The sequence below is a fragment of the Ylistrum balloti genome, unplaced genomic scaffold (genome assembly GCF_031769215.1).
Source record: "Ylistrum balloti isolate Yb309-2 unplaced genomic scaffold, AGI_CSIRO_Ybal_v1 Utg370104, whole genome shotgun sequence".
Classification (NCBI taxonomy): domain Eukaryota; kingdom Metazoa; phylum Mollusca; class Bivalvia; order Pectinida; family Pectinidae; genus Ylistrum; species Ylistrum balloti.
In genome coordinates, this window is record NW_026782129.1 from 389,055 (window position 1) to 461,143 (window position 72,089).

The 72,089-nt window shown below is 34.0% G+C and overlaps 5 protein-coding genes across 7 annotated transcripts in view; 3 read left to right on the top strand and 2 right to left on the bottom strand.

Moving 5' to 3' along the window:
- Positions 1–9,203: 9,203 nt before the first annotated feature.
- LOC132550086 (exonuclease mut-7 homolog) lies at positions 9,204–24,347 on the bottom strand. Of its 2 annotated transcripts, none has more exons than XM_060214098.1 (18): positions 24,206–24,347; positions 22,131–22,924; positions 21,845–21,898; positions 20,834–20,973; positions 20,116–20,213; positions 19,375–19,448; positions 18,537–18,575; positions 17,632–17,789; positions 15,850–16,018; positions 15,173–15,234; positions 14,697–14,833; positions 14,310–14,419; positions 13,559–13,787; positions 12,352–12,542; positions 11,550–11,714; positions 11,295–11,348; positions 10,893–11,021; positions 9,204–9,806 (listed from the first exon to the last, which is right to left on the bottom strand). In XM_060214098.1, exons 1-18 carry the CDS (start codon positions 24,336–24,338, stop codon positions 9,438–9,440), a joined length of 3,105 nt encoding a protein of 1,034 aa, XP_060070081.1. In that variant the 5' UTR covers positions 24,339–24,347; the 3' UTR covers positions 9,204–9,437. The 2 variants fall into 2 exon arrangements, with proteins under 2 accessions (XP_060070081.1, XP_060070082.1); XM_060214099.1 differs by having other exon boundaries at positions 9,730–9,806; positions 10,883–11,021.
- A 772-nt stretch (positions 24,348–25,119) lies between these two features.
- Positions 25,120–31,183, top strand: LOC132550074 (dolichol phosphate-mannose biosynthesis regulatory protein-like). The gene is made up of 4 exons (XM_060214084.1): positions 25,120–25,135; positions 26,706–26,795; positions 27,500–27,602; positions 28,183–31,183. The coding sequence occupies exons 1-4, from the start codon at positions 25,133–25,135 to the stop codon at positions 28,236–28,238; spliced, it is 252 nt and encodes an 83-aa protein (XP_060070067.1). The 5' UTR covers positions 25,120–25,132; the 3' UTR covers positions 28,239–31,183.
- A 125-nt stretch (positions 31,184–31,308) lies between these two features.
- On the bottom strand, positions 31,309–39,017 carry LOC132550073 (uncharacterized). The gene is made up of 9 exons (XM_060214083.1): positions 38,921–39,017; positions 38,174–38,247; positions 37,599–37,665; positions 36,632–36,707; positions 36,180–36,248; positions 34,968–35,033; positions 33,529–33,670; positions 32,507–32,594; positions 31,309–31,982 (listed from the first exon to the last, which is right to left on the bottom strand). The coding sequence occupies exons 1-9, from the start codon at positions 39,015–39,017 to the stop codon at positions 31,903–31,905; spliced, it is 759 nt and encodes a 252-aa protein (XP_060070066.1). The 3' UTR covers positions 31,309–31,902.
- A 792-nt stretch (positions 39,018–39,809) lies between these two features.
- LOC132550059 (multivesicular body subunit 12B-like) lies at positions 39,810–57,346 on the top strand. Of its 2 annotated transcripts, XM_060214062.1 has the most exons (11): positions 39,810–39,909; positions 41,638–41,739; positions 43,371–43,478; positions 44,463–44,553; positions 45,004–45,136; positions 46,152–46,289; positions 46,764–46,870; positions 50,400–50,441; positions 52,587–52,648; positions 53,095–53,145; positions 53,913–57,346. In XM_060214062.1, exons 2-11 carry the CDS (start codon positions 41,662–41,664, stop codon positions 53,964–53,966), a joined length of 864 nt encoding a protein of 287 aa, XP_060070045.1. In that variant the 5' UTR covers positions 39,810–39,909; positions 41,638–41,661; the 3' UTR covers positions 53,967–57,346. The 2 variants fall into 2 exon arrangements, with proteins under 2 accessions (XP_060070045.1, XP_060070046.1); XM_060214063.1 differs by lacking the exon at positions 50,400–50,441.
- Positions 57,347–65,998: 8,652 nt separating this feature from the next.
- The window catches only part of LOC132550085 (large neutral amino acids transporter small subunit 1-like), a 24,292-nt gene continuing 18,201 nt past the window's right edge, over positions 65,999–72,089 (top strand). The window contains exons 1-4 of the mRNA XM_060214097.1: positions 65,999–66,625; positions 70,113–70,238; positions 70,521–70,620; positions 71,186–71,230. Of these exons, the coding sequence (XP_060070080.1) occupies positions 66,124–66,625; positions 70,113–70,238; positions 70,521–70,620; positions 71,186–71,230 (773 nt within the window). The 5' untranslated portion in view covers positions 65,999–66,123. The remainder of the gene's footprint in view (positions 66,626–70,112; positions 70,239–70,520; positions 70,621–71,185; positions 71,231–72,089) is intronic.

The window sequence follows — 72,089 nt, forward strand, 5'->3', positions numbered from 1 at the left end:
TAAGATGATTCCTCAAATGGTATCATGCATCCTTGTAGGATTCAGTTGGAAATTCAGAAAGCTGAGTTTGGAAAACAAAGACGTTTGAAAACCAAATTTAAACATACACGTGTATTTGACGTTATTCTAAAATTATCTTATAAATAAAAATTGCGAAATTTAGTTAATTATATAATAGTGTTAGTGAACCTCCCGTTAAGATTTGTTATTTTCTTTCGATCACATTGAATTTTTCTCATTCGCCTCACATGCTTCGAAATGTATACCCTTAGCATCACTGACGAGTCCTAGAAGGAAACAACAGCTGTATGGTGGAGCTTTATTCGTTGTTTGCTCTACTTTGTCTACCTCTATAAGTATATTAAAAGGTACCATTCACTTGTACGTACTTGTGTGCGCCTTGAGTACACTCTTTGAAGTACAGAAGTAAACCAACTGAAACATTCAATTAATTCCACTAATTAAAGTTTTCAAAATTAAAAGTTTTTGTTCTGGATCGTACAATGATCATTAATTTTATCTCACAGATCCTACAACACATACAAGTGCTTAACAGTACATACCAAGCAATGATGTGTCAGAAACATATTCGCCACTTCAAAGGACGAAAAGCTCGTGCGAAATGAAAAGATTAACAGACACTTTGTGATGGACACACGGGTAAGAAAACACCAGGGTTATTTTCTAACAAAGCAGGAGTGTAACTCTCTCAGGATATTCAATCATATATCGCGCTAATGGGAAGTATCACACTATCGGAGAAGACTGAATGTATTGCGATAAGAGGGAGAACTGAATATATCGCGCTAATGGGAAGTATCACGCTATCGGAGAAGACTGAATGTATCGCGATAAGTGGGAGAACTGAATATATCGCGCTAATGGGAAGTATCACGCTATCGGAGAAGACTGAATGTATCGCGATAAGAGGGAGAACTAAATATATCGCGCTAGTGGGAAATATCACGCTATAGGAGAAGACTGAATTATCGCGATAAGAGGGAGAACTAAATATATCGCGCTAATGGGAAATATCACGCTATACGAGAAGACTGAATGTATCGCGATAAGTGGGAGAACTGAACATATCAAGCTATCGGGGAGAAGAAAAAAAACTTAGCAACATGTCAACATAATTATAATCATAATAGGTTAGTGTACAGGATGGTTGTTGCTATCTAGTAATGGAAAGTCAAAAGGGTATATGAAGTCATATAGCTTGATGGGAAATTCTCCATGCTGGTTTCGTTGTAGATCGAAATTCGCGGTGGATGTAGAAAAATCCGTCATGTTCTTGATTTCCAATTCTGATGTGTACATTCGATGGGCGTGGTCAATTAATTTCCTGTCATTTAAACAAAAAACGTCATCAATATATCTGAAAGTGAAATTAAACTAAATTTATCACGCTTATGGGGATATCTAGATATATTATGTTATTGGGGTCAACTAGATATACCACGCTTAGGAGAGCAACTAAATATAGCACGTTATTAGGCAGAACTACATACATCACGCCAAAGGGGACAACTAAATACTACTAAATATTAGACACACGAGTAAAATATATTTGTTATTGCTGAAGACATTTTTAAGTATTCTACTTATAACATTTACAAAGGCAAAATAGCCACATCACTGGCATATTTAGGACAGATATAAAAAGAAGATGACTATGCTTTTCGCGGACATGATTCACACATTATAACTTAAATATAGTCTTTTTTTAAAAAAATGATTTAAAGAAATGTGAATACAAAATAAGATTTCAATGCAGATGCATTTTATATTCACTAGCTGACAAAATTTACCGTAAAACGTTCAGAGAGAGTTTAACTGTGACAAGTTACTACCCGGCTGAAAACTGCGCTAACAGGAAGAACTAGATATATCACGCATTCGGGGACAACCACAAACATCACAACATAGAGGAGAACAAAATATATCACGCTATCATAAATTGCATACAAGCATTATGTGTGTGTCGATATTGATGTTGTATCTATATCCATTTAGCTACATAAGCCCACATTGATGTCCCACATGGGACACATGTACTCTAGATAGGCACAGGTAGGAGACAATGAAATCTGTGGATATACCTGCCAAGGGTAAAGAAATAGATATTCTACCTGAGGGTACTGAATTTTATACTCCGGGGTAAAAATAAAAATCTTGGAAATAGACATTTATCGAAAGTAGGCTGATCAATAAAAGCAGCTATGACTTTGTTGTTGGGATAAGCTGGTCACAACATCTAATTAAAATAAAAATATATCTAGGTTGACAAATTTGACGGTAAAAGTCTTTCATCACAATCCCCATTAACATTACTTGTGATTTGTCAATCAAATAACAGGTGGCAATTCAGGATTCTCGAAAATTAAATAAGTCGCACTCGGCCTGCAGCTCGAACTTGGCTTATTGTCAAGAAATTAGGATAACTATTTACTTTGGGACAGAATTTAATAAATAGATTCTAACCCAAATTCAATACAATCAAAAGAATATCCATATCACACATATCTCCCTTAGAAAGCTGGGAATGCATCTGGTGCGTTGGGGAAGCTATAAACAATAGGTTTAATAAGTTTTCCTCGATCATGCATACAAGGCGTAAACAATACAGGGATGCCTCTGATAAGCCTGTTACAAGAACTGTTGTCCTGAAATGTGATAATGGAATGCAATATATAGCAGAACAAAATATTCCAAGTATGCTGATGCTAATAGATTTTGAAAAGGCGTTTGACTCGGAGTTTCATAGATAAAGTTTTGGATTATTCTAACTTTGGTGAAGATTTCGGACATGGTGTATACGCTTCAATTAATCTATGTGGTGATATATCTGAACATATAAATATCGAAAGAGGCTGTCGTCAAGGAGATCCAGAAGCCCCTTATATTTTTATGTGCGGAAGTTCAAGCTGCCAAAATTAGAAATAACAACCTTATTAAAGGCAATGACATTGATAATGTTCCAATTTTGAATGTGCAATATACTGACGATATTGGTTTGATATTAGATGGGTCAGGAAGGTCATTTGATGAGTCTATTTTAGAGTTGCAGAATTATGCAGAAATCTCTGGTCCAAGTATTATTACCAATAAAACTCGTATCATATGGTTAGGTAGTTGTTAATATAGTAATGTAAAATATCGACCAGATTTGATATTGCAATGGAGATAAGACAAGTTCATCTTCTTGGTTATAGGCTTTCCAGTTGATTTTGTCAGATTCCTAAATATAATTTTGACAAAAAAAATTGTAAAACTTAAATCGCTACTTACTAAATGGAAAAGACGGAATTTAACTCCGATTGGTAAAATCAATATTATTAAGTCATTATTGATTTTGCAACATAATTAACAATGTATTACCTTACCAAATTCACCAGAGAAATATATCACTCAGTTAAATTCCTTATTATTTGATTTACTATGAAATGGTTATTGTCATGAAATTAAGACTGGTGTCATTATACAAGATTATACGGATGGTGGGCTTAAAATTATTGACTTTCAACCATTCTTTAAAGCTAGGCTGGATAAGAAGACTACATCTCTTCTTTGGTAAATGGAATTTGGTCTTTAAGTAAACCATATATTTTAAAAAGTTGTATAATTGTGGAAAGGAATATTTACATTTGTGTGGATCCAACTGCCGCAATTTAGTTTTGAAGGATTTCTTTAAGGCTGGGAATAAACTAAACAATTCTGAAGGAATGAGGCATGGCAGAAAAAACAAAGTATTAACAATAAGTTAGTTTTTATCATAATTGTTTTGTAGCAGGTGATTTTACATTGAATGATCTGATCAAGATTTAGAACAATTTACTCATTTTTCTTTTGATGAGTGTTTACAAACTTTAATATTGATGCCAACTTTCTGCAATACCGTGGATTAGTAACATCAAAAAGAGTCATTAATCTCCTGTTTCAGACAGAGAAGCTTTCACAGCCGTTTATAACACTTACTCTAGAAATTTTCTTTAGGAGCAAAAAAGATGCTAAAGACGTTTATAAGTCAATTAGAGTCCCAGCATCAATAGCTACTTGTACTATTAAATGAAATCTGGTGTTTAACGTTGAGAATGGAAAGTTATCAAAAATACATAAATGTTCTTTTATAGTAACTAAAAACTCAAAGCTATTGTAGTTTCAAATTTTGTACATTTACACTGTGATACAATGGAGCTATATATGTTATTGATTTTCCAATACTTGTGTACTTGAGAGGGTGTTTATTTAGCTGTTTACACTTATGTCAGTATGTTGTACTGGAGTTATTTAAATGTGCTGCTTTCCGCCATTCAATCATTGTTTTTACAGGTTTTTGATATTTTCATTTTCTGGGGTTTTTTTTCCTCGTAATTGCAAACAGGGATTTTGTTACTGTCGATAAAAACTGTAATCATTTGTTAATATTTCTATGTGGTTTAGACATCATTTAGAAATATCTTTCAGAAATTGCGAAAACAAATAAAAAATTTGGCGCTGAGGTAAAGTACTTAATCCCCTCCAACTCCCAATGCAGAGTTATAATTCCATGACCTAGAGTTCAGTTGAGGTTGGGCAATGGAAAGACAATGTGAATATATTGCCTTATCTGTAACAGGATCTGTTCAGTCATGGTTGAGTGGCTCGCAAATATCGATGGAGATAAACGTTGAATTATTTATGTAGATGTATCAGAATGGTAGACGATATGCTAAAGTTAACAAATGTGTAATTGGTACCACACATAAAGGGCAGTTTTAATAGCTACCTAAACTGATGGGCTCCGTGATTGCTATGTTTACTAATTCCCCAAACGGCGACCAGATATAAGCGGTCTATAACAATAAGCGACGAGTCATGACCGGAACCCATCACAATTTGTACGGAACCCATGTCCTGTGATAACATATTTGCTTTTACTTTACTTTCAAGGTCGTTAGGAAACAATTATGGGAAACTATTACCAATATCTGTTCGTGTAATGCATCCATTTGAATTTGCACATTGGAATGTAATATGAATATAACGATATTCAGCAACTTGCAAACGAGGTGCCGAGATAATTCATATTTGATGTTTATTCGTGAAATCGACTGTTAAAAACATTACCAACGAATCGATCTGTACGCTTCAATACTATCTGTATGTATCTGATTCATCTCTACGCAACTTTCATTCGCTGGTAATTGTATACACCACTCAATAAAAAATACAAATTTTTATCACACTAACGTATATTTTTAAGATTAATGACGAATCACGAGATATATTCTTCCAATTGCTATGTCAAATAAATTCGGGAAGTAAAATAAATAAAACACAGACGATATGTCAATCAGACAATTCGCTGACAATCTACTGGTGGTTAGTATGTCTCTATAGACAAGGCAGGATAGTCACTTCTTAGCCTGTTCCCGGGGGCTTAATTTCATTATCAGTGTTGCTGATTATTCAGGTCCACTCAACATCATATGGTAATATACCATCAACGTCATAAATACAATATTCAATAGAAAATAAATGGTTTTAGCTATTACATTTCCTTAAACCAACGACAAGGAGAACAATTACTACCCAATACTGAATTGTTAACGACGGAAGTGCAGACAGCAAACATAATAACATTGTATTTACCTGGCAGTGTACAACCATAGATACTGGGCTAGTGGTCTACTGTAATATTCATGGTTGTAGCTTTAATGGTTTAAAGAGGAAATATAAATAATTTCCAATCAATCTACAACAACAATGCTTGGCTTGATAAAGAAATGTACTTATATTTAGAGATGTTACTTAAACTCATTATGTTGTAGACATTTAGTGTAAATAAGTTAATTGAAATGGTTTAAGGTCAGATATAAAATGTTTAGCAATTGATGAGAGCCTGTACTTCAATGCTGTTTAATTGCCCGTTAATGGATTCAACTACGAAGTTCAAACAAGAGGCCCGTGGGATTTGCATCACTCAAATAGTTTGGTTTGGTCACAATTACTTAACCAAGCAGAAGAGGAAGGAGTTTACATATTCATCCCTACTTTCCTTATTCAATCCCTTTCATCTTTCCCAAGCAAAACAAAACAATGGTCATTTGTCTGATGAAGGTGACTGTGTAGTTATTGAAACATCACACTCAAATCTTCTACAGGTTGTCGTATAATAACTTCCATGTATGGTTGTTTATTTTGTTATTATCTCATACTAGTTTTGTTGATTTGGGATTTAAATAATGAATTAATTATTGAATTACATGTACTTGTTGAGATATTCATCAAAGCAAACATCTTAGCTACATGACGAACTTCTGTAAACGTGATGGTTCCAGATCATTGTCATTAACAGAATGCAAATCTTGGGAGTCATTCTTAACTCGGATGCCAAATGGTTATACCATATTTATGAAATTAATAAATCTGTAATGAAAACAAGAGGCCCATAATGCCTGTATTGCTCACCTGGTTTAGTTTGCCGAAATGGATAAAAAATCAGGAAAAGTATTTAAACTTGTATCTATTTCCCCTATCAGGTGCCCCTCCCCACTAATTCCCAAGGAGGTTAGATTCATTGTTCAAACAAAACTAAGTTATCATCATCAAAGATGCTTCTGATAAAATCTGAACAAAATCGAATCATTCCAACAGAGGCTGGATTTTTAAGATAGATTTTCCCAATTGGACCCCATCCCTCAGGCCCTGGGGCCCCAGACCAACCATTAATATAATTTATTTTTGCTTCCGCCTGGGATGGTTCAGAAAATTTGGCTAAAATCTGTGCAGTCCTTCAGGACTAGTAGAGATTTATTGGAAAAGTTGACAGATGCCAGACGGATGGATGCTGGACAATGTGGTATCCCTATAGATCCCAATTTCCTTAAAGACATCTGATTAACTTGCTTCCATGATTAAGTCAGCAGAATAAACATTATATGTGTTTGTCTATAGGAATCTTTGGTGAGGAACTATATAAGATTTTTATGTTACTTAAACCTCAACTTTTCAGACATTCCTGTTGTCTACACTACTCTATATCATTGTCTTGGAGTTTTAATTGATGGTGACACCTAAATGAAGTTATCATGTATCATTTACTCTATACTAGGTATATTTCAGTCATTTTCATGGGGGACTTACTTTCATTGCATTTTTAGGTACTTTACATCAACAAATTTATGTTTCCATGAAATGATAAACAGATCAGAATTGACCTAGATTATAGTCCTTTTTTTTGAGTCCAATTTACCCACAAAATCAGGTGCTAACCACAAAATCTAGGCCACAGGAAAATACATTATTGTGTAGAATCTTGAGAGTTACAAGTGATAAGTTTCAGTGAATTAAACAGACCCTCTGGCTATTCCTTACCCTGTATGCCTTGTTATATTTTGTATAATATACTGACATTTCCACAAAACGTACACTTACCTTATTGTCCTTTTCATTTTCTAAACTTTATGACCAGATTTCTTCCCATCTGGTCCCAGACAAATACATGACACAGTTTTAGTAATCATTTTGCATATGCTGTATATATCACTAACTTCTTCCATGATGATGCTATTCACATATGTTGCGTTTGTAAAACCTTAGGAACTCCAGCCTGTCTGAAAGGATCTATCACTATAGAAAAGCAGCAAACACATACTAGACCTGGGAAATACATGTGACCATTTTTCTCTGCACATGTTCTCATTAGCTCTTTAATTATCAATTTCTTTATCAATTTTAAATAGTAATGGATTTCAAATCAAACTCATTCCTTGAAAGTTGCTGCGTTGAAGTACTAACATTAAATTCTCTCACATTAAAATTTGTTACAAAATAATTAATATTAGCATTCCATACTTTTATCTGTTCATTGAAACATTAAATTCTGTAAATAAACAGACTAAGTTTTGTGAAATACATCTCACCTCTCCAGTTCACACTTGTATCACTATAGGGTTTAAAAGCTTTACATTTTATTTTATCTTGATGGTCGTTGGTTAAAGTTAAATGATCAATGCCTTTTCTTTCACTTCAACAGATCTAGGTATTAGTGTGGGTGTTTGGTCCTCACTTGTTTATATTGTGTAATACGTTCTGTGTGTAGAAACTTTTGTTGTTTTTGTAGTTATACAAATAATGGTAAAAATCAAATGCAACATATAGACTTAAAATGTGCAGAGTTATGTGATATCTATATTTACCCAGGAGTTAATGTCATAGGTTTAAACCAGGGAAAAAAGCACCTCCCAATATTTCCCATTATACAGCATATGTCCGAACAAACTTCAAAGTCAGACAGGGAGAAATGTGAAAATTGTATCCTGAGAAATAATGTGATAATTTACAGAAAATAACCATCAGTATAAAACTGTTCAACCAGTTTACAGTACAGAGTACTTAAGGTAGAAAAGTGTTGGTATACAACAGATCAAAACAGAAACACTTCATGTAATTGATGATTTCAATTTTCAGTTTGTTTTACTGATGATTGATGTAAAAGAGATGTACATTTCGTAGAATCATGAAATGGATTATGATATTCCCTTTATTAATTTTGAAGTATTTTAAAGGAATGAATGTATTTAATAGTTTCATTCCATAACTGAAAATAATAAACACTCAGCCACTGGGTTTACTTCAGGGAGAATGACTGTATGAAATTGGTGAGAATGTTTTTGGAAAATCTCACTAAACATCTGTCCAAGATGGCAGTTTTGAGAAGACTTTAAAGCACATATTACATGATTTTCCCTATGTGTCCTGTCCCTAGTGAATGCCACCCCCACCTCATTTACTGAAAAAATGTGTACTCCCTTTGAATGATCTATCAGTTAGAATTTTCAAAATCACCTAATTTCTCCTTTGGTTCCCACCCCAGAGGTCATACCAACCTCATTTATTTATGAAATCTTTGTTCTTCTCCACTGATTTTCCAGACAAAATTTGGCTAACATCCTCTTAGGATTTAAGAAAGTCTTAGAGTAGCATTTTAAAGCAAACATTTTGTTAAATTCCAATTTCAGACCTTTTGCCTCACTGTCCCTAGAAGTCAAATCAACCTTATTTATAAGAAATAATTGTCCTCTCCCAGTAATGTTTCAGGCCATATTTGGATGAAATCCACACTAAACCATTAAGAAGGAATAGTCTAAAGAAAATGTAAACAAAGCCAAACGACATTGTGATATAGTTATCGGAATTCTATTTGTACATTTCATTAAGTCACTTTACAATTAATGCATTCATTACTGCTCCCTTGAAAGACAATTAATCAAAGGCTTGGTCAAAATTTTATTGCACCATATGGCAGTACTGGAAACACTGGTCCAATGTGAGAAACACTTGTAATACTACTCCTGTATATTTCATACATTCCCCAGTGAATACATTGCTAATGAAGTCCTTATCCAGAATGTCTGTTTTTTTTTTGCGTTTTTTTTTTTTTTTCTTTAGTGTCAGTCACTTAATGTTAAAACATGTGCAAATTGTTCCTTGACCTTTGCGAAGTGTGAGCCTTCCCAGAAGACCTTTCCACACCTCTGGCACACATAAAATAAGCCGATCTTTCCTATCACCCCTTCTGGTACTGTTTCAATCTGTATGGAAACACCACTCACTGCTACAGACACAGTAGTCCAGTTAACACCATAGTTAGCCAGATCCTTCATACACAATGCTTCGGCTTCAGTCAAATTGGCAGGATTGGCAGCTCTCATTAAAGACAGGACCCGAGACCCTGCCACAGATGACTGTTGGCACTTCCTGTACCATAACTGCTGGGCCTGTTTCTGTGGTATCTCCAGGTATTGATCACCATTACACACCTGTAACACAATATATCATGAACAGAAGATCTCCATTTCTTTGACCTAGCATTACTTGAGTAACATCAGCCTCTATATTTTTAAGTAATCACTTGGTCCCTACAGTGTCCTTACACTACCAATCATTCTTTGAACACCCTCCATTACTTCCACTAAAATTTCCTTACATAATAATTTCCCTGTAATAGTCATATTTATTTGTCAAAAAGGTGTCACACCTAACAACAGTTTTGACCTCTGACACATTCAACTATTAGACTGGTTACAATCTGGCTTACATATCTATACAGATGTCTCATCTGGATATCAGGTAATCACTGGATTAATGTTGATATCTACTGTTATACAGATGTCTCATCCAGATATCAGATAATCACTGGATTACTGGTGATATCTACTGTTATACAGATGTCTCATCCAGACATCAGATAATCACTGGATTACTGGTAATATCTACTGTTATACAGATGTCTCATCCAGATATCAGATAATCACTGGATTACTGGTAATATCTACTGTTATACAGATGTCTCATCCAGATATCAGGTAATCACTGGATTACTGGTAATATCTACTGTTATACAGATGTCTCATCCAGATATCAGATGATCACTGGATTAATGGTAATATCTACTGTTATACAGATGTCTCATCCAGATATCAGATAATCACTGGATTAATGGTGAAATCTACTGTTTCATCATAACTTTTCTAAAAAATAAATTTTCTTTTTAGTTGACACAGAATTGACCAAGGTTGAAATAAAATGGATTTTTTTTTTATTCGAAACTACAGAAAGAATATTCAGCGAAAATTTCATATTAAAACAGGATTCTGCACTACAATTGTATATTGTCTTAGTTCCTTGATAGATATTGCATGTAAATTGGATATCAGTATAGTACAGTGTTTAACAGGAAACAATTAGAAATAAAGAGACAGCTAGTAGTAGGAGTACACATGCTTATAAAGTCATGGTGATATGGTCTTCTATACATTTATTTCCTGTGAAAGTCACCAAAGTAAGAATATGGGAATCAAACTAAAATTTAATAAAAAAATAATAAAACACTGACCCTCACTGACCTGACAGCGACTGAAGATGTCCTTTGTTTTGACCTTCACCCCAAAGTATTCCATGACTTCTACAACCTGTTCCTTTGCAGTTACACTCTGAACACAGTAACACATGTGTTCCCCTACGTGTGACCTCACCTGTAATAAACAGTAACATCATTTTTATCTGAAATGACGGCCTTTGAAGAAACTTGCCCAAAGCTAAAAACATCATCAAACTGTTGATGGACAAGTGGAAAGAAAACAACAAACAATATTCCATCACCCATACACTAAAAATTTGATGGGAAAAAGATAAACTATCAAATTTTCATTGTTGCTGAATCTTAAAAGTTTTCCTCAAGTTAATGGAAAAGAATTGATCAGTCCCAGATGGATAAAAATAGACCAGTAGACACGATAGGTACATACCATGATGTAGGGGTTTCCACTGGTCAACACAATTCTGTTCTCCATCCTACATATCTATAATGTGAAGAGAGGAATAAATACATAATATTCATTTTAAATAATTCTGCTCAATAACCATTAATACTACATATTTTATCATCAGCTTCTATTTTTTTGTGGGGGGGTTAGTTAGGGTTAGTATGTAGGTCAAATGATGTCATGTAGCTATGTAAACAAAGATAATGAGGACAAATAAATGAAGTGACCCCTACTGACCTCAATGGTTCTGTCATGGTCCTCATGATTCTCCAGAATGTAGACATCCACTCCACAACTCCTAAGCTGTCGCCCTAGTCCCTGTAACATTGAGTCTACCACAACCTTCAGCTGCCCTGGAGACATGGGATTTGGACCTGCTCCTCGTGGGGAAGGGGAAGTATACTGAAAATTAAATTTCAATCACAGATGAATATTTGCATCCATACCATTATGGTATTTATTAGTTCCATTTTAGTTTGACCTTTCTTCATTTTCTTTCCTTTTCTTTGCTCTCTCAGTATAGTTAATGTTGCATACTGCCATTACTTTGAATTGCATGTTATCTGTTCTGGTACAACTTAAATCAGACCTTCTCATTGTGGTCATTATATTTTATTTGTGGTATTAATATGAATCAAATCTGTTGAGGCATTCATGAGCTATCTTGTACACAAGTTTTGTGTTATAGATGCAAAACTCGACAAAGCTAATCCTTTTCCCCCCACATCCATCCATATAGACACAATTACTAATTGGTAAGAGAAACTCTCAAACAAAATTATAGCAAGACCAATCAATTACATCATAATATATAGATAACAAATTTAATAGGCAAAATCTTAAGATGTCTACCTCTTGGCCATCTTGTTTTTGAGATCTGTCTCTAAGCTGAACATTCGCTACATGGGAATGCGGGACACAATTAAATTTGTTGAAATAGCGACAAGAATTATTTAAGGATGGACAGATGAAAGGTGAGAAGAAGATCAGCCCATCATTCAATGATAGTAGATTGAAAAATAAATAGTTCAACAAGCACCTGTTTTGTCTTGGAAGGTTTTTCTTTGTAAGTGAACTTTTGACCTTTAGCCTTGGCCTTCATTTTCTCTCGCTTGCTAGCCTTCATCCATTTCATGCTTACAGGAGGTTCCATATCAATGTTCATCTTTAACCTCTGAGCTTGTCTGACTAGTTCATCATACACTTCAAGAAGTACAAATGCATCTAATGCTGTAACAGATTTAGAATCACACAGGTATTATATACAGGTAATGTCAGTCACACAGGTAGTATCATTCAGAAAAGTACATAGTTACACAGGACATATATATATATATATAAATATATACAGTTTATGTCATCCACGTAAAATAGTCTAAAGTCACAAGTAATATATGTATTATTAAAATGTCACACAGGTAATGTATTTGTCAAGTAAGTTCACACAAGGTTAGAGTCATACAGGTAATATATACAGGTTATATCATATAGGTTAAGTACATAGTCATACAGATAATAAATACAGGTTATATCATATAGGTTAAGTATATAGTCATACAGATAATATATATATAGTTAACTTCATCAAGGTAAAATACAGATTTATACAGGTAATGACTAGTTATACAGGTCATACATAGTCATACAATAGTCATACAGGTTATACGTAGTCATACAATAGTCATACAGGTTATATGTAGTCATACAATAGTTATACAGGTTATACATAGTCATACAATAGTCATACAGGTTATACATAGTCATACAATAGTCGTACAGGTTATATGTAGTCATACAGGTTATACGTAGTCATACAATAGTCATACAGGTTATATGTAGTCATACAAGTCATACAGGTTATATGTAGTCATACAGGTTATACGTAGTCATACAATAGTCATACAGGTTATATGTAGTCATACAGGTTATATGTAGTCATACAATAGTTATACTGATAAAGTAAATAAAGCTTATTAAGTAATGTTTATAGTTAGATAGGTAAGGTATATAGTTATATAAGTAAAGTGAATAATCACACAGGTGATATTCATATATAGTAACAACAAAAGTCAGGAAAACATACATACAGGAAAACAAAATACCATACAGGTAACGTATGTCAACGAACAGGTAAAGTACATGTCGTACAGGTACAATTTACAGTCATAGCTGTCACATTGGTAATGAATGCTACAAACACCTGTCCAAATACCTATACTATACTCAGTTGTCATCATCCAATGTACCTGCATAAGTGACTTGAGCTGGTCGTAAAGGTCTTCGTTCCCAGTTTGACATCTGTTCTGTTTTACTGAGAGGTTTTCCAAGTGTCTGTCTAACTAATTCACTTAGACCACGCGCTTCCTTGCGGGGAAACTTGATGTTTACTCCACTGTCACTATCCTCTAAAGGACCTTCCTCATCATCCGACTGGCCCGTATCATCAGGGAGGAGGTTCACTGTTTTATCTATCACCTACAGAGAAGTACAGATCACATAGATAAAGCCAAAACTATGATCTGGTCAACATCTCATTTCACATCTGATTGTACTAAAAATCAGTGATATTGATCATAAGTTATACATGTAAGACCTTTGGATAAATAAGTCATCAAATGCAGATTTCACTAAGACAACATGCAAATTCTAAAATTCCATTGCAACAAAAAGCAGTACAAGACCTTAAGTCTGATACATACAATTCTTACAATTCTATGTATCAGGATTATTTTTCTAAAAACAGCAAAATTGGTAACATTGGCTTTTCCTGTGTCAATGGTAACAAGAAAAATACCAAAGCATTAAGATTTCCCTTTAGCAAAGAATACTAGTAGACCTTAGGATTGAGGAAGAGAATATTCAGGATGCTGTCTACACAGATTTTAGAAGGCATATTTTGAAAACCATCATACAGACAAATATGAACAGACAAATCCCTTCAATATCACCTCTGCCAATATTTGTTGGGCAATGGAAAGCAATCATTTAGTTCTGTACCTTTTGAGCAACTTTCTCAAGCTCCACAACTCGACTCATGTTTGCAAGGCTTTCTTTCATAAAAGGAAATGTCTTAACAAACATCTGAAAATCAGAGTCAAGTCCATAACCTGAAAATAAACCATCAGTGTCACAAATTGCTTTTAGTATCTTAACATGTACATAGAAACAGAAACAACTGAACAATCCAAGACAGTATTATATAAATTTTACTACATGACACTTTTCATTTAGCCATTAAATGATTGTGAATTATATCATTGTCAATAGAACAGCAATGAGGGAGAAAGATGAACAAACTGACATCCATCAGAATTTGCTTAGAGACCTAAAATATATTAACCTTGTTTGAGTAGTGCTTGGTTACAGAGCCCAAAATATGTTTACCTAGTTTGAGTATGGCTGGGTTACAGAAAAAACGTGCTGCAAGCTGCTTCCAGTCATCCATCTGTAGATGTTGAGATAAGTAAACAAGGTCTAGTAAATATATATGGTCCATAACAGCTAGCTGCATCAGGGCTACCCTGTGGGTAACAATAGAAACAATAGTAGACTTACTAATTATACAGATCCTGCAAATATCCTCAGAAACAGTTTAACAGACACTTATACTGCCTCTGTATTATAGTCATAATGGTTATCTCCCAAAAAAGTATTAAAACCATACCAACAATAAATATTATAAAGTTATAAAAATGCAAAGTTATAAAGATGTCATGGCTTCCTATCTATAAACTTTCATGTGATTTCTTACATTTTACTTCATAACATCATTAATTTGCCTTCAAAATAAGCTTTTGTAATGTTGTTATTCAGAACACTAAATACATCGTTTTTGTTGTGTTTGTGTATAGGTAAATTACCTCTGAACTGTGTTACCAAACCCAGGTTTCCATTCTGAATCAATACCAACTGTTGTTCCTGGCTGAAAAATTCAAAACAATATTGCTACAGAATCCGTCTTTCCAGTCATATGACTTTCTTTGAACTAAAGTAATAAAGACAAATGCTTGACCTCTCTTACATCGACTTATTCAATCTTTAACAAAAAAGTTATTTCAACACATGGAAATCTTTTATAAGCTCTGTGAGACACTAAAATCACTTTCAGGAAAATCTCAGATGATATGCGAAGCTAAAGCACACACTTTGTGAATTCATTTTGAAATTGCCAAAAGTCTACAGCATCATTTCACATTCAACAATACATGTACAATGAAGTTGCATCAATATAGAGGACACAATCCATCAAATAAAACCAAAAACATTTTTGTGAATCAAAGTAAATGTTTTGTTGAAGATAAACAAGACTCCTAATTCATTTATAAATTTTGAACTGATGTTTGTAGACAACCTGGTCACAGGGAGTACAGGATATAAAAAAGAACATATACCAGCACATCTATATATGTTAGGACCAATTCATATAGGACATCTACAGTCACACAAGTTTTCACTTTTTTGGGAAAAAGACATTTGTAAGATATAGTTTTAATGCATTTGGATTGCATTCAAATTCTGTACTTGTTTTGATATAAACCTGAGATAGTCGCTGCAAACAAGCCCAGTAGCTTTCCTTTGTGTCAACCATAGTAATTGCTTCCTGAGAGATCTTTAGAGGGTACCATGATGTTTTGATATCACCATCAGTGTAGCAGTCATTGTCCCAGTCCTCACCATCTATCTCACCTGTAGTAGGACCAGGGTTTCTGATGTAAAGTACAAAACATGTGTTTGGTGAAAAAAAGAAATATCTACTGTGCAAAGTTTCATATCAAGCCTAAGAAAATGTATATAAAACATGAATGTCTCCCTGCTTCCATGTATGTATGTAAATGTCATAACTGATGAATTTGCATAAGATATCAAATGTGACCTTTGACCTTTTAACCTTGACCGATGACCACCTAGACAGTTGAAGAATTTGATGCTATGGGGTAAATAGTAGTCATATCTGTTCAGCAGCCGTATCTGTTCAGAAGTTCTTATTATATGAGACTGATTTGGAATGAAACATGATGGGACAGGAAAGGACAGATAGACATTGTGACACAGTAGGCTTTCTCTAGTCCTCCATATTCACACACTATGAACCATATTTGAGGAAAGATAACTTGTAATAAGGGGAGTTAACCAACTGATAATGTAGAACACTTACTCTATGCATTGATAATACTCTCATATTTCTGAACAATTTGCATATGCTGAAGTAAGGTAGATAACTCTATCACTTTATCAGACTTCACATGTTTTCATGTATATACTTTCATAACTTGCCTAAATTATTTCATTCCTCTTCTATTCCATAGCACTATAAAACTGAGTGCTTTTGTATAATTTACACTGTGTTCTGACCATTGCTATAAAATGCAATAATTGCTGTAGATAAACGATCCTCTCTTTTCTTAATATACATGTGTTAAAAGAATTCTCAATAGATCACAAATACTTTTTGCCATTTTATGGTCTCCATGATCTATACTCACACTCTACAGTGTTCCCTGCTCAATCTTTAAGGGTCTCATGTTCTGTACTCATAGATTAAGAGTCTCTGTTTTTCCATACAAACTAAAGGTGAGAGTATCCACTGTTCAATATTCACTCATTTTCTCTGTTTTACAACTTACACAAACATAAAATGTCTATTTTTTCCACACTCATTCATTAACAGTCTCTACTGTTAAACATTCAAAAATGAAACAGACTCACTTTTTAAACTCACTCATTATGTTTCCTATTCCATACTTACTTCATATGAGTCTCTCCTTCCAGGCTCACTCACTGAGAGTCTCTGTTCCTCATTCAATCTCTAAGATTCTCTCGTTCCAAAGATCACTTACTAAGTCTCTTGTTCAACACTCACTCTGTAAGTGCCTGTAATATTCCACACTGACTCATTAAAATCTCTTGTTCAACACTCACTCTGTAAGTGCCTCTGATGTTCCACACTGACTCATTGAAGTCTCTTGTTCAACACTCACTCTGTAAGTGCCTCTGATGTTCCACACTGACTCATTGAAGTCTCTTGTTCAACACTCACTCTGTAAGTACCTGTAATGTTCCACACTCACTCATCAAAATCTCTTGTTCAACACTCACTCCCTAAGTGTCTGTAATGTTCCATACTCACTCATCAAAATCTCTTGTTCAACACTCACTCCCTAAGTGTCTGTAATGTTCCACACTGACTCATTAAAGTCTCTTGTTCCACAATCACTCTGTAAGTGCCTCTGATGTTCCACACTCACTCTGTAAGTGCCTCTGATGTTCCACACTCACTTGTTCCACTCACTTATTAGGGTCTTCTGTATTTCATACTCACTCTCTAAGGGCCTTCCTCTGTGTTGCTACCAATGGAGGAACAGATTCGTCAGGTAACTGATAGTAATCTGCCCATTTCGCTGCAGCAATCGTCTCATTGTAACACATCAGCTGTTCTATTAACTGTTCCTTCAAAAAGGCACTATCACCAACAGCACTCTGTAGGGAAAATAATGTCTAAATCATTCAGAATCACCATCACCAACAGCCCTCTGTATGGAAAATAATGTCAAGGCCATTCTGAGTCACTATTACCAACAGCACTCTGCAGGGGAAATAATGTCAAGGTCATTCTGAATTACTATTACTAACAACACTCTGTAGAGAAAGCAATGTCAAGGTCACAGAGTCACTATTACCAACAGCATTATGAAGATGAAATAATGTCAAGGTCATTCTGAGTCACCATCATCAACAGCTCTCTGTATGGAAATAATGTCAAGGTCAATCAGTGTCAAACATTAAAGAAAAACAAAATATTCATATATGGGTAATGATTAACTCCTCAAAATACATGATCAACCTTTCCATAATTTGTTAATATGAAAGTGGATTCAAGTAAAAAATGTAATTAACAAGGTCTGTCAATGCATTAAATATCACAAAATCAAACATGTACATTTTTGGCCACAACATAGTGCTTGTTTTACTGAAGTGATCAATACAAAATAGTGACTAGGAATATTGGGAATGAAAACAAGTTTTAATTAAAGCTAGGTATTCATATTTTTGAAGTGTTTGATATATGGATTGTCAATGTATGTTGTATTTAAGTGTATTTAAATATTATGTTTCCTCACATGAGGTCTGTTTTCCTTTTCAGTAAGTCTGATAACTAATACAAAATTGACTTTCTGTATTCACTGTGATACATAAGAAGCACACAGACCTTATTAGCATACATACCTGAACCATTTCTTCCCAGCTGCCTGCACCCATTGATCCCTGTAATTACAGATCTTTTAAAGTGGTATTGATAACAAGAAATGTATTTAAAGTGTACAGATTAATAAGTTTGACAACAAATACTGAAAACCTTCTTGTCAATTAATGATTTTCATACTGAAATTTAACTCCTTTCAAATAAACAAAAGGCCAAGAGGGCCTGAATTGCTCAGCATGCTTGATATGCTCCTGAAAAAATAAATAAAAAGCTTTAAAAGATATATATCTATTTCTTCGAAGATGGCTTTTTAAGCTTTTTTTTGTACCCTCCTTGAGCCACATCACACCATCCCAAATGAGCAGAGACCAATTGATTGTACCAAATGGATTGCCTTCACCAAAGAATATTTCAGACCAAAATTCAGAAGAAAGATTTTAAAGATTTGTTTTCCTATTTTCTCCCACCAAGCCCTGCCCCTCCCATCCAAGGGGAACAAGGCCCACAAATTATACAAAATTGGTTTCACTTCATCAAAAATTGCCAAATTTTTACTACAAATTTTATTTCTTTCACCAAGGATGCTTCTGACCAGATTTGGTCAAAACCTGCTTTGCCTTTAATGACAAGAAGCAATTTTTAGGAAAAATGTTGATGAATAATGGACACTACAGTATGCCATAAGCTAACAGGTGCTTCAGACAAGGTGAGCTACTCACCACTTTATGCAAATAAAAGGCTCCTTTTTCTTTATATTGTTTTACAATGAATGCTTTATAAAAAGTCGTACAGCATATTTTTTATATTGAAATAACGTAATTACTGCAGACTGCTATGTATTGTATTCCAATGTATACCAACCTCTATATATCGCTTGTACAACAGGTATTTGACAGCACCCAGCCCTCTTGCATTGCTGATGTTTGGGCACAAATCTAGAAGGATAAGATATTGTTAATATCAAGACAGTTGAACATCAAAGGAAAAGTAAGTAAGTTTTACTTTTCTCCAGGAAAAATGCCTGTTTATAAAAGATTTCTTTGCTGGGTTAACCACCTCAAATACAACATGAGTCATTTTGAGGCAGCGACTTATAGTTGCTTGTAGTTTCCTCAATGAATAACATATTGGAGGCCTTGCACGCCTTCCATAGTAATAGAGGTAAAGTGTCTTCAAGGATACACAGACCAGTTGATCTCTAGGCCTTCTGAGAAACACAAACAACCACTGGTAGGGAATGTTCAACCATGCACCTCAGATCTTCACCTGAGCTGAGGTTTTTTAGACCAATCCTCTATCACAGCCCCTTTATACAGTCTTGCAATCTAAGTATCTGCACTGACAGATTAGATCCTGATGTAAGTGGGAGATTAAAAAGCATGAGACACAAGGGGCCTGTATTATCCACAATGAAATTATCTAAGGCAGAAATAGTACAATGTCAAGTAAATTTAGTATTTTCATGTGTTCCCTAATATGTTATCAAATAGAGTTAACGCATTATCACACAGTTAGTACACCTAAAATCAGAGTTACTTCTCTTATACTGAGTTCTTACCTTTACAGATATTATACAGATTTACAAAAGAACATCTGACTCACCTGAAGGGATATCATACAGTTTCATTAAGCGGGCTGCTAGCTTACTCAGAGGTTTCCAATGCATCTTTTCTCGTTTCGCATTAGGCACACCTGATGAACTACAAATAATTATAATTCTTTCATAAACTAAAGGTCAATAATAAATTCTTATTAGGTCAATAACTGTCAATATATAGATATATAGAGGGTCAGTCAGTTTTGTAAGGGACGAGGTATACCCGTGATCAATATCATCAATGAAAGCAATTTGTATATTTTGATGGTAAAAATTATTGTTCATTGGTAAAAATAAAAAATTGATTGTAAACGTCACTTTATTGTACTTAATTCATTCAAGAAGAAGTAGTTCTGCATATAACTCTAAAGGTATCAAACCCAGTGAAAATGACAGATAACAAGAGTGGCAGGATAGCTATGATATTTGTCTTCTTTGATAGTTCAAAGTCTCTAAGCAGTGTATAATGTCAACAGCAGCCATATTGCCATCTATAACATCCCACTGTCAACTGTAGAAATATAGAAGATCAGCATGTGACATCAACTATCCAATGGTATTCTCATACTGTGTGAAATGATACTATTTAGATTACAGTTTCTGAGCTGCTAACATCTGACATCAACAAAACCATCACTTTCCTTCGATCCCCACAGAAAATTCCCTGATATGGTACCTGATAATGATTATCATTTCTACCTGACACCTATGTGCTATAGTTACCTAATGATGGTAGCCATGTCAACTGATCGATCACAAAGTCTGTCCAACATCTGTACCACCAGCTGTTGTTGACGTTGGTTACCAATTAAGTATGTTTCTATCAAGTTCACTTTATCTTGGAGAATGAGAGGTAAAACAATCTGAAACAGATTTGTCCTGTATATATTAACTGATTTTAAGGTCTAGGTAATCCAATCCAACCTACTGTATACTTTCCAAGTGAATGTAAATGCTTTTAACAATTTCAGAATTCAAATATTGTGGATTGTTCCCAAATCTGAAGAAAGACAATAAACAGAATTGTATGATGAAAAGAAAATATTTGATCAATTAATTCAAATTAGATAATCTTGCTTTTTAAAATTTTTTTACTGCAACCTGGATTAAGTAAATGACCGACAGCTTAGCAGGTACTGGTGATGGCCAACTGAAGCTTAAGATAATTTCCGTACAGAAACGATCAATATGGTGAACCAGAACCACTCAGCAATAAACCAATGTAAAGAAATAAGCCCATTTATACAAATTGTTGTTCAATAGAATAACAAATAGGCATTAACTTATTGTCCTACAATAAGTCAGCACCCGAGTGTGAATTTATATGCTGATCCCAGAAGTCTATTGTTAAAAAAAAAAAAAAAACCTGTAACCTACTATAGTACCAAGTCTACTGACCATGCATCGTTACAAAATGTTCTGTCCTGGTTTTGTCAAACATTGATTAGGTAATTACCAACACCTTATTTCATTTAAGCTTCTTAGAGATCATGAAACAATCTTAAACTTTTCCTCAGCCAATCACATATGACGTTTCTCTTCATTACATTGTATATGATTGGTCAAGTCAAAACTTAGTTCAGTTTTAGACTTAAAGGATAGTTACATGATCCTGGAGTCTGATGTCTTTACTCTTTCTTCTTTCTATCAACTGATTTATTTACTTGGACAATATTATTACCATATTCAGTTAGTAAAACACTTCAACTGATACAACAAAATGTATTAACTTACCTCTTCCACAGAGAAATGATCTTGTAAGCCAAGTTTACCTCCACAAACAGCAGCCTGTAATTTGATCATCAATGAAGGAATCAGAAACAGTACACTAGGTGTGGTATAACAGACATAGGATACAAAGATATGTAACATATTAGATATCCAAGGCACAGTATACAAAGATGGCATGATTCAGAAATCTTATATCATTGAACATTGTAAAGTTAGTGCTTGTGTTCTATTTTGCAGATGTTTTTAAGAAATTCAAAGATATCCTACACACAATTTCCCAAAAACTTACCTCTTTGAATTTATGCTTCTCCAAAAAGCATCTGAGCACAGGCACCAAAAAGCTATTATCAGGTTGGTCAAGCTGGAACGCTTTTATAGCAAAGCCAACCATAGTCATATGATAACGAGTACACATGTGTAACACATGTAGCTTTAACTCCTGTGTGAGGAGAAGATGTGAATGTTTTGGAATGTTGTCTTTTAAACTGCACCAATTATCAAACTCTTTCATAATATAATAGGCTAGAGTTGATGTCTTGGGTAAATGATAATCTTTGCTCTTCTCGACAATGTAGGCAACCAGGGTGTAAGGATTGGTAGACTTTGACAAGTGATGCCTTAATATCCTGTACATGTCTGTCTTGTCTTTCCTTGTATCATCACCCCATCTATCTTCAAGTTCCTCAAGAATTTGTCTCATTTCACCAACAGTGGTCTCCCTTTGTGCTTGATCCAGATTTGCTGTCATCCACTTGGATGTATGTGATACAGGAAATTGTTGGTGAATCTGCTTAAAACTGTTTTCTTTGATCTTTGGTGAACTTTTATATTTTGTTTTTGAATCAGATTTTCCTTTATGAAGAGGTGGGAAATGGGCAGCATAAAAATGATCAGGTTCATCATGAGCACTCTCTGCACCACCTGGAACCAAGTCAAATTCATTTGAAACTTCTTTCTGAGCCATACTGGATTTGGATATTCCTTGTTTCTGTGCTTCTATAGAGATGGCATGTGATTTAATTCTCCTTTTCTTTACAGATGTCTGTAGTATCTTAACAGTGTCATTTCCATTAGCTGGTAAAGCTGAAAGAAAAGATGTACATAGTATTTTACTTCATAAAATTCCAATGTAACTATCAAAGCCATTTTTGTTTATTATCTTTAGTCCAGTCTAGTAGGTTTGAATAGCATACAATTATTCACCTAAGTGTTTATGAGATATCACAACATCTAGGTACCACATCACTACATGATATTACCAGTGTGTCTTCTTAACACATATGTGAAAATAAGAAACAAACCAAACCACTACCTCTTCTATATACTATATATAAATGTATCTCGGAATAAACAAATTTAAGCATGTTTTCACTGCACGTTGAAGATGAATTTGCACAGCAACAATTGCTACATAAGCAATGTACAAAAACTGTAATTAGCACAGTCATATTTTGGTGCATAACTATAGTGTGAAAAGTACTGAAATAAGATTAGCACTGAAATAATTATGTTTACAGTATTTTTAAATTTCAGAATTATTTGTTGTATACATAAGTAACCGATTCAAGTTTAGTATGTTTATGTAGTATCAGGGCTTGTTAAGAAGTAAATTACTTCCATCAGCTTGCAAGATAATTTGTCATCTCTGTTATTGTTACTTTTTTCTGTTTATAACAATGTAGAAAGACTTAGACACTGAAGCTCTCAAATAGCAGATCATAAACAAAGACTGAACGGACTTACTTCCCTTCCCATGTCTTGCCTCAACTTTTTGGTCAGTGGAGAAATAGAAAGTGTATACTGTAGAACTTAACGATGATATAGTTTTGGCATAAAATCTCTCTATATATTTAATCAATCAAAATTGCTATATATCATTAAATAAAAATCAGGAAGTAAAACTGTATCTTTTCTTGCGAGAATCAGAAACCTTGTGATTTTTTTTTCTATTTTCAATATGGAATCCTGGTACAGTATTTTCAGGGTTGACTCTTTTCAACATCGTGTAACAGCATAAGATATTCTGCTCATGATAAGTAGACAAACTTGCTATGATGCATATTTCTTTTAATTCTAATCAAATGTATGATTTTTGAGAAATAGAGATTTTTTTCAATCAGATTTTGGAGCACACAACCTCTGACAGCTTACATCATACATAAAAATACATATGTAAAAAACAGCAAGTTAATAGTTAGTGATTACGAAATCATTGCCTGCTATAAAGGCGAGTATATACTGACATCTCCGTTGATAAACAAGTTTCCATTAAAATACCAAATCTTCATAATCAGGATTAAATTATATTGACAGTGTAAGTGATAGTATATCAAGTAATTTATTGTTGTAAACTAAGACTGAAACCTTCTAATAAACTTCTGTAAGCATGTTGCTCTTCTTCGTCAGTCTGCGTCCCTCGTTCTTCAGTTTTTCTACATAAAATTGAGACATAAACACACTTGCATATTTCCCAAAAGGCTGCAACTAAAACTATCATGCTATGTTTGAATCACTCAATCATAAGGATTACTGCCGTCCCGAACAGCCCAAACCATTTAAACATGTGCCGAAAAGTGAGAATCAAACTTGGGCGATACTAAAACTGAGATTATTAGAAACGAGATTGAGCTAAATGGACCGGACTGCGGACAACGCTAGAATTAGGACCCGAATATATCTTACTGCTAGCTAGAGTCTTTACTGTCATAGCATAATAACGGAAACGAACGCAACTTAAATCATTATAAAGGTTGTGGGTTTTTCATTTAAATAAAATCTTACCTGTTTACCTTGGTATTCGCTGCAAATAATGTTCTTATTGGGTGAACGTTTCAAAAACACAAAAAACTATTATAAATTGGCTTTCCCTTTGTATTCCAGCATTTTAATTTTTTATGGAGATATCTTTTCTCAGTTTTTCGCTTATATCTCTGAAATTTGATTCAATTCTCTCGCGTGTGAGAGAAAAAGGATAATTTGCATCAAAAAGACAGCTTATTGAAAACAAAAAGTGTCTGTTAATTATGAAAAACTAATAAAAGCAATCGAAATTAATACTGTACTAAACGAATTTCAGTGTTTTTGCCACAAAAAATTAATCGTTCAATGATTTCCTCGGAATTTATTAGATTCCATTTTCATTCAAGAATTCTTGATATATTGTAATAGCCTAGTCCCTTTTTTAAAATTATCATTCTTCAATTAAATATTCATGACCCCTCTCCGTGTTCGTTTCTAATATTAGAAGACCAATGTAAACTTCCGGGAATCTGCCGCACGAGAAAAGAAGGAATGGTATGTGACAAACACCCTTTATTTTCCAAAAACCAATTGATAACAACCAAATGACATATACAAGTTATGAAACGATTTTATTGATGGTGCAAATTAACCTCATATGGTAATGAATAATTAGTCCCTCCAGCAACTATCAGCAAACCATTGATGCATGAGAAAGTTCATTGATTTTTTAACATTGTAAATGGGATATCGTAATTATCAATCGTATGATATTATGCATCAGTCAATGCGATATATGTATAGATATATATAGGTATGGGTTGTCAAGTGTCGTAACTACTAGAAACACCTGATTTTCAGACTGGAATAAATATTATTCAAATCTGGCAGAGACATACTGTGGTGTATTATCCAAAAATGCCACATTCGGCTTCGTCCGTTCTGTATTTAAACAGGTTTTTAGAGGTGTTTTGTCATTAACAAATATTGCTAATTCCACAATATAAGACACAAAGTTCTAGATGCAAGAGTGGAAGAATTGCAGAATGTGTTCTTCCTTCGTACCATTATCGCCTGGAACTTTCTTGACGAGGAAACAGTCAACAGTGTCACAGCTGAGGCCTTCAAGGCTTCAATCACTGGCTCCTAGCAACAATAAGTAACATGTAACCCCACTTTCCCTCCCAATGCATGAAGTGTCAAAAGAATAATGTATTGTAAACATTCATATAAAGATCTGGTCACAATCCCTTCATGCAATAGAAGAATTTTAAAGGTTTATAATTACTCCAGGGGCTAGACCTGAACAGGATTTTAAAGCTTTACCTCTATTTCACCTATTGGATTGTACCACTCAGACCCATGCAGAGACAGACCCCCAATTTAAATGAAGTTGATTTTAGTCAATTTTATTAATACAAATTCTTTCAATTCTCTTATAACATAAATTATTTCATCATCATTAGTTCTTAATATTACCACTGATATAACATTTGGTATTCATATGTATTGGAACTGAATTAGGTTAATCATTGGCATCCAGGTAAATTAATTGATAGACCATTTGTCTAGAGTTTTGAAGGTTAAATGTAGATTTGAACCCTGGTCCGACTGTGCATTTTCTCCCTCCTTGTTTGGTTGTAAGTAGTTGTGTCAATGGGGGCAAAAACTTATAACAACTTGACTGGGTTGATAGTTGACAATCCAAGTAGCTTAATTGGTAGAGTATGGAGATAGGAGGATCTCCAGTTCGAACCCTGGTCCACTCCTAATATAAGTACAAATGTAAACAAATCAAAACAGCCAGTGCATTTTCTTTCCTATCTGAAATCTTTATAGAGTAGACTGAATAAGCAATTGGTTTACAATTTATCTCTGCTGCATCTACCTCATTGTTTTTTTAAGTTTAGGTAGCCATTCCTATCAGTTACAAGAGAAACGCAGAACTGAGCCAACAGAGCCATACAAAATAGCATTTATTTAATTCAGTGTCAGGTGTAACAAAAGTAATGTCTTCAAGATATGCTACAAGAAACTAGCAAAATGCTTGAATTATTCAAAATAATGGCATGATGTTTATTTTGTAGATTTACTTTTGTCTGAATAATGCTTTTATTTTTTGTAGGCAACTGGTACAGACCAGGCCCTAGGTTGGGGCTTGGTAGGGTTTAGCATGTCAATATTTATATATTACACAGCTTGGATTATTATTTTGGTAAGTCTTTTTACAAAGTTAATCAACCAAAGCTCACAATATTTTAAGAATTTTATACTTCCATTGTTACAGATTGAAAAAATAACACAATTGAAATTACTTTTTGTAAACATAAATTCTACAAGTTCATGTGTACAGTTTTTTTATGTCTATGTGACTGAAAAACTACAAATATCTTAAAAAATGGCCTCTATTATGCTCAAGATAAAATAACTTACTTTGAAGAGAACGAGAGTTTTCAAAGGTTTATTTGTTTTTTCTTATCGCTCATTTGCCCCATAGGGGACCAAATTCTATTGATACAAAAATTGATTCCCCTTTACCAAAGACTTTTCCATACCTCATTACTTTATTTGCCGTGTCCTCATGGGACTTAGATCCTTCCTTGATACTAAATTGAATCCCTTGATCTTCACCTTAAGATGCTCTCAACCAAACTTTGTTGATTTAATTCTATTTTCCCCTTTTGGTCCAGTGTTGGCAGCATAGCTTATACAAAATAAAAACAAAAATCACTATGATGCTTTACACCAATTTTTTAAAAACACTATTGAGTGTCCTTGGCTGTAAGTATGTGAATGACACTGCACTAGAGGATACAACTTCATTTGTTCTTTGAACCAGGTGAAATCAGAAACTCAAAGTATTTTCTCACCAAGTGCTTTTTGACATTGGTTTATCTCTCACTGATTTTTTCCTGACAGCCATTCATTGATGAAGGCCAACTGATCCACAGCTTCTTCATGCCCCGAATTTATGCTTTAGTTATACCATTGTCTTCTGGTGTTCTTGGGCTACTTGTTATTGGTAAGTTGTGCACTATTTCTTCAAAAATACTGAAAGGATGTATCATGTTTCAATCCCTACCTAGGGAGCTTCATGATGGTTTTTGAGGAAATTGATAGTATTATAAGGTCATCTTGCTTTGCTGTTGAGTGCAGAGACCACCCAATTTTCTGTAGATAACATACAATAAGTCACCTGTGTGACATTCATTGAGGTAGCCACTGACAAATAAAAGGAGACTCCGCATCAAAATGATCCTAGTTGTTCACTAGGAGTAAAACAAGGAGACAAATGAACTATGTTATATGTTTAAAACAACCCAAAATATTCCGATAAATTTAAAATCTTACAGATAGGTATTTCATGTTAAGAACTTACCTGTACTTTGTTACTTAATATTTCCATTTTACTAATATTATCTTCTTCTCTTTTTAATTTTTAAGTAAAATGAGTTATCCTTCTGTTGGTATATATTATTATTACAATAATGTAGTCCACAAAATATGAAGTAGACATTGATCTGAACTACAATATTATTGAATCATCACCATGTTTTGTATGGTAAGAATGCAATAGGATTTATTTCTTGTGTATTTTTTAGGTTTGTTTGTGGGAGTCACCATGCTGAAATCAACACAAAAAGAAAAGACAAGCTAGTGGAGTGGTATTCTTTGATACACTGAAGACCCAGAAACATGAAAGCAATATTGAGATTTTGTAAAGTGATGTCATGTGCCTTGTTATTTCATGTACTTATACTGTATAATCTATTATCAAAGTGTTAGTTTTTATTGTTGCAGACAAAATTTACCAGTTTTTTAAAGCTTTTATGGTATATGGGACAGAAAGTTGCTCATTCTAGTCATGGAATATCATGTGAAAATCCTGCATCTAATGGGTGAGATTGTCAGTGTGTGATTTTAACTTTTCCTAAAATTAACAAGAGGCATAATAAGCATGTATCTCTTATCTAGTATTCATTGCATTTCACAAATACATGAACAATTCATATCATTAACAAAGTTTTGGTTAATGAGAAGTCTTTTTTTTTCATGTAGACTTCGTTTGGCTTCATCTAAGGAACCTTCTATCCAAATGAAATGATTCTACGCCATTTGGTTATTGAAAAGTTTTCAGAAGGTTTTACAGTAACTAATTTGACCACTATTACCTTGACTTTGGGTCAAGGTCATCTCTTTTATTAAACTTGTTGTGCATCATCAAAGTAACCTTCAAACCAAGTATCATAATTCTAGGCTTTTTAGTATTAAGAAGTCATTTAAAGGGAAAAGTTAAGGCTGGATAGACAATGGACACCACATCATGGCAAAGTTCACTCGACCCTTCAGGCCAGGTGAGGTTAATATAATACATCACCGGACATTTCAACACAGTAGTTTATTCATGTGATATGTGTAAGACTCTGTTAGTTGTAATTGTGTGCACATCTTTGTTGTAAATGAATGGAATGTAAAAAAGTTAACTTATTTTTTAATGCCAGCTGACTGGTTAATGTGAGATACCATTTACATGAATGTGTTTTCATTTGGTAGATTTTTTGCTGGAGTTGACTGATCTGTCTGATTTTTTCAACAATAAAAACTGTTGTGTGCCACTCCTTACTACTAGCTAGTCAGTCACAATAAGTTGGCACCACACAGATTATTTTGTGGTTATATCATTGTGATAAAATAGAGAAGCTTTATATAATCTTTAAGAGAAAGAAATGGTTTACTTCACAGAATAAGAGTGGAAATGATATCAGATTTATTACACAACTGTGAATTTTATTTTATATGATCAACATGGAGGTTGTTTTCAGTACTTATCTGGTGATATTTTGTTATCTTTATAGCCATGTTTTATGAAAATTAGTTTTGTCACATTGTTATTTTTAATTTTATGGTACTTTAATGCATAAGAACTGCCGTATCCTTGTCATCTGCATACTTGTTATGAATATGTGATATTAAATGATTTTTAAAGAGCAAACATTCTATAGTCAAAGTGGTACCACACTGCTTATTCTTAGCATTAGACTTAAGGTTGTTTTGGGGTTTCACACTAATACTTGAAAGCAATTTAGAAGACAAATATTAACTTTTGAAATTTTCACTGTTTTTAAACTATTTTGACAAATGATTTCCATAATTTTGTAAGGGTAAATTACATGAAGACCTCTTACACAAACTTCATTCTGATACCCTGGGTAGGTTGAATTGGGAATTTTTTTGAGGATATTTTCTCGATTTATTTGAAGACTTTTCTTGCCATTTATGTAACAATGGTCTTTTAATAAAGTTTTGGCATTTATTACAGCTGTTACATTATGTTGTATTTAAGTCATAACTGTTATAATCACACACCTCCTGTAATGATTAACAGTAAGTGCCTAGCACCTCTAGTTCCCTTTTGGTCACTTGATGTGTTTAATGGAATTATTTTGTGATACTAAGTCATTGATAGACAGTATATGCATACTTTCAAGGAAATCAAAACATTTGTCCATTTTATGTGGGGTAGGATTTCATTTCCTACCTCCCACTTCCTCTCAATTTTCCAGTCACCATTGTGATAGTGAGACAATTCATATACATCTACATTACAAAAATAATATCACCACTGAATTGAAGATATTTCGCCATATTTTTTCTCCATTTCAACTCGGAGACAAATGATCATTTCATATATCTTATCTCTGTTTCCTAGGAAGGCTCCAGGTAAACTGTGAATCCCAAATGGAGTTGGAAAGTATCTGACATTCTGGTGTCAAACTTCTCTTGTTATACTACAATATAAACTACAACTCAGATGATCATTAAAGTCCACGGGCCTCTTGTATTCATGAAGTATACATGATAAAAACATAGACATCACAAATTCCATCTTATACATATTATTACCAAAAAATACCTAATATTTTCAGAAAGTCACATTCTTCATTGCATAAAATACAAGTATTGTTGTAAACATGTTTATGAACAGGTTTCGATACTTTAATAAAATCATACATATATACATATACAAACAATTCAAATTCCCATAAAACCCAGTGTGTGCTAATCCAATGGCAAGCTCTGGAGAAATAAATGTGTATCTGAACAGGCTCATTGTGAGCTTACCTGTCAAGTGTTGAAACATCCAAGTTAAGTACCTAACATTCTCTTTCTTAATTATCAAGATTAGAATGAATTTGAACTCTATGTCAGTTAAGAGATTATTATATTTTGTTAATCTGTATCCAAGTTAAGGTGTGTTTGATAAAAAATTCCAATGTTCCTCTATTGTGGGTGCATGATTTAATTGTTGTACAGGACCTAAAAATAACTATCTCCTTTTTGTTTTTTTCATGCACTCCTAAACTCTTTGCAATGCATACCCAAGGCAATTAGTGTTATTTTTAATGTTTCAATGTTTTTGTTCTGAGACTGTGGTATAAATGATTATAATTGATTTAGCTACATGACCTGTTTAACTATCAATAGTCCTGTTTGTTATTATGTCCTGGTTTAGATTGTGCCATTAATGTGCAATAGTTTGTGTATATGATGTAACAGATAAATATATGAGAATGATATCAATAAATGCCTTTTGTGTTGTATTTAGTGTTATGCCCCTTCCCTGACTGGAAGGCGAGATAACAAACATCTCCAGAACACCAATGTTTGTCTGTGAAACAACACCAAGTGAAAGTAAGTCACAGAGACAAAAAACCTGTAACTAAAGAACCAAGTTATCCTGTAGCTTTCTGTACATTGCTAGTAAAAAATTGTTAAGAAATAGATGAATTTTAAAAAATAAAAACAATATCTGTGCAGTATACAACACTTGACTTTCAATATGTGACCATGTTTATATTAACCTAATTCTTTTCTTAATATATGTGATAAATAACAATGATAATAAATGGGAATATGTTACCTTCACGATGCAACATTTGGTAATACATAATGATAATTATTTTGATCATTGAAAATTACTGAAGCTTTTAGGTTCATTGTCTACTTCAAAACATTAAGGAAATTTCCTCCAAAGTAATTTATATGATTTTCATTGTGGAGAGAATAGCTGATCATATAAAAAGTACCAGTGATAGACCTTTCATAAATATAATTTGTCCTTTAGTATATTTGTAGTCCTGTAACATGTCACTGGTTTATGTATCAACTACAAGACTGTTAGTTTGTTCCTCTTTCCAGGGTTTAAGCACTTGCTATAATTTCATGGACCTTATCCCAAAAGGTCTGAAGTGACGCAGAACTGAGTAACATAATGTTGCTTCTGCCTAAAACATTCAAAAAGCTTTATCGTTCATGATATTTCAACTTGGTATGGTGGTGATTTGTTCTATCAACCTTCGTGGTGTGGCTGCTGTAGCTGTTCCTTGGAATACTTCCTTCTCTGTGAAGAGAAGAATAAAGAATATTAAGTCAAATCAATCATAGTTTCCACCATTCCATGGTCTCTATTGGTTCTTTTCTCTTCATTCTTCTTGTTTATCTGAATTATATGCAATTTTAGAGTACCTCTCAGAAAATACAAATAATAGTCTTCAACTGTCAAATCCAAAATGGGCAATGCATAACTAGGCTTGGGACCAATTGGATCCATCCAGTACTTCAATGGAAACATTCATTGTCCAATCCCAACATTACCATGCCACCTATCGGCTATTTTCTTATCAGTCTCAAAACTGAGGCAATACAAGAGACAAAGGTGACCAACATATGAAGTACGAGGCAAATGAACCAACTAACTCACAAAAATAGCAAAAATAAAATTCAATTTCTAAACGTAAGATGACCACCTGTTTGAGAGTGTCTCTTGTTTAGGTAGAAAGGGTCGAGTCTTAAAATGCAATTGCTGCACTTTTCCTCAGGCTAGGTAATTTTACACAAACAATCAATATCATTGGTATTACTTACGTAATTTGGGTATTTGTTTTTCCAAGATTTTGCTGGCAGTATTACTTGTACGTTGCAAAATCTTTGTCGTATTGCAGAGCTTGTTTATCTAGATGTGAGAAATAAAATATATATCAACACCAGTTCTTAGATTATTCTATGGTTTCAATTACAATACTTCCCTTCTTCAATGCTCATGTAAAACATTTGTATTCACAAGAATTTCTGTTTAATCATATATTTTTGGGGGCTCAGTTTTGCCATTTTTTGAAAAATTACCATTTTGTTGACACTCACCCAATTTCATGGGTAAAAGTAGCCAAATATTCTACTTATACTAATTTCAACAGTTCATAGACATATGAATTCATGGATTAGGAATGCCCACCAAATCAATGAAAGTAAATCCTCTATGAAAATTCTTAATTTTACAATAACTGACTGATAGGAAGAAAGATCTTCAGTAATCCCTTCTGTAATGTTACAGTGTAGCAAGTTTGAGGCTGATTGACAAAAGGAAACTGAAACCAACCAATCGACAAGTAATAAAGTAGCAGTAACATTTACCCTTCATACTAAGCAAACCCACTACCCTCCCCCTTTACATGATGAAGCAAAGCAACCTGATGATTTATGAAGAAGCAGTCCCAAGCTTTTCAAACCAATGTTAGGTGAACTTATAGTAAACGTGACCTTGATATTTCAGACATAGAAATCATTTTCACATTACGAAGTGACACAATAATCCCTGGCAACAAAAACAAGTCTGGCTTATCTGTATGACATCCTGTATCAGTCTGAGTCTTGTACCTTTCTTAAAAATCAAAATTTGAGGCACATTACAGTATATGGTGCAGTAAAATCAGTGAATAAGGAGAAAAACAAGTACTATGAAAAATTTGTAAACAAATAATACCAAATTTGAGTGCAGGTTCAGTTTAATGACTCATCTAAAACAAGTTTTGTGATTCAGCTGAACCAAAGCTAAGAAAAAGCTGATTTATGAAATTTGATGTAAATGAAGAAAAGAAGGAACAACTTACATGGAATTTTGTGGATTTCATGTCTTTATCCAGGTCTAATAGCATGCTGGTATAATCTATTTTGGACGACATGTATTCCTCTCCCAGCTTCTTAACGTAGAATGGAATATCAGCTTCTGAAACGTTTCGTTCTTTCTTCTGGCTGAAACAGGTAAAGACAAAACAGAGACCTGAATAGTTACATTTGTATAAAGTTGTAACTTGTTATGACATGGATATAATCATACAGCAAATAGTTTAGCCTACAAAAAGATATTTGGGATTGAGCTAAATTGGCTGATATTATCCCTAAAATATGCCCCTTCCACATTGGAAATGGTCAAATTAGATTAAAATGTTTGATGAAAAATCTCAGATTTAGGGCCTGTCTACCATGAGAGTATTCAATTCTATAAAGTTTATGTTGGTAATGTCCTTCAATGGTGATAGTTCAATACAACATTTTCACTGCATCAAAATAAGTTAAGATATTTCTTAACAAAATCTAAATCATTTTCATCCTAAAACATTTACAGAAAAAGGGTTATTTTCCTGCAAAAGACAAACTTCATTATCACTCTATTGAGGATCTTGGTACAATGGCATTCACATGATTCAAAAGAATCTAAAATCTATGATTCTACTGTCTGAATATCTCCATAAACAAGAGATCCATGAGGGATCTTGGCATCCACCATTGTTTGATCTTTATATGCTTTTCGAAAGTTGGATCTTTTCCCTTCTTTTCTCTTCCGTGTTTTTGCTGCTAATGATAAGAAATTTGAACATTCCTTTGTAGAAATAGCAACAATCTTTAGGTCATTTTCTTTTTATGATCAGTACCAAAATCAAACAGGCACAACAAGGGATCAAGGGAAACATACACATGAAAACTGAGAAAGATCAATGCTGTATCTCTTAATAAAAAGTGATAACAAACTTTCAAAGACAAAATCCATGATGGCTGTTTGTCAGCCATTTTGCTTTTCTGATCAGACCCAAAATCAAATGGGCACAACTAGGACCCAAGCAGAATCTACATATGAAAACTAAGAAAGGTCCATCCAGTACTTCTCAAAAAATAACGATAACAAACATTCAAAGTCAAAATCCAAGATGGCCACCTTTCATCCATTTTATTTTTCTGATCAGTCCTAAAATAAGAAGGGCACAACAAGAGATAAAGGGGAACCTACATATGATATATGGACGTAGGGCAACATCTGGTGATGGTGGGCTATAAAAAATTATGAAATAGAACAGTTTACCTCAGTATATGTAATTTCCTTGAACTTATAATACTTTCCTGTGAAAAATATGTTGAGAATATTATGAAACTAAGGTCAAGTGAAATTTACTATGGTAAGCAAATTTTATTACAATGAGAAAGCAAAGAACAATAAACAGTACCAGTCCTTGACAAAGAATCTGGAGTTGAACCTCATTATATAAATACTCACAAATCATCAGCCTCCTTATCCAGTCTGTTGAATAGTTCCTCCCATGCCACAACCTCATCTTCTAGCCTGAAAGAAAAGAGAAATCAATGTGAAAATGACACATGAGCTAGTTATCTTCCTGAAATCATAAATCGATCAAATCTGTGCTAATGGAAGACTAATTTGGTACAGGACACACCACCTCACCCAGATGAAGCCATACCACAAGTTTGAAGTTCTAGTGACAGCTGGTGTAGGGAATGGAGCCTAAATAATGGTAGGTTAAAGGTCCAAATAAAGGTGACAGTGACCTACCTTTGACACATGACACACCCCAACACATGAAGTTCCAGTTGTGTTGGAGATAGTTCCCAGGCAAGACAAAATTGTGTAGGACACAACACAAAACTTCCAATGAGAACCATTGGGTAAACAACAACAAATAAGTGGTAGTGAAAATGTCATTCTGTATTAAATGTTGCTCAGAGGAATGAGATGTTGACCTTCTTTCAAGGTCATAAGGGATAAATATATTAAATTATTGAATTAAAATCGTTTGAATAAGCAAGAAGCTGCAGGTTATGATTATTGAACAGTAACATAAGACAAACATCAAATGCCAAATGAGATTTTCTCTTAATGTTTTGAGGAACTGGCAAATGACACAAGACAAATGGGTCTAGAATCTCTTAATTTTTCAAATGTTTATGCTGATTGTCTCAAAAAGACCATCTCATTTTCAAAGATGTTTCATACAAAATAAGAAGCCTAAACAGCCTGCACTTCATATCTGTGTATGTACTTCAACAATGCTAGAGGTTTATAGAGTGAAAATCTTACGAATGGCGACTTTTCGCAGTCAGTAAAATAACATCAGATATTTAATCTGCTGGCTAGCACCCTCTTCTATTATAGAAGTACTGCATATGTTGCCCCAGTCCTATAGGAAGCTAAACTCTTTGCATGAATGAAGTTAAACCCAGACTCCTAGGACTAGGAATACTTCATAGGAAATAACCTGTGAGTTGGTTTGACAATATGAGTGGAGATTTTAACAATTTGACCACGAGACTTAGTGTTAAAAGTGAGACCAGAGGTTGAGAATTATCATAGCATAATTATAAATTTTCTCAAGGAGTGGAAACCTCAACTGTAATGATTATGCAATGATATAAAAAAATTCGCTCAAATTGTTGCTTTCAGTTTACTCTTTTCAACTTCATTAAAACATACCGCTTGATTCTAGCTTGCACTTCTACGATTGTCTGATCCATCTCTAGGTTGATAGGATTTGGAACACATCTTTAAATAAAAAGACAGCAACATGACAACATTGGTTCATTATACCTGTGTAAGTATCAGTCGTACTGAGAATCAGGAATGAGGTGAAAGTTGTTAAAAATTTGAGAATTTTTATAAATAAGTAAATAATGTCTAAACATATACTCAACATCGAACACCATCTGCAAGGTTTTTATCCTTATTTTCTTCAGACACTGTTTAAAAATGAGATCTTTGCTTTATGCAGCCTTTGTGAAAATGATATGCAATCACATTCTAGTAACACTATTATAAGAAACAATGACCTTGTGTATTTGGACTACAAATTGCTTCTGTTAACAGATCCAATAGTTTTCATTTCTCTCATTCAGTTTCCACTTTCAATATGTTTATCTTAAACATACCGCTTATTTTCAGATGCTCGTTTGAAAACTCCTGCCTTCTCCATCTCTGCCACCTGATATAATACAGCTTCCTCCACTGCAAAGACAGCAAACTCAGAACAACAAAAAACTACACCAACACAGTACAACTAAATTAGTATATAGAGGATATTAATGGTATCTCATATACTTCATACGGAAATATGTATGATAATGAATGGGAAACCATTTAGTTTTCATACATTTTAAAATGAGAAACAAATTTTAGAAAAGCTCATCAAAGCCTACATAAACTGATGTCCAAAGTACTTCAGGAAATATTAGCACATTCTGTTATGTTGGATAGATATGACGTTATACATGATAACAAGACGACGCCATTTTGAATTTTATACTACCATTTTATCCACGTAAGAATCACAAGTTACAAAACTATATTACAAACAAATTATAGAAATCCTGAAATGTATGCAAAGAAAGATTTGATGGTAAACCAACTTTATCAAGCTTTGCTCCATTTGCAAGAAAGCAATGCTCTGATTGGTCAAAACTACAAAAGTTATACCATCACTTGAAGAGTTATGATGATGTTAAGATTTCTTGTATCATCACTGTTTTATCAGACTGATAAATTCCTTATAATATTTAACAGGTAAAAATGTTATAAAAAACAATTTCTGCTGACAAACTCCTAGAGATTTTGACAATTTGTTTTTATTCTTTAAATGTTTTCTGATAGATATTCATCATAATAAATAATAAATAAATAAGCACCATATGACCAATCTTTGAAGCAATACTGACCTTGTAAGGGGAAGAAAAACACTGATATGCACAGGATAGTGACACGGATCTCCGACAAATGGGCATCAGAAGTAGGAGATATGTGACATATCTATCTTTTTTAGGTTTGTGAGAACATAAATTCGACAACAGTAAACCATTCAATAATGTGCTAAAAAAAGAGATTACTAATAAAATTACTTACTTTCCTTTTTCAGAGACTGGAAATCCTCAATGTCTGTCAATTCTTCTTCCAATTTTTGTAAAGTGTACTACAATGGAATTTGTGATCAAACTAAGAAACTGTGTTACTGAGGACTGTCAAAACAGGAAAATTCTTATAAATTCTTTATAGTACCAAAGCAGTAGAATGTTTCCAAATTCACAAAGTATATCATTGTATGGAGATCAGAACTGGTATCAATGTCCTTGGTCCAAAGATAGGAGATATCAAATTTGGTGTTAGATCTGGCATGTTATATTCATATTTGTGAATTACCAATTTCAATCGGGGATATTACCTGCACTTAGAACTCAGAAAGTACATTTCATAGATACCAAACTCCAAATTAAACCTTAGAACAACAAGTTGAAAAGCTAATATTGATTATTTGAGACATGTAGGTTTCATGTTTGACTATTTAAAATGTACTTCATGGGCAGTTATGAATCTATACTTTCTTATTTTCTGTTTAATGTGTCTTTTAATTCAATATACAGGTGTACAATAATCACAAGGATATTAGGATATTAGCCAGACTATTCATTAAGTGTTCTTACCTGAAGGCATGCTTTAGTCAATAATGCTAATCTCTCATCAGGAGGTTTATCAACATCTATAGATTTATATAAATCTGTAGGAGAAAAAGACGAAGAAATACTTTATATCTTGTTAACTTTACATCAGCTGAATTCACTAATAATTAATATGGTATGATATGAGTTTGCATTATTTCATAATAAAACTGAATAAACAACATGGTTGAACAAACAAAGGCCAAATTTCATATCAATTCAAGTAGTGAAAACTTACCAAGCTACGAAGTTAAGCAAAAAATGTGTGGTAAAAAAACTAGATTTCAAATTCAATAAATGTAGTTAAAAACCAATAAAAATACACTGGTATTACTTTCTGATCACCTGGCAAACTTTTGGATTAAGGCACACTTTTGAGACAGTCATTGGTAAATTGTCAATTTAGCCCATTATTTGATAATCAGAGATACCCATATATTTCATATAGCACTCAAAATCATTGAGAAAACTACAAGTGCAAATTGAGAAAAATCCCTCCCATTCCTTTTTGAGAGCCTCCTATATTCATGATTACTCCCTCTGCTATCAATTTTTGGGCAAGTTAAGCAAAAATACTTATACTGAACTAGCTTGAATATCTGAAAACAATTCAATATGATGATGTGGTAAAAATAAACAAATGGTGGCAGAATACTATTTATCCTCAAAATCATTAAAATGATAAAAGACATGTGAATAATTGGTTATCAATTTGTTCTACGGTTATTATACCTGCTCCAAAGGCCCCAGATTGTTGAAGCTTGGCACGACCAGCAGCAAAACTTGACCGCCTTTTGCTGACACGTCGTTTCTTGGCACTTTCACTCATTATGCTTGTTCTGAAATAAACAAAGTTAAACGTAATTTTATATTGATATGTTTAAATAGGCGTATGTGTATGGCAAATAAACTTCTAAATCGCTAACATTTTCAGGATTTGCAGCCATCTCCAGGCGAGTACATTGATGTTATAGGTACGCAACATCATAACATTATGATGTAATGCTATTGTCAAATATCAGGGGATTTAATCAATTTAATGTTTGTTGTGTTCTGACATAAACTTTATTGTGCGTTTAGTGAAAGGTTTAGCAATTTAGAACTTCTTTTGACATTATCGGAGATCTCAACAGCTCAATACGTCTCTGGAGATATTATCTACATCACAACTCATTTGTCAATACAATCACTCTATTATTTATACTTGTTGAAAAGACAAACAAAATGTGTCACTGAGTTGTTGACCACAAGATTGTAAACAAATCATGCAAACATAAACATATTTTTGACGGACCGATTTTTGACAACAAATTCGAATTTCCCGCTAACTTTCTAACGGAATGAGAATCGTGCAATATATACATATATCATACAAAATCGTCTATATGAACGCAAAAAATCAAAGTGTAAACATAGCAAATATTTGTGAAGACAATATACTACATCTTTCAGTGATTGTGGTGAAATTGGCAAATAGCTTACTGTTGGAGAAAAAGTCAACGATAATAATCGAACTCTTTTGTCTTAGAGGTAAATATTTTAGGTCAATTTCAGGATCTTTGAAATGCTTGACGGCTATGTCGTAATTCAATCATTTAAAGAGTCCTGGTTGTAATGGAAAAAGAACCTCAAAGCACTGGAATTTCTACCTTTGATCTATTTTCGATTTCCTAGAGATACTAATCGCTACAATTTGATTAGTGAGGAGCAGAGTTTAACTGGTAAATGACAAGTAGCACTGGTTGATTTTTTCCAGAAAACGTTTTATTTGAAACTCGTATATATAAGCTTAACTTCCTTGTTTACTTTTGTCAGGGACATTATCTACGTCCCTGCTTTTGTCGACTGTAGACTGGTAGAATCAATTGTATGAATGTGATTATCATGTGGATTATAATAAGTTCTCAAATAAGTGTGATCTGGCTCATTGTGTTTTGTCCTAAATAAGTGTTGTTAATTTGTACAAGTAATTATTGAAATTGAACCTGTTGGGGTGATTGGAAGAAATGCATTTGTCTAGATGTTCTGTTAGTGTTACGTTGTCACGCAATAACAATGGGAAAAATACATTTCTGCTGAGTGCTGTTTTTTTTCCCTGAGAATTCCTAAAAATGTCAACTGAGATTCTACAACATCATGTACACACTCCACGGGATATCAAGATCATTGTGACAAAAGACATATTCCAAAATATTATAACATTCTTTAGACCTTTATATAATCGGATTGGAGTTGATGAATCTCAGAACTCCTGCCTTACATAAAGTGAGGGAAAAAGCCACCAGCGCCTGAGTCAGTATTCAAATGATAATTGTGAAAAGAAATTGTCATTTTCACATGCACATGAATGATCTGTTCTTTATCTACAGTATTTCCAGACATGTCATGAGCCATATTCCTATACACTCCCTAAACATACATTTTCCCCACTGAACTCTGTTTTAATTTACGTTTGTGTTAGCCATGCCTCCTTTAGTCACATGCTTATATAGTCGTGCCACTTCTTATGCATACACAAACATTCAGACAATTAATGTATGCAAAGAAGTCATGCACTCCATTTTTCCACTTCACCTGTACCGTAGGATGTAGCCATTTATCAAGATTATGACTATGAAATAATTCATCTAAGATTGAAAAAAACAGTGAATGTTATCTGAGAACATTTGTTTTCATAGTAAAACTAAGCTGAAAGTGTGTGTTTATATTTGTCTGAGTTTTTGTAATAATTTTGTCATAACTTTTTGAGAAATAACTTGCGTATTGTGAGATCTGATTAAGTCACATTGTTGAGGTCCTGCCCTAATGTCAATCAGAATGTGGGTAGATGCAGAAAAAGTTTATATATATTTTTGCTCTGAACTTCGAATCATGACATTGGTATCAGTATCCATGTACAATATGCATGTGAAAATAACAGTTTCTTTTCACTATCATCATTCAAATGCTGACCCAGGTGTGGGCTGCTTATTTCCTTCACTTTAAATAAGGCTGGAGTTCTGACATTCATTGACTCCAGCCCGATACAAAAAAGTGATAGCATGTCAGAATAATTAGGATTACAAAATACAATGCTTACTTAGCATAGTGACAGGGGCTCCATACATGCTCCTTTACAAGTAATAGTTAATTTTATGATGGAGATAGGTCAGTTTGTATGGTGTTGGCCTATGTAACCACAGATGAAACGAGGGAGGAGGAAATAAGTGGATCACTATAAAATACAGAACTTCAGATATCAGTAACAGTTTGTGTATCTCAGGAAGCTGAGATACAGACTGGTCTGTGCTGATGTTTTTTCACCCTAATTGCCCTGAATGGCATATGGCAGGGCTTCTGTATGTTATTTAGTAAGGTAGCCAGCTTCTCCTTCAAGGAGATCCCACCTGAAAATGACCCTGAGATAAACCCAGCAAACAAAAAAGAAACTTATTTTATTTCTGTTTCAGTGCTTGATACTATAAAGCTTTAAGATGTCAAACAGTGACTGGCCGATCACTTCTGTCACTGTGGTGACAGATCCATCAAAATGTCCAGCAGGATTCACCATTGTAAGTGCATTGTATAACACAATATCATCTCTGTTTAATGTCTTTTTTCAATTATCTCTTTCATTGTATATTACTACATATCATTGCCTACTACTGGGTATTTCAGAGAGTATAGCAGTGGCCGAGTGATAAAGTCTGTAACTGTCTTTATCATTGGCACTTCTCCTGTTTTACTTCACCACCAAAACCTGGCATTTCCTTAAAAGACTGTGGCAGTTAAAAGGACGTTAAGCAACAGTAATTCATAAAAAAGTCACTTTTTCAGAGAGAAATCACAAATTGTTTATAAGAACATCACTTCAATATCTTTATCATCCATCATCTTGTCTTCCCTGTGAATTAAAGAGAAAAAATGTTTTAGTACTTACCATAGATATTATTCTGCTCATTGCTGTTCACAATCTATGAACACTGTGTTATGGACTGGATGTGAGTGCACTGCAATTAGATCACTGTGACTGTCACCTCAAAAACAATAGTCAAACAGGCGTCATAGACTTTTTCAGTAGTAAGATGTAGTGAGGTCAGAGGTAAAGGTGAACTTGCATATTGTAATATGAAGCAAAGTTATTCAAACCTAAGTGACAAGTGTCTTGTCAAATAGATAAGGTCAAATTACTTGACTGATACACAGATGATTGGAGTTGGGCGAAGAGTCATTCCATTACCAATCAAGATCAAGGTTATGGGTCATATATTAAAGTCTAATTTATTTCTTTACTTGTAAATGTTTTGTAACAAAGAGGAAATATAATCATGTCAGGTTAAAGGGAACACCTATATTTGGCCACAAAAACAATTTCTTATTTAATTTTGTTATTCTGTTGATTTCTACCTTTGGTATTAGGTAGTTGCAGTTAAAACTCATTTACCATATTCAACTCTTAAAATGCTCATGTTCCTATCAATCTTCTCCCCACTTACAGGTTTCCAACACAACATTCAGGCCAGTTTTGGTACTCACCATTCTACACAAGAAGATTTTTAAGTCTGTTTGAACAAATTTGGTCTCTCAGCAACAGAAGAATATAAATGTATCACCAATACAACTTTACAACAACAATTTTACTGTCAACCATAATGTGAACTGTATCTGTCATGAATGATTCTGGTCTTGTCAAAAATAGGCCTATTAAGTCCCTTTTCATTTTATATTTTTTTTAGCCCCCTGGACACTTAAAAGAGTCAAATATGGTAAATAATTTCCAGACTCTGATCATGATATTTCGATATATGCAGAAGGTTTCTACTTGGTATCTATTTTTATTAATAATGAATATGAACGTATGTGGGACATGTATTTTTGTAATTAGTATATATAAACAAGGAATACAAAATAGCAACAACAATAAACAAAAATATTTATGCTCCAGGATTTACTTTTTGGGGTGGGGATATGATTAAAGTCTTTGTCTTTACTGTCTTTAGTTTGGACTGTTAAAGAAAATTGAAAAGTAAGAAATCATTGTGACATAGACTTCATAAAATGAATGTCAGATAATTCATGCAACTATAAAACATTGTACAACAGAAGTATTTTGAATTGAGAAAATATGAAACCAAACTTAAAATATAGCTGGAAAGCAAAGTATGGAATATGTCTTCATCAACAACAATTGATGTTTTTTCAGATTGACAAAACATATGACAAGAGAGATGATGCTGACCTGTGGAGGGATGGGTACTTTGGGAAGCGTATATGTCGCTATATGTGTGTGGAGAGATCTGCACCCTCAATAGTAAGCAAGACTGAACTGTAGCTATGATTTAGATGTAGGACTAATCTTAGATTAAGTTGTAATATTGAACAACATCATGTGGAACTGTAGATATGCTTTAGATGTAAGACTTAAGTATAGCTAAGATTAAGGTGTAGAATTGACATGTAGCTAGAATTTTATTGTGAGATTGACATGTACTTGTATTATTTGGTTATATAACACTGTAATAGAGCTATGACTGAAGTGTAGTTAAGGTTTAGTTGTATAAATGAGCTGTAGCTTTGATTTAGTGGTACATGTTCTTTGAACATGGTGAAGTCTAGCTACAGTGCTGTAATGTTTTAGTGTAAAGTTGAATTCTAAGCTGCTGTACTGCTGTAGCAGTAAATTAGTTGTATTACCGGGTATGTACTGTTAAATTCTAGCTGCTGTACTGTTTTAGAATAAAGACGTACTTGTAGATGTAGCAGTGATTCAGTTGTACTTTGTACATGTTAAATTCTAGCTGCTGTACTGTTTTAGAATAAAGACGTACTTGTAGATGTAGCAGTGATTCAGTTGTACTTTGTACATGTTAAATTCTAGCTGCTGTACTGTTTTAGAATAAAGATGTACTGGTAGATGTAGCAGTGATTCAGTTGTACTGTGTACATGTTAAATTCTAGCTGTTGTACTGTTTTAGAATAAAGACGTACTGGTAGATGTAGCAGTGATTCAGTTGTACTGTGTACATGTTAAATTCTAGCTGTTGTACTGTTTTAGAATAAAGACGTACTGGTAGATGTAGCAGTGATTCAGTTGTACTTTGTACATGTTAAATTCTAGCTGCTGTACTGTTTTAGAATAAAGACGTACTGGTAGATGTAGCAGTGATTCAGTTGTACTGTGTACATGTTAAATTCTAGCTGTTGTACTGTTTTAGAATAAAGACGTACTGGTAGATGTAGCAGTGATTCAGTTGTACTGTGTACATGTTAAATTCTTGCTGTTGTACTGTTTTAGAATAAAGACGTACTGGTAGATGTAGCAGTGATCAATGATAAAGATCCGATTCCTGCTGGTTTTACCTGTATAGACTCCACCAGTGATTCTCGTGAGTACACAACACAGTAACAATGATGACCATTATGTATCATCGATGTACAACAATTGGTATTGCTATGTATTATATATGCATTCTACCCTTAGAATGTTATAATTTCAATGCTTGAAACCATCAAATATCATAGTAAGGATGTGATTTCTAGTATTCTATGAAAATTTATCTCAAACTGATCAGACAGAAGGAGATATACCATGAAGTTATCGTAAGGTATTCACAAGGGTACTCTCAGACATTTACATGTAAGAATGATAAAGAGTGAAGATAGTTTGGAGGTAGGCACTACAGTAGATAGTTTGGAGGTAGGCACTACAGTCTTCTACTTAATTAATTGAAATTTATTGAATCTTCTATTTCCTGTCAATCATAGAATATAGAATAAAAATGCTGGATCTTCTATTTCCTTTCAAAGAAAAGTGCTGATTTTTTTAAATGGTGTAGGTGAGAAGGCCATGAAGAAGAAGATGCTGTGTGTGAGATACATGTCCTGCACTCTCACTAACGATGCCATTGCTGAACTCATTATCCTGTCTAAGGGTGTGCGACGCCCACCTAACGGCTACAACCTAGTAGGGTAGGTCTTGTCTGCAGGGCAGAAAACAATCTAGGAAATCATAGGAAATATCTAGATCATACTTAAACAGGCTACCCTAGTCTACTAATACCCGAAACAAGAAACATTCTTACTATCAATTTTTGGTTGATATTGAGGAGAAACTGGGTCTAAAATCAACTTCTTTATAGGAAGATTTAATTTTGCCTCACTTACAGCAAGTCTTTTCAAGCATCACTGGATCACAAATATCAAAGAGCTGTTGATTACCAGGTATTAAGTACTAAGTTCAACCATTGATATGAATTATTGTCAGTATTATCTGAACTATGTATTTAGAATTTGGATCAAATTGCCCATGTCCGAGGTCTCTTCATTTATTCCCAATTCCTTTTACCGCTATTTCTCGAGAAGTGATTGATGGACCTTTTTTGAAATTTCACATTTGAGTTTCACTCGGTCTGTGAAGAGCCTGTTTTATTTTGGGACTGATCAGAAAAACAGAATGACTGACAGGTAGAGGGGTCATTTTGGATTTTGTCTGAGTTTTTTTACCACTGTTTCTTGAGAAGTACCAGATATATATTTTTTTTTCAAATCTCATATACATGTGTAATATATAAATATAGGCAACCATTTTTCAAATTTCTTATAAGAGCAAAAATAGAGGAAGAATAGAAAAGAAGTGAAAAGATCCAACTTTGAAAGAACATAATAAAACCAAGAGGTTATTGATGCCAAGATCCCTATTGAATCTCTTGTTCTTATTCCTAGGGCTCAGCTGAATTTGTTTATAAATTTTGGGAGCAAGTGTTATGTTACAAATTTTAGCAAGTTTTTCAAGCAGTGTTGGATTGTAGATATCAATGGGCTTTTGGTCATCAAATAGTTCAAATATTTACATGCAGTTACATGAAATATGTCATCAATAAGTTAGCTATGCTCCAAACAAAAATTTTAAAATATTATACATATGTTCTGTAAGTACCACTACAACCTGATTTTTAATGAAAATTGTTTTTGTTTTTCATTTTAGAGAACTAAATAACATGGCACTTTGTTTCAAGATGGCAGCATTTCGTTCTCCTACAACCGACACACAGCAAAACAATGCAGCTCCAACATACATGCCGAACACGCCTAACTACAATAAAGAATCTCCCCTGAATAACATGTAAGTAAAAATGTTCTGAAAACATACTTCTGTTTAGACTTGTTATGTTTAAGTAAATTTCGGTTGTGTTTTTATCAGGAATATACTATGCTATTGTTTGTGATGCATGATTTTTACCCAGTAGTTTGACCATTTGACAGGCCGCCTGTATGTTGTTCATTGAGGTACCCACCAGCTACTACAATGAGACTCTGCCTTAAAATGACCATGGCTGTTCCCTGGTTATTCCCTGGCCATTAAACCCAGAAAAAACCCACCCCTCATCAGTATGTTTGGAGCTAAAAATTTTTCACTGGTCAGCCTCACCTCTCACTAATGTTCAGTCCTGATTAATTGGTTGAACTTGAAAAGGAAAGAAGTCATTTAAAAACCTTTTGCCCTTGGTCAACTGGTTGTTTTGTGTTTAGATGAAGTTTTTAGACAGCTGTACAGGAAGAATATATATTAATCACTTCCTTGTTGTTGTGTGTTTAGGGGAGGTGTTGGGACAGCTCTACCATATGCTATCAACCCTGCAGCAAACCATGCCAGACCAGGACTTGACAGAACCAACAGTATTGCTGGTATGGGCAGTAATCACCGTAAGTATCTGTTCAGTACTGTTAAGTGAATGTAAATGATAATATTCAGCTTCCTATCTAATTTGCTGTATTTGGTGTAAATGTAATATTATACTGTAACATAGACCCTGCTGTAAATGTAATGTCATAGTGTAACATAGACCCTGTAGTTATTGTAATGTTACAGTGTAACATAGACCCTGCAGTTATTGTAATGTTACAGTGTAACATAGACCCTGCAGTTATTGTAATGTTACAGTGTAACATAGACCCTGCAGTTATTGTAATGTTACAGTGTAACATAGACCCTGCAGTTATTGTAATGTTGCAGTGTAACATAGACCCTGCAGTTATTGTAATGTTACAGTGTAACATAGACCCTGCAGTTATTGCAATGCTACAGTGTAACATAGACCCTGCAGTTATTGTAATGTTACAGTGTAACATAGACCCTGCAGTTATTGTAATGTTACAGTGTAACATAGACCCTGCAGTTATTGTAATGTTACAGTGTAACATAGACCCTGCAGTTATTGTAATGTTACAGTGTAACATAGACCCTGCAGTTATTGTAATGTTACAGTGTAACATAGACCCTGCAGTTATTGTAATGTTACAGTGTAACATAGACCCTGCAGTTATTGTAATGTTACAGTGTAACATAGACCCTGCAGTTATTGTAATGTTACAGTGTAACATAGACCCTGCAGTTATTGTAATGTTACAGTGTAATATTTATCCTGTTTTTCTCATTTAAAGTTCTTTAGTGTCTTAACATGATTTAATATAATGTGGTTTTTGTTTTGTGTCCGTCTTTCTAATAATAAATTCATTTATTACATGAATACCTAATCATACCCTGAGGAGCTGGGTTTTGATTTCTTCTGATCACGTTGTGTTGGTCTCAAGTGTACTGTATTCCATTTTTACCTTGATAAGAGCTTGTGCAGTAACTGTTAATTCTGTCAAACTCTAATGATATTGGACGTACACGTCTGCATTCAAATGTGAATGCTGTGATTTTCGAGTTTTTTTTTGTAATTTCAAAAAGAGGTGTAATATGAAAAAAGGCACTTGTTATGGCAGATATGTAATTGTTTTTGCACAAATTGATGTACCTTCTTTACTTTATGTAATTGTTGTTTTGTTATCTTTGCTTACTTCCTACATAAATGAATGCATGCAGACAGGCTTTTTTTTATTAATATAGATATTTCAATCTAGACTGAAGTTTCCATTACTGAGACAAGCTTAAACTACAAAAAATTATTTGTTTTAAAAATTGGTGTAACCAAGAGTATTATGTATATTTACTCAGGAAGTTCAGCACATATCATTGTTTATGACAGGCTTTGTTATGGTATAACACATTGAAACTGGATATCAACCTTCTCTGTACAGAGTTCTGGTCCTTAGCTCATTTTTGAAACTCCGCCATGTTATGAGGGAGGGGCATAATGTATTTTCCTATTTTTAGCTCACCTGGCCCAAAGGGTCCAGACTCCCTGGGGCCTGAGGGATGGGGTCCAGTGGGGAAAATTTCTTAAAAATCTATCTTATTCTTAAAGAATAACAGGAAAAGGTCCAGATCTGGTATATAGCATGCTTTTGTGAAAGGAGAGCAGTTTCGGGTCTGAGCTCCATGGGCTTGAGGGGCATGGCCCAATGTGGAAAATCTATCAGTTTCTTTAAATTCGTATTATTATTCATGAATTACAGGATGTTGTTCAAATTTGAAATGAGGCATGCTGGGATAAAGGGAAATGAGTTTTGAATAAATGGTGGGTCTGACCTCCCTGGGGCCACAGGGGTCCCGATGGAGAAAATCTATCAATTTCTTTAAAATCTGTCTTGTTCTTCAAGAATTGCAGGATATTGTCCAAATATAGTCTGAAGCATGCTTGGTGAAGGGAAATGAAATTTTATAGACAATGGGTCTGACCCCCTGGGGTCAGAAGGGTGGAGCCAGTAGAAGAAATAAGTAATTCTTTAAGACATGACTTCTCCTGCAGGAATGATTGTATTTTTTCCAAAAATGATCTGAAGAATTCTTAGGTGAAAGGGAATCAAATTTGTATAAACGTTGGGTCTCAGTCCCCTTGGATGGGAGGGCCAGGGCCCAATACGAGAAATATTGCAAATGCTTTGGAATTATTCTTCTGATATAGGAATTAAAATTGGTCTGATAGGGGTGAAGGGGAACAGTGGGTTCAAACCCTGTGGGGCAGAAGGGGTGGGGCCCAATAGTGGAAATACAGCAAATTTTTAAAATCCTTCTAATGTAACTGTAGATATCCTTGGTTAAGAGAACTTAGTTTTGTACAAATGATAAATCTAACCCTCTGGGAGTACAGGAATTCCTGTTACGGTGAAATTGATTCAATAATTTTAATAACTTTTTCTCTAGCTTGAATTAATAAATTTCACAAACTAAACCAGGTTAGCAATACAGACCCTATGGGCCTCTTGTTTGTCCTGTCCAATTTTGGTACTGTCCCAGGCACTAATCAATTACATTACTCAAACAACTTCATTTCTGAAGAAGAAACAAAGGCCAGCTATGACAATACATAACATGAGTTTATGTTCCAAGGTCAAGGTAACTAGCTAGGTACAGATTTTTTGGCTCCATGACTATTCCTATCACTTGGCATTGTCTCAACAATGAATATTAGTGCTGTGTTGACATTGTTTCTAGGTAACCATTATTGGTGCTATTTATAGAAAATCATCCACCAGTTCAGTGACATCACTCTAATGACTTTCATTCTGAAGGAAATTTCATCAAATTTTACAATCATGAATATCTGGGGTTAGTTTATGTTTCAAGGGTCAAAGGTCAAATAAAAGGTCATGGTATTTGTTTGAAATATGAGTCACACATGATGTCATAGTTAGCAGCTTTACTGTAATTTTATGGAGTATTATCAACATGAGTTACTGGTACACAAGCTGCTTACAAGTTATTTGTTAATTTCAGGATTATAAACAGAAAAAACATGATATAAGATGAAGAAATCTGCATTTAGTAGAAAGATAAAATGGATCTTAAATCATTGTCAGGAATTACAGAAAATGTGAAATGGGAGTTACTCCCCTTCATTTCATATTCAGATATTGACTAAATTGCAAGATTCAATTTTTTTTTTAAATTCAAGATTAACACTGCATGACATTAGTTTTAAGAGAGTCTTGGGTCTTTTTGATTGAGTTATGTTTCAACTGAGGAATATTCTACACATCAGGAGGAAAAAGAAAGAATACACAGGATTTAGAAATATTACCAGTGCTATCATCATAAAAGCGTGATCGACATGATAACTTTATTTTCTATCATACAGGAGACAAAAACAACCAATCAATTTATTTGTGTGTAAAACCATGGTCAGTATTGACAAGAATGTTTCCTGAAATTTAGCTGCAGCTTACTTAACATCTAAATCTCCTGAATACATAGCTAAGTTATATATCCATATTGATGCCCTCATATGAATAACATGCTAAGATATACATATTCTTGTAAAACATAATGCTATTTTTGTTTTCTCAGAACAAAACCATGTACACAATGGTTCCCAACAAGTGGTACAAGGTATATACTTAGAAGCTAATAGAAGCAATGGCTGTAGCTCAAGCTCCTATTCTTCGCAAGCTATCTGTGCTTTCTTATGTTATATGTGCTTCTCCTATGGAAATAGAATTATTTTCTTTGAATTTTCGAACTAATGTTGTTCTTATCTTCGAATTTTTATTGTTCTTATCTTCTACTTTTCTTGAAAGATTTTAATGGCAAAACTTTAAGAACACAATACCAACTGATGAAAACTTGATAGTTTCCATTTCTGTTCAATTCTTGATCTTCAATATTTAAGTCTTGAAAACTTTAGATAAATTCTCACTGTATTGAGATGTAACTATAAATGTTATCATTGTGTATAACACTTTCACTAACACATCTATTGCTTGTAACTATGTAACAAAGGTAGTCATTTTGTTTCATTTTTGTGCTATATAAGTAAACGCAAATGCTAGGAATTATCTGCATGCTTCCTCATTGAGGAATCTTGCCTGAATTTCCTCTGGTCCCAATATTGTCATTAACAAATATACAGTGAATTACATTCTATTTGTCTCAAGTAGCTGTTCTATTTCGTTAGTACAGACATAACTTCATGCTGCTTATAATATCCTGGGTAACTTGCTGAGAATTGAAAGTAAACCAGGAAGATATTTATTTGTGTATAGATGTTCCAATATCATCACTGATTACAACATTTGTTCCACTCACATATAAAACTTACCAATCTGAAGAAAATATATATTAAATTGATAAAAATCAGAATTTCTTGTTCACATGCTCAATCCAAATTCACATTTTTTATTTCAATGGTGATATGCGTATGTCTTGAGAGCCTAGCACTGTGCTGTTCACCGACCTTGCTTTAAGCTACATTTTGTAAATTACCAAGTGAAATCACACAGAAGTTGCAGTAACTAGCCCCTGCTTTACAGTCTATAACTTTTATAAGTGATAAATCAAACTTTTCATTGAAAACTGCAGTCCTTCTTTCCTTCTTTCACTAATAATGGTTCAAAGTCATATGTATGTATGTAGGAAAAAATGGTCTTAGAATTACAAATTCATTTTTCAAGTCCACTAAAATCTTATAGAGAACACTTTAAAATAATAATACCATCCATTAGATTTGCTACATTGACAGTTTGTCCACTGATATACTTGTGTGTTTATATCCCAGCAGTATATAGGTAGTGGCTATTGCTGCTGAAACATTTCATCAAAAATAAAAAAAGCCTGAATGATCTTTGTTTTACAAATATTATTGCCAAATTTTATAGGAAAGAGCCGTTCAGTGGTAATAAGAACAACTCTGGAAATTTTCTTCTCGTAATATACTAATGTTTGGAAATTTTCCAAGGAACATTAAGGGACATTGGGAAAGCATTGGCCTGCAAAACCTCAGATTAAGATTGGAGTTGTGTGGATCAACACATTTACTGAGAAATGAACCAGTCTGTGTGTACTGCCATGTTCTTTGTTCAAAACAGTTTTCTCAACTGCTCTGGATAGCATACAACATGCCTCAAATATAATGTTTCGTGAGGTTAAACCAGCAGCTACTACAAGGCTGTGACCCTGCCTTAAAATATCTGGCTGTTGACAAGGGAAAATCCCACTAAATAAACTTAAGAACATTGATAAAACCAGGCCCCATCTTCTCCATTATTAACTGTCCATGTCTGATGGAGTTGTGATTAAGTTTTCATATAAACCTATTGATGATTGATAGTTCATTTCTTAGTTATCACCTATTGTTTTGGTATAATCTTGTTCTTTTTACAGGCCATACTTAATGCATGCAATTATTGCTCATAGCCCATTTATAACTACAATTTACTGGTAAAGTGGTTTTCTGAACTGTGGCTCTTTATTTGTTGGAATGCTTTGTTTGTGGAAATTTAGTTGTCTCCAAATTGAACAAGACACCGCAGATCTTCACTTAGTTAAACTGAACTCTCATGTCCCCAAAGTTTCAATTTGATTGCATGAAAGGTAACTGTAGGCATGGCCAAACCAGAATTTTTAGAATATTCCAAAATGAAATAGTTCACATAAAATTCATATCAGGGATCCTGTTGAGGAATAATCCTGCATTATCTGTTTTATTTTTATTATCTGAAAATTGTGGTCATTTTGAAATATTTATCTTGTATTTAGCTTTATCTGGTGTGCCCTGGCAGATAAATCCACGCTACACTGAAATGGCCAGGCTACAGGATGTAAGTATAGCATATATAGACACTGGAAATGGAAATAAATACTGGAAATAAAACTTACAGTAACCATAAAAATACATACTGGGATGTACATTTATCAGGAATCATTATTCATAGATGATATATTTGTCAGGGAACAGTATTTATAGATATAAAATTTGTTGGGAAATCAGTATTAAGTAGACTTACTCCCAAGCATGAGCTTATCATCTGATAAATACTGTCTTCATGTGTCTCTCAAACCCTTAGAGTTTCAGCAATGGCTGATGGGTGTCTTTATCACTATTAGATTATCAAATATTTAAAAGACAAATTCTCACTGTTATAAGTAAAAGGAATCTGTTTCCTATAAAGCTTTTATCTTGACTGTGCCTGTTTTGTATCAAAATAAGTGAAATTCTTTCTGTAACAAAAATCTGACAATTTTTCTCACTTTATTTTTTTCACAGATTACACTTCCTCAGATTGGTTACAAGTCAATCATGGACATAGAAAATGAGGTAAGATTATTGTCAATGTATCAGCAGTGACAAGTCATATCCATGGTATATTTCTGTACTGTGTTGTATCTGTAACTGAAGTCATAGTTAGTAATGCTACAATGAAAACCACTTAATATCATGTTCCATTTATCAGGAAAAATGTGAAAGTAAGCTAAACATGACATTAACAGTTGACACTTTTTTCAGATGTCTGAACTTTCTGATGCACTAAACGACAATGTAATAGTGTATCTTTTGTACTATTTATTTTGCGAAAGCTTCGTCGTAATTAACTCAGGATCTTCTGGTTGGCTTCTCAGTCCAAGAGGCTTGAGGCTAAACATAATTTGGCATGTTACATATAAGTTCTTATAATTTTTACACATATTTTTTATTTAGATATATTTTTGTATTATCTTCTGTTTATCTGTTTCAATATTACATAATTTATAACAGAATTCATTGACTGTCATAAAGAACCCGGAATCATGCTTCTTAACTCTAAAATATAAAATACATAGATAAAACACAGCAGTTTGTGAGATGAAATTTGAGTTACCATTCATTTTGACCTCATTCAATGAAAACTATCATTCTGAAATTGATAGACAAAGTATGGTTTGATATAATGAGGTCGCTACATGTTATAAATGCTATTGACTAACTTAACAAGTTGTTATAGTGTTTATAATGATCATATTTACATTATATATATTGCTTGAAACTTTTAATATTTTTTTTATGTGTTTCAACTTCATAATTATGTCTGTTTATTTTCCTTTCAGTATTCCTATTCTTTCAACATTGAAAGATCAGTCTCAACCAATAGCTATGAATGATTGGTCAAATTTGAAAGTCAAAGGTCATTGCATTTTCAACCACAGAAGAACATGCAAAAGAAATTATGTGCTTGTACACAAGACAGAGTGATTATAAATACACAAGAGACAAAGATGCTTGCTTTCACTAAAAGCTCTTCTGCAGTAAGTGTAATGACATAGACAAACATTGTGCTTGTAGCATGTAATTAGCCAAAGGAAATCATGTGTGGCAGAATTTGGAAAACTAGTCTGTTTACCTTGTTGTGTGGAGACACAGAGGATTTATATCATGTGAGAAAGTTCATGACACAAAGGATATCAATTCATTTCCCTGATATCAGAGGAAGGCACTCTCCAAGAGTCCAGGGACACAGAGGATATCCAGTCTGTGAGAGGACATTTCCCTGACATCTGAGGGAGGCACTCTCCAAGAGTCCAGGGACACAGAGGATATCCAGTCTGTGAGAGGACATTTCCCTGACATCTGAGCGAGGCACTCTCCAAGAGTCCAGAGACACAGAGGATATTCAGTCTGTGAGAGGACATTTCCCTGACATTTGAGGAAGGTACTCTCCAAGAGTCCAGAGACACAGAGGATATTCAGTCTGTGAGAGGACATTTCCCTGACATTTGAGGAAGGCACTCTCCATGAGTCCAGGGACACAGAGGATATCCAGTCTGTGAGAGGACATTTCCCTGTGATCTGAGGGAGGCACTCTCATAGAGTAGAGGGACACAGACAATATGCAGTCTGTGAGAGGACATTTCCCTGACATCTGAGGGAGGCACTCTCCATGAGTCCAGGGACACAGAGGATATCCAGTCTGTGAGAGGACATTTCCCTGACATCTGAGGGAGGCACTCTCCAAGAGTCCAGCGACACAGAGGATATCCAGTCTGTGAGAGGACATTTCCCTGACATCTGAGGGAGGCACTCTCCAAGAGTCCAGCGACACAGAGGATATCCAGTCTGTAAGAGGACATTTCCCTGACATTTGAGGAAGGTACTCTCCAAGAGTCCAGAGACACAGAGGATATTCAGTCTGTGAGAGGACATTTCCCTGTGATCTGAGGGAGGCACTCTCCAAGAGTCCAGAGACACAGAGGATATTCAGTCTGTGAGAGGACATTTCCCTGACATTTGAGGAAGGCACTCTCCATGAGTCCAGGGACATAGAGGATATCCAGTCTGTGAGAGGACATTTCCCTGTGATCTGAGGGAGGCACTCTCATAGAGTAGAGGGACACAGACAATATGCAGTCTGTGAGAGGACATTTCCCTGACATCTGAGGGAGGCACTCTCCAAGAGTCCAGGGACACAGAGGATATCCAGTCTGTGAGAGGACATTTCCCTGACATCTGAGGAAGGCACTCTCCAAGAGTCCAGCGACACAGAGGATATCCAGTCTGTGAGAGGACATTTCCCTGACATCTGAGGGAGGCACTCTCCAAGAGTCCAGGGACACAGAGGATATCCAGTCTGTGAGAGGACATTTCCCTGACATCTGAGGGAGGCACTCTCCAAGAGTCCAGCGACACAGAGGATATCCAGTCTGTGAGAGGACATTTCCCTGACATCTGAGGGAGGCACTCTCCAAGAGTCCAGCGACACAGAGGATATCCAGTCTGTGAGAGGACACTGCCTTGGTATCTAAAAGATATCCACACTCAATCTTTAAATGTTTTGCATTCCTGAGGATACAAGGGAGTCCATTGTTTTAATGAAAACTTTCGTGGTACCTGGGATATAAAGGCAATGCTGTGTTTGAACAGACATCAACATATTTCATGTGTGAAAGATATGGAAGTGGAAATTCATATTTTTTCATAGGATATCCTGTGTTTGGTAGCCTGTCATTTTGTTAAATTGATTTTTTAAACACATTTCTTTAATTAACAAAACTTTTAATCTAGGTTTTTACCCAATATCTTATACTTGTCTTCTAGATGTATGTTGGTTTGATAGGTTTACATCCTCTCCATGACACAAAAGTCAAATTAACCTCATCTACTTCTGGTGTAATGTATCAGTAGGTGAATGTCTATCAGTAACCTGATCAGGTCAGTGCAATCAAGAAGTCTTATTTTATGTTCATGTAGGTGCAGTAGCATATCAGAAAAAAGACTGAAAATACACATGGTGTGTGAGCTGTTCAGTCTTTATATGGTCACTTGATTTACTCATGGGGAGGGGTTTTGAGTGGCAGGGCCATTTGTCATCACTGAGTGCAAAATACATTTTTTACCTCCCAGAAATTATTTTGAGGGAGGGAAACTTTATAGTTATCTTCAGCCTATTGGGATTAATGGAATTTTTACTTGTGAAGGGACTTATCCTCCAGGGTTCACTGGTATATCATTGTCACACTGTGTCCTAGAACTTAATGATAGATTAGGACTGGTCACTGAATACTTGCCTCCATGTTCCTATTTAGTTTTCATTTGTCAGTCAAGCTTTATATTTCCATAGAAAACAATATCTGTAATATGGGTGCTTGTAGTGATGATTATTATAATCAATAGAATATATTGCCCTGCATATTAATTTGTCATTTTTACTGTTAGAAACTTCTGCCTCATAACTAGGAACTTATCAGAGTAACTAAATTTGCATATTTGAATGCAGATTCAGAGTATAATGTTAAAAACAATACCATATTATTTATTGGTTGTTGTTCAGTCTACACAGTAAAATTATCACAATGGTGGAATTCTTCGTTAAACTTCATTTCCATTTTTGGCCTTTTTAAAATGATATGAATTTATTGATACATGTATCCTGTCTGTATAATCTTCCTGTTTATCATTCTTCTGCTTTCATGTTTTGTAAAGCAACACTACTCTAACAGTCATATTATCCTCAGAATAATTAGATATCTGTGTGTTTGTGTATTTTATAAATGCTTTAAGACTGTGGAATCTATCTCTTTCCGAAGAGATTCCATAACTACTTAAAAACCTGTAAAATGTCTACTAGTAGTAGTCATAGTTATTCACCTGTAAAAAATCTAAAAGTCTGATTTATACACCTGTAAAATATCTAAAAGTCTGATTTATACACCTGTAAAATATCTAAAAGTCTGATTTATACACCTGTAAAATGTCTAAAAGTCCGATTTATACACCTGTAAAATATCTAAAAGTCTGATTTATACACCTGTAAAATATCTAAAAGTCTGATTTATACACCTGTAAAATATCTAAAAGTCTGATTTATACACCTGTAAAATATCTAAAAGTCCGATTTATACACCTGTAAAATATCTAAAAGTCCGATTTATACACCTGTAAAATATCTAAAAGTCCGATTTATACACCTGTAAAATATCTAAAAGTCCGATTTATACACCTGTAAAATATCTAAAAGTCTGATTTATAAACATGTAAAATATCTAAAAGTCCGATTTATATACCTGTAAAATATCTAAAAGTCCGATTTATATACCTGTAAAATATCTAAAAGTCCGATTTATATACCTGTAAAATATCTAAAAGTCCGATTTATATACCTGTAAAATATCTAAAAGTCCGATTTATATACCTGTAAAATATCTAAAAGTCCGATTTATATACCTGTAAAATATCTAAAAGTCTGATTTATACACCTGTAAAATATCTAAAAGTCCGATTTATACACCTGTAAAATATCTAAAAGTCTGATTTGTACACCTGTAAAATATCTAAAAGTCCGATTTATACACCTGTAAAATATCTAAAAGTCTTGTTTATATACTTGTAAAATATCTAAAAGTCCGATTTGTACACCTGTAAAATATCTAAAAGTCTTGTTTATATACTTGTAAAATATCTAAAAGTCCGATTTGTACACCTGTAAAATATCTAAAAGTCCGATTTGTACACCTGTAAAATATCTAAAAGTCTTGTTTATCTTGATTTATATACCTGTAAAATATCTAAAAGTCCGATTTATATACCTGTAAAATATCTAAAAATTTATATACCTGTAAAATATCTAAAAGTCCGATTTATATACCTGTAAAATATCTAAAAGTCTGATTTATATACCTGTAAAATATCTAAAAGTCTGATTTATACACCTGTAAAATATCTAAAAGTCCGATTTATACACCTGTAAAATATCTAAAAGTCTGATTTATACACCTGTAAAATGTCTAAAAGTCCGATTTATACACCTGTAAAATGTCTAAAAGTCTGATTTATACACCTGTAAAATGTCTAAAAGTCCGATTTATACACCTGTAAAATATCTAAAAGTCCGATTTATACACCTGTAAAATATCTAAAAGTCCGATTTATACACCTGTAAAATATCTAAAAGTCTGATTTATACACCTGTAAAATATCTAAAAGTCTGATTTATACACCTGTAAAATATCTAAAAGTCCGATTTATACACCTGTAAAATATCTAAAAGTCTGATTTATACACCTGTAAAATATCTAAAAGTCTGATTTATATTTGTACACCTGTAAAATATCTAAAAGTCCGATTTGTACACCTGTAAAATATCTAAAAGTCTTGTTTATATACTTGTAAAATATCTAAAAGTCTGATTTGTACACCTGTAAAATATCTAAAAGTCCGATTTATATACCTGTAAAATATCTAAAAGTCTGATTTGTACACCTGTAAAATATCTAAAAGTCTTGTTTATATACTTGTAAAATATCTAAAAGTCTGATTTGTACACCTGTAAAATATCTAAAGGGCTAGATTATACCTGTAAAATACATTGATCTAAATGTTGGAATTATTCACCGATGACTTGACTTAATGACTTGTGACTACAGATGTATAAGTTCATGCCAAGCCTGTAGGTTATCTGCTGGAAACTTCCTGCAGATATTAAATACAAAACAAAAAAAGTTTTCAGCTTATTGCATAAGAGTAATTTCATCATGGTCATACAGTTATATAATATGTAAATAATTGACAATTTAATATTTTGTATGTTGTGTTATCAGTATACTCGTCTCTTGTACTGTTCAGATACTGGTATCAGAGTGTATTTGATTTAGTGAGGTAGATTTGTCATCCTTTTTATTTACGTTTATTAGTTAAAAAGTTCAGTATTTAAGTGGCGTTAAGAAGTGTATATCAGTGTGATGATACACCATCTGTCATTACAGCATTATAAACACACTTTATATTCATATTGTTCTCCTGTTCTAAATGAAACAACATGATGTAATTAAGTCAATTTTAAATATGCATATTCTTAAATCTATGTTCACATTAATGATTGTTATTGTACCTTTGTATGAGAGTGTTCCTTATATCCAAAATAATACAGGTGTTGCTCTCTTTCTCACTTGGTATTGAAATTTTGTTTTCAGTATTACACATCAAATATGTCCAGAGTTGAACAAATGAGTTCTGGCAAAAATCTATTTTGACAACACAATCTATTATCTGTAAACAGATGAATATTTCCAAAGGTTTATATATTTTTAAGAGCTTCAGTTCTTGTGGATAAGTTGAAGCCATCTTTGTGAAATTTCTTTATTTATACTGAAAACTGATACAGGTATGATACAACAGATGAGAGGTGAGATTTTCCGTGCTGAATCTCCTGAAAATGTGCTTCGACTTTTGCAAGTGACAATTCAAGTTTAAAATACAAACATGCTCAGTACATACTATTATATCTACCTGCTTCACACTGCTCTAGGGAAGTTTGGTATTTTTGAAGGTAGTTGTGTTCACAGGGAATATAAAACATGAAACCATGTAATCTGTTCTGTATGTATTATAATTCTGTATTTGTTGAAACATAGTTATGCTCTACACTACTGAACAGCTTTTATTTCAAAACATTTTAGTCTGTTGTTCATGGTACAGAGCTTATTTCATTTGGTTGGCTGTTGGGTATGAAAGTTGACAGATTGAGGAGATTTTCTATTTTATGCAAATGAACAGCTTCTGTTTGGAAATATTTTAGTCTGTTGTTCGTGGTTTTTATTTAATAAATAAGGATTTCATTATTTTAGGTTTATTTATTCATATGTTATCATAATTAAAAAGGTAATTCATTCACATTTGTTGTTATTTTTATTTGCTGTTGATATTCCAAGGGAAGAAAATCATTTTCATCTTTTTTTTTCATACATGGGTGTATGTTGATGACATGGATAATACATCTGATGACACAGAAAGCATGTATTCATACTTTTCATTTGAATGGCCTTCACTACAGCTATGCTAAGATTGGTAATATACAAAAAAAACATGGGTGTCATTGCTCAGATTATAGATCTTTAAATTAAAAGCGTGTTTTCTGTTATTAGATCAGTATCATTATTCTTTCTTCAGTTACTGAATGAGGTTACATATAACTGACCGAATTCCATGTTAAAATATTGCTTGCAGTTAATCAACTTTAGCATAGCATTGTAGCACATTAATCAGTAAGGATGATGGTCAGTATAAATATAGCACAGACACTACCCATTAATGTGTAAGGATGATGGTCAGACAAATATAGTACAGACACTACCCATTAATGTGTAAGGATGATGGTCAGACAAATATAGTACAGACACTACCCATTAATGTGTAAGGATGATGGTCAGTAAATATAGTACAGACACTAGCCATTAATGTGTAAGGATGATGGTCAGACAAATATAGTACTGACACTACCCATTAATGTGTAAGGATGATGGTCAGACAAATATAGTACAGACACTACCCATTAATGTGTAAGGATGATGGTCAGACAAATATAGTACAGACACTACCCATTAATGTGTAAGGATGATGGTCAGACAAATATAGTACAGACACTACCCATTAATGTGTAAGGATGATGGTCAGACAAATATAGCACAGACACTACCCATTAATGTGTAAGGATGATGGTCAGACAAATATAGTACAGACACTACCCATTAATGTGTAAGGATGATGGTCAGACAAATATAGTACAGACACTACCCATTAATGTGTAAGGATGATGGTCAGACAAATATATAGACACTACCCATTAATGTGTAAGGATGACAAATATAGTACAGACACTACCCATTAATGTGTAAGGAAGGACACTACCCATTAATGTGTAAGGATGATGGTCAGACCCATTAATATAGTCAGACAAATATAGACACTACCCATTAATGTGTAAGGATGATGGTACAGACACTACCCATTAATGTGTAAGGATGATGGTCAGACGAATATAACACAGACACTACCCATTAATGTGTAAGGATGATGGTCAGACGAATATAGCACAGACACTACCCATTAATGTGTAAGGATGATGGTCAGACGAATATAGCACAGACACTACCCATTAATGTGTAAGGATGATGGTCAGACAAATATAGTACAGACACTACCCATTAATGTGTAAGGATGATGGTCAGACAAATATAGCACAGACACTACTCATTAATGTGTAAGGATGATGGTCAGACAAATATAGTACAGACACTACCCATTAATCAGTAAGGATGATGATCAGACAAATATAGTACAGACACTACCCATTAATGTGTAAGGATGATGGTCAGACAAATATAGCACAGACACTACCCATTAATCAGTGATTAGTCTGGTAGTCAGACCAATGGCTATCTGGCACAATAAGCTCGTGGTTTTTAACGTCAGCAGTTTCCCGTTTTCGCTGATGAAATATCTATTTGAAAGATAAAATACAGTATATAATTGTTTAGAGGTGACTAACGCTTACTTACGGTTTGTTGACCTTTGGAGTTACAAATTACTCTTACATTTCAATAAAGTCCGTTCTTTACCAATCACATGAACAAATAAACTTCAAAAACATTCATGCCCTTTGGTAAAGGAGAGTTTCTCTTAAAGCATCAGATTGATGCTGCCGCAGAGTTGACAAAAAAAACCACCGGGAAATCAGCTTTGAATTTCATTGCTTGTTAAAAGAATAAATGTCAACCATAACAGATTTACGTCCAAATGTTTACTTATTAACATGATCTTAGTAGGGGGAAAACTTAAATGTATATGATAGTGGTCAATAAACCCAAGGGCTTCGTTAATTGCCTTTGCTATTTTTTTTAGTTCGAGAAGAAGACGCTTACCTTTTTGTAACTTATGGTCTTCTGTATATATTTCTCCGAGGGGCTCTCTGCAATGCATTTTGGAGACATTTCAGTGTTGAGTTTATTGGTTTTCAAACCACAAAAATGAACTAATATCTGGCTAATTGCTGTAATCATTCACGCTTTTTTTAAACACGGTGTATGGTAATTGCTTAATTCTAAGACAAATTGCAGATATTTCAAGAAAATAAATCACCTAGACTGGGTTCTGCAGTTAGATTTATAAATATGTTAATTTACCTTCCTCAGTTTCTATAGTATCTGTCTGGTTCAGTGTCACGTCTTTAATTCATGGCACCAGACTTATTGACATTAACCGTATTTTTCCGACCTTCCTTTGGTAAGTTTATGTCTTAGTAAATAGAACCTCGAAACCTTGAAACCGACAAACCAACATTGTCTGATAGACATAACAGGAATACAAACAGATCTGTAGGGTAAATAGTGATCTGCGTGTGGCGAAACGGATCCAAATTTAGCACTGCATGCGCTCTCAATACAGCGACGCACTCCACACCGAAACCTGCTATCCGTCGGGGACAACATGATATTTCACACAAGTTCCAGTTCCATGGCTGTAAGGTCAAGATCAATGTCACCTTTACTATTTCGAGGAAAAAAATACTTTGTCAACAGCTTTGAGGCTTGATTTCCTGGGGGTATTGATCAAACATCACACATGCACTTAACGTTCTTTCCCTGCCAACAATATTGAGCAGGAGCATTCGTAATTACGGTTTCAAAGAAAATGTGAGATTTTTATGTGTTTTTCTTCTGTAACCTATTTTTTCTTGCTAAGTTTAGATTTTAACATGGACTAAGGAAGGCAGCAAGGTGCTATGTTGCCCTTTATACCGCAATTCTCTCGATTCTCTCATAAAAAACGTGTAGTATGTTTATGAAAGCTGAAAATTCCCATACGTAAATGACTCTTTTAGAAAAAGGGAGGGGAGCAAGAAACGGTTTTTCTATTTAGAGTAAAATGCCCCAGTTACGTTTTCTGCATACTAAGGATCAAACTAGATATAAATTTTCTATTTAAAGTGATAGGATGTACAGACTACGAGGGTTTTCATGTGGTCTCATTATTTTCATATATTTCAGTTAATGCCATGGACATTTTATAGACCACCGTCATCAGACCACCATGTGGTGGGCTCTTCAACTCGCCATTTTTTTTTTTTTTTTTTTGACCGTGCCTCGTCATCACTTGTTTTTAAACAATTGTTGTTATCACTATTTATAAAGAACTTTACAGGATGGATCCTTCTCAAATTTTATATCATATATGTTTCATCAAGTTTCTAGTTTGGTCATGATCAATATTGGGATTGATGGAAGTGGCCAAAAGATGGTCATAGTAGATTTATTTGTTGTAGCTATTTTGTAACAACTGTTGGAGAGATCTTTCTCAAATGTCCCTTTAATCCCTACTTGTGCATCTTGAATTAAGGGATTTGACGAAAAAAAAACAAACAGCTAGCAGGTGGCCATGTTGGATTTTGAAGTTTGTTATAGTTATTTCTTAGGGACTTTAAAAATCAAGACATATCCTCTACTGGCCTCACAAACTATTATTGATTACACTGTCAGAATATATAAAGATGGCTGTGTTTTGTGTCCATTACGAGAAAATATACAATTACAATTATGTAGTTTGCAACTGATTTTCATGAATCAATGCAGTGAAAAGGTTTGACAATTTAACAATACAGTTTCATTACCAATGTGTAATAGTATGTTCAGGTCACTTGTGCATGTATGAGGTTTGTTCAAATTCCTGTAATGATTGAAGTCGCTATATAACGATAATTGTTTTATCAAAATTAGTCATTGTGAGATTGACATTGAAGGTCTTTGCTGCAAGCGAATATCGAGGTCGAATAACGGTATGTTGTACTGACTTTGAAGTTTTATTGTTCCTTTGAAATCTTCAAAGGACTTTTCAGTCTGTAATTGGTCAGTTTTTTCCCGAAACCCACACTGGGCTACATAACGATAATTATCCGGTTTTGTGGCGGCGAAAAGTCGATATTTAGTGGGGCGACATAACGCTAATTAGCGTGGGTGAAAAGACGAAGATTATTGTTCTGTTGGAGCGACAAAACCAAACAAAGAAATGACAGAAATCAGTCACCATACCTTTCAGACTCTTCAACTCTTTTACTTTCTTAAATTGGTATTAATGGACCTATTATAATTAAACACTATTTCTCGTGGCATTAAACTTTCTTTTCTAAAGATCCGGTTGACTTGAGACATCAAAATTAAGTATCCCGTTACCAGAAGATATCGATGAAAAGGGACGCTAACTCGTTCCTAAAGCATCACAAATCTATAAAATCATTGGTTTATGAATACAATCTGACCAGGACAAATACCAAACTCAGAAATACTCGAAATTCATATTTCAACATTGGTTTGTTGCTGATAAAAAATCGGAGACTCTACAATAACACCCACTTCCAATTGCAAGCAATATGATGATTACAAAAATTAAGGAAATCATACAATCTTGTTTGTACATTACAGACTGGTCCTCCGCCTATACCGGTGTCATCGGGTTGCAAACAAAATCGCGATCCAGGATTTCGAGTTAGGGGACACACATATTTTTAACTGAAAAATAACGTTTCTGCATTTTGTCGCAACCAATCCCATTTCCCGGTTTTTGTTACTTTATTTAAAAGTAAAGAACGTGTCAATGAAATTGCTAATGAGAACTTAGTGCAGTTGAGGCAATTACGTTACAGTGACGTCACAACAGAATGGGTCCGGTGCTCTGAATGGACCACTGTGGTTTAGTTTTGACACAGTAATCAAACGTCAAAGCTGTCCAAATTGCAGAGATGATGCATGTCTACAATCCTTTCGCTTTGTATTAGTTGAAAAATAGCAAATTTTAGTGAATTCGAGTTTCTTCAAACTATTTTTGAAAATGAAATTCAACTTAATATCTAAGGCCGTGATACCCTTTCATATGGTTTTGGCAATCCCTTGCATTTTGTAACATTAACTATTGGCATTTTCCTATGTTGCAAGTATTCACCAAGAAAATATCCTAATCCTTGTTTTTTTCGTTGAGTATATAACCATATGGATTTTTAACTTCTAAGATATATTTGTCAATGATGGTTGTTGAATAATTTTCGCAGTCTGTAAGTTTCATGTCAAATTTCCCTAGTTCCGCTTGTGCAAAGGATAGGATTCGGACAATTCCTCAAAGATTTGTAGGTGTAAAATATGGCATTCTGTCACCCGTGAGCTCAATCACGCCGGAGTCACTGACTGGATTCCTGTGTCTGTCGGCGCATTCGGCAGGAAAGTGTTTGTCCATGTTCTGAACGGTATATGCAGTAATACTTACTTAATGATAATGCTATTTTCCAGCACAGGTTCGTTAAGGATCCTTTTCGCTGGACTCGAATTGATCAATGTATCATCACAGGCATAACGCTTTGTGAAAGAGAAAATAAGTAGTGTAGAAATAACTAGTACAAGCTGTCTTAATATATCCTCAGCTAGCGAGAATTTCCTTTAAACCTAAATGTACAATGTACAACTCGAGAGCGAAGAGTCGCTAGTTTAAACCCCCAGAGATGACAGGATATTTTTCATTGCTGCTCCCTTTTACAATGCGACACGCCCCCATACAAATCGAAAGTTGCACACGTGGTTGTATATACAGCCAACCTCGTTCTGACGAGTAAAATCTGGTTGATACCGGATTCAACATGCTTGTAACTTTTTTAAAAATACTGTTTACAACTTTGTTATTGTACAAAACAAGGCCATATGTTACGAATTTATATGAAAGTATCAGTATATTAAAGGGACTGGAGGTTGACTATCTTATAACAAACATATTTTGTTGCATCATCACAACAAAGCACTGCGAAGTGACCTTGACCTTTCCGATTGACTGATCACACTCCATATTTGTGAACCACGTTGTCTAAACGACGGTCGGGAAGTTGATTTCATCATTCTGTACCAAACTACTGGAGGCAATCAAAAAGTGACGCAATATCAACAATTAGGGAATCTCAAACATTCTTATTACACACTTCAATCGCCGTGAGAAAAGACGGATTAAAAAGGACAAAACATGGCTTCAGAACAGTATGATGCGGTGCCAATGGACATGAAAGACAGATCTCAGAACTCGAGCGAATCGTCTGACCAGGAAAAAGATGAAACGGTTAACTTAAAACAAAAAATCACGTTATTAAACGGCGTCACGGTAATAGTTGGCAGCATAATAGGTTCCGGTATATTTGTGAGTCCCAAAGGAGTTCTACAGGACGCTGGCAGTGTTGGACTTTCACTGATCATATGGGTGTTATGTGGACTCTTTTCAATGGTAGGGGCTTACTGTTATTCAGAATTAGGTACCTCAATTCGTAGATCAGGAGCTGATTATGCGTACATGTATGAAGCATTTGGACCTGTTGTGGCATTTTTAAGACTTTGGATTGAATGTATGATTGTGAGACCATGCTCTCAGGCAATAGTGGCACTCACTTTTGCGTATTATGTCATTGAGCCTCTGTTTCCTGATTGTGAGCAGCCCTTAATTGCCGTTCGATTATTAGCAGCAGTTTGCATATGTAAGTATAAGTAGGATTCCCCAGCTGCTTAAATACTTAACACTATACTACTCATTTCCACTAACTTGTTGTACACACTTGCTACTGCTTCTACATTGCTCTCTCCTCTCTCTGCTGATGTTCATTTATGCATTGACAAGTCTTTTAAGAGATGGTATGGTAATTCTACAGCAAGCTTCATCTCCATGATAAATCAGTATTCTTTATTCATGTTTCAGTTGTGCATGTGATTTTGCACTCATTAGTTTGGCTGACATCACTGAACAGCTACTGTCATTTAGGGTTACCCTTTCTGTAATCATTATAATGTTTGTGAGGTGAGTGTAGCTGTTGTGTATGTTTGTGGGTGACTGCAATACCTACTAGTGCTAGTACAGAAGTATTCTACCAAAGATCTAGGTATGACAGGCACCTAGCAGAAAACCCAACCCATTCACGCGATCATACTGTCAACGGCCAAACTAGTTGTTACACTAACACAACGCACAGCATTAAGCAGGAAGAATTGTAACTACATGTACCATATTATAAGACCTTGTTATGTCTTAGTCACAGAACAGAACCCACAGTTTCCTCACATGGGCAGAAGAGGCAGTGAATGTCAAGGGGGACATTAGCGTAAAAATGTTGTTTTAGAGAAGAAAAAAATATCATTATATCTGTTATAAAAGAGCTTTCTTCTGATAAATGTTATATATGTAAACACATCCTTCCCTATATTTACCTAATATTTTAGGGAAAAAATATCCAAACCTCAGTATATTGTATGGCAGAAGACGAGAGCTAGCTAAAAGGAAACTTACAGATAAGGCAAAAATGACAGAAACAAAGAAATATATGTTTTAGATTAAAGATAGCAGGACTGATAAATAGAATTAGGAATAACATCCTTTTAATGGTATCAAACCACAAGGGCATTTACTAGAATAATGGTAGGTAATGTCAAGTAGAAATGTATAAAACAGATGTTACTATCTGTAGTGACATAAAACTTCAACCTATTGCAGGAGTACACCATTAACAATAAATCAGATACCAAGGCCAGGTATTATCAACAATGTTATAAAGTCTTTATCAACATTGAATGCTAACTATGATGGCCTTCCAGCCATTTAGAAATGATTTCATGTTTAAATCAGGATTTTAGAGGAAAAAACAATATCATTATTTAGAGGTCACTGTTTGAACCCCAGGAGTCTGAACAGTTTAAAAAAGAATGTCTAAACATTGTGAAAACTGAAAATTTCCAGTGATTGGAAGTGAAAATCTAAATTATATGCCTGGACATGAAAATAATTTTTAATGTACCATAGACATGATACATATATACATAAAGCATTTGGAAAGCATTCGTAATTTGATGTAGATAGAATACATCTTGTGAATGATGCCAATACATAAAGCATTTGGAAAGCATTCGTAATTTGATGTTGATAGAATACATCTTGTGAATGATGCCATTGAACTCATTTTACTCCTATGGCATTCTACATTGGCATATTTTTAGGGACAGAAAAGGGGGGCACAATGGATAAAAAAAATTACTCAATTTATTCACAAACTTTACAAATATTATGTTGTCGTCCAATTTGAAATTATACTTCAGAACAGTTTATTTATTATACAGTCATTAGAACTGAGGAAGACAGGCCTGCAACCTGTATGATTTAGTATTATTTGGCTAAAAAAGGTTTTATACATGAATTTGTAAGCTTTAATTTATTTCTGTGCTGTTAATGTTATCCATCAGATTACACATGTATGTAGTTAAAATTACAAACAAGCTTATGGCTTACTTGAATACTGACATGGATTGAAGCATTGGGTGCCTGTGGGAAGAAAGGTGAAAATGGAGTATGTTATCACTGCGTCACCCAACTATCCTAATGGATTGTTTACAGCAAATTAAAAATGTTCAGCAATGCACATGATCGACTTCTGATGGAATCATAAGAAAGATTGAATGCCCAAGTTTTAATTAAACCTTCTACCTACTAACACAGCAGTGTATATCTGCATAAAATCAGGAAATTCTATTTTACAATTATATACAAACTTACCAGTAAAACTATTACTGTTTTTGATATACATGTTAATTAAATTAAATGAGACAGTTTTAAAAAGATCACTCTTCACTGGACAGAATTAAAACTTCATGTTGTAGACAGTGAGTGTGTCAGTCATTTTGGTGTATGCATCATTGACGCCATCTCTTTAAGATTTTTCAGAAGACATAGGGGCCATTATTAACTTATTAAAATGAAACTGTCTAAAACTTGATAAACTTGTTTACAGAGTGAGCTGTGTGAGAGATGACACATGTACCGATATTCTTGTCACAACTTCTCAAACCCTTCTGTTTTTCCTGGAGTGTCATTTATATTTGTTTATGGTAATGGTAAAGAAGTTAAACACTGCCATCAATAAAGACACCAGCATTATTTGTTGCTACGGTCATAAAGAGGTTAATCTGGGCTAATGATTGATGGCCTCCTAAAATTATATGTAATATGTTAGACGAACTGTACTATAAATTGATGTCAACAGTTGAAAAGAATCTCTTATCTTGAATGTCCACATTATTTATCAGGTGTTTGTACCACTGGGTCTAGACTGGCCGGATGCAGAGGTATTTTAAATAAACTTGTTTGAGGATTTGATTTTAATGATATAAAGCACAGGATGTGAAGGATTAATATCATTATGATGTTGTCATATATTGTGGTGCTGTCAACTTGGGTAATAGAATATTTAACATACAGGTAAAAATGAATTTGCATCAAATTATATGATCAGGACACCAAAACCAAATGGTATCATTAATGTGTTTCTACTTTTGGGTTCTCCAAAGAATTTAGGGAGGGAAGGCAAATTGTATGATTTTGCAAAATATTTTCACAAATGGTTTTAGTACAAACAGATTACGGGGTAGTAATTGAAGTCAGGGCAAGTAGGAAAAGCATTTTTTTTGTCTCGTCTTGGATGTAGATTGCTTGATCAGGTAAGATCATGTCACACCTGGCCCAGTATTGATCGTAATATCAATTTGATATCTTTGGATGCATGTATGTACATAATCTATAATACTCAAAATACTCAGTCTGAAACCTCAATATCTATAGGCTGAATGCAGCAACTTAACAGAAAAAAAACTAAGGATGGTCTGTGTTTATTTCCAGCATTTTTCAGGTCAGATAGCCAGATTAAGTGTTCCATAATTATTACATACATGTAAATACAGAAGTATTGTGAGAATGATGTTGTGATGTTTGATGTTTACATTATCAACAACAGCTGTGATATTACATGCAGTCGATTTCATCATAATTCTGTTCAGGTTTACAGACTTTGGTAAACTGGTTATACATTTATGACATCCATATATAGTAATAAATTAAACATTCTCATCTAAATACATACTTATTCCCTTCTTATTGAAAATTTTTCCAAAATGCATATTTCATAATATGTGCATTTTTTTTTCCAGTAATTTTGATGTTTGTCAATTGTATGAGCGTGCGTTGGGCCACTCGGGTACAAGATGTGTTCACATATGCCAAAGTTCTTGCCCTGATTCTCATTATTCTCACTGGATTTGTACAGCTTGGAAGAGGTAAAGTATTTATTGTGAAGGCAGTATGATGTTAAACAATATTGAACTTTTGAAGTTCATTAAATGTATTCATTTGCTTCTTATCGACCAGTATTGACATCACCAGATGTGGAAGCTGATGATATGCTGATAAGATATGATGCAATACTAGAACTCGTCAATTTATCTGTGTTGGACAAATTTCAGGTTTTAGAGAAATTTTATAACAATAACACAGGAATCCATCAACACGCCATCATCTGACCTATTTTACTTAGGGTCAATTTTCATTTTGTATTTCAGGAGAAGTGGAGTATTTCCAGAACCCCTGGGAACACACTCAGACTGACATTACGAAGATCGCACTGTCATTCTACTCAGGACTGTTCGCCTACAATGGCTGGTACGGTCTTTTCAAAAATTAAAGTTTGGTATTGAATTACTGGTGCATGTGTTTTATAACAGTAAATAAACTCAGGAACAATGAAGTACTGGAATAAAGGTCACATTATTATTGACTTTTGGAAAAAAATTTGACAGTTCCATTTAAAAAGTAATTAACTATGTAAATTTCAGTACTGGTAATTATATTTCAGGCAAAACAAATTAATACTATTAACATACCATAAAAATGTGATAAGTTGGTCCTGAAATCTGTTTGTTATTTTAGATAAATTTTACTAAGGGTATGTAGAGAGGGAATCCTGGCTTTAAAAGACCTACCCTGAATTTTTTTTATCAAGAAACCCTCCAGAACAGGCTAACAAATATAACATACACCAGATTAGCAGAAACTGCTATTTTCTTTAGGCATTAGGGAAATGTATTATGTAGAAATGCAGCTTCTAAATAATGTGATTGTAACTTTTATTCATTGAAAAAATACTATGGAATTCACAAATCAAGATTTTATATTTTGATAACACACTCCTGATAGCAATATTAATTCCATAATTTCTGTTTGATAGGAACTATCTGAACTTTGTGATTGAAGAACTGAAGGAGCCTAAAAAGTAAGTAAAAACAGCTAATCCTTTCTGTGTAACATTTTCACAAATAAAACATGCCCGATCTATAAATGTATGTATCAAGATGTTGATAGTCTCCTCGTCTTTGTTACCTGCTGTTCATTTGGTAGTGTATCTTGTATACCTTTCATAATATTGAAGTATGGGAAACGACATTTCATTAAAATGGCATTTCATATTCTGTATGCAACACTTACTGCGGATGTACATGTGAACACCAGTTAAGTAGACAAATATTACTTTGTTGATAGAAATTGACATGTGAATTTTTATATATATACAGTGTATATATGTGTAGGAAGTCTGCTTTGATATGCATATATGATGTTTCTTGGTAAAGCATGTTATACAGCAATAATTATACTGTGATGTGAACATTGATATTTTCTGCCATCATTAGAAACTCCCTGAGGTGTGACTAGTTTACGTTGGTTCTATCTGTGATGTCAGTTGTGATGTGACAGATGTTGTTAAATACGTATACTTGGTGCACCAGCTGTCTAGCTTATGAGGAGGGGCAAATCAATGCTTACTGTCAGCTTATCATCTGTATTCTACAAACATAACCTGTTCACTGAACTGTAACATCAGACAGACTAAAAAGGAAGCTGGATCACCGAAACAATACGCATGATCTTACTGTCAAATCTAAATGATAAACACAGACAAGTGAAGGCATTTTATGTGTCATTTGCATATAATTTGTCTCATGATTCTGAAAAAAAAATATGTAGATGTTATTAAATGAAACTTAGCTGTGAGGTGAATGACTGATGGGATCAACACAAAACAAATTCTGATAGAAATTCTGTACACGTAAAAGATCTTCCATTTGGTAGTTGAG

Coding starts and splice junctions, on each gene's coding strand:
- LOC132550086 (XM_060214098.1), bottom strand. CDS start 24,338: ATGATAGTTTTAGTTGCAGCCTTTTGGGAAATATGCAAGTGTGTTTAT. Junction 20,974..21,844: donor ATCATTTCTCTGTGGAAGAG/GTAAGTTAATAC, acceptor AATCTGTTTCAG/ATTGTTTTACCTCTCATTCT. Junction 11,715..12,351: donor AACCTTCCAAGACAAAACAG/GTGCTTGTTGAA, acceptor TTTAATTTTCAG/TATACTTCCCCTTCCCCACG.
- LOC132550074 (XM_060214084.1), top strand. Junction 26,796..27,499: donor CAGCTTGGATTATTATTTTG/GTAAGTCTTTTT, acceptor TTTTCCTGACAG/CCATTCATTGATGAAGGCCA. Junction 27,603..28,182: donor TCTTGGGCTACTTGTTATTG/GTAAGTTGTGCA, acceptor TGTATTTTTTAG/GTTTGTTTGTGGGAGTCACC.
- LOC132550073 (XM_060214083.1), bottom strand. CDS start 39,017: ATGAGTGAAAGTGCCAAGAAACGACGTGTCAGCAAAAGGCGGTCAAGT. Junction 33,671..34,967: donor GATAAGGAGGCTGATGATTT/GTGAGTATTTAT, acceptor TACCTGTTTCAG/CCAGAAGAAAGAACGAAACG. Junction 32,595..33,528: donor TGAAATCCACAAAATTCCAT/GTAAGTTGTTCC, acceptor TCTCACATCTAG/ATAAACAAGCTCTGCAATAC.
- LOC132550059 (XM_060214062.1), top strand. CDS start 41,662: ATGTCAAACAGTGACTGGCCGATCACTTCTGTCACTGTGGTGACAGAT. Junction 45,137..46,151: donor AACGGCTACAACCTAGTAGG/GTAGGTCTTGTC, acceptor TTTTCATTTTAG/AGAACTAAATAACATGGCAC. Junction 52,649..53,094: donor AAATGGCCAGGCTACAGGAT/GTAAGTATAGCA, acceptor TTTTTTTCACAG/ATTACACTTCCTCAGATTGG.